Raw genomic sequence first — 72,089 nt, 5'->3', positions numbered from 1 at the left:
AACAAAGTTAAATATGTATTCCATTGCAGACTCTACAAAGAGGCATTCATAGCATTATGATTTTTTGGTTGGTTTTCATTTTCACTTGCAGATGCATGAACCAAATTACATTTGTTTAGGCAGTTCAGCCTGGTAGCTGGCATACATCACACTAAGAGGGATACATTTGTACTAAGTGGCTACTTATAAATTTAATCCTGCAAGTACTTGATAGCATTTCCTACTAATTTAGACATCAGTTGCTTTAACTTGTCAGTTTCTCCCTTTTCAGTATTAATTCTAAGTGCTGTACACTCTGCAGTTCAGGGATGAACGCTGAATGATATAGATAAAGATATTTTTTCCTGTTACTGCTTCTAAAATGAATTACATGACTAGGTTCTTTACTGTGTTACATACTTTGCCTTGGTATCTGTCAGTCAAAAACTATGTTGACTCTTCCTTTTTCACAGAGTCATGGTTTAAAATAGATGCATTATACTTTCTTAGATTCCTTCTTGCTTCTAAGCCTGTCCCCACACAGCTTATTTTATGAATGGCATTAAAAATCACAGCTACTCTAATAAATTCTGGCTGACCCAAAATATTTACATTGTTAACTAAAAAAAACACTTCAGAGGAAAGTGTGAAAAAAGCACACAGTGTCACTCTCATTTCTACTAAACAGCATTAGGAGTTCTGCAGTGCAGAAATGCCCAAAGCCCACTGCCCAGTGTAGGCCTGCAACTCAACCTGGATTTCTACTGTCTCACAAAAGTTATATTTTAAACTTGTTGAAGTCACACAAATCCAAGACTTTTAAAGTTCTCCACATGCTACAGATAACTTTGGGGTTATCTACCTAAATAGTTTTATGAATCTGTAGTCATTTGTCACCCCTAAAATGTAGACAGTATCCTTGCCTGATATGAATGTTAAGCTAATAAATGCTTTAAGGATCTGCAGCTCCTCTGTAAAAAAGTAGCAATGATTGATAGAAGAAAAAGTTACTTAGGTTTTTAAAGCACCTCATTTGAAAAATTGTTATTCTAACTTAAGGGCAAACTCATTTCTTGAATAAAACAGTACATCATTAACTGCACTGAACTGCAAGTCTTGGCAAATAAAAAGCACCTTTCCTACTACTGCTTTGATTCAAATTATTCATGTTTAAAGAAAGTCAAATTATTAGGAAATGTGAATTCTGTGCTATAAAGCAACTTCAGAGATAATGAGCACCTACATTCTCACTACAGAAAATTTTACAAGAGGACTCCTTTATTGCCTAGCTCACTATTCAGAGTTACTATGTACAGGTTCAGGAAACTGTGGAGAGGAATAAATTAAACATTAATTGTGTTCTGTAAACTGTAAACTACCTCTCCTTTAATACACCAGTTTCTAGTGATATCATATCTCTGGATGGTTAAACTATTCTTGGGTTATTATGCTTTTATTTCAGTTGTGAAATGCCTAGAGTCACATGTTACATTCCCTAGATATCTATTATTTATTTTTCCTAGGAGTTTTGCTGGAGTTTAAGACTCCTCTTAAGCCCATTATCTTCGTAAGAACATAAGGTATAGCTTTTCTTCTTTAAAGATGTTCACCTCACTGTGCCACTCCTTGCAAACTGCAAAGAAATGGAGTTGCTTTAAATGTAGCACTACTCAACTCACTGCGTTTCAAAACCAAAATGCATTAGAGCTTTGGGGTTTCTTTTCCCTCCTCTTTTCCACTGTTATTCTGTGATTCTCTTCCATTTTTGCAGTAAGCCTGTTCCTCTGTAGTTTGGCTGTCTGTATTGCATACAAACAAAAATTAGAGTATACAAACACAAATGTTTTTAACCTTTTTGCATAAGCAAGAAATATTTCCTCCAAAGTGATGCTGGTCCTCTCATGCATAATCACAGCTCTATTTTTAACTAGTTCTTTATTCAATGTCATACACTACCTTGAGTATTAAGGCTCATAACTTTTATTTTACATAAAAAGCTGTCCTTATTTCTACTAGGGTTTACAGAACCAGATTCCAAAGCACTAGCAGTGCTGCAGCCAGCTTGGAAACCAGCCCCTTACACAGCTCAAAGAGCCCTAGCCTGGCTTCACAGTCAGGATAAATACAGGGAAACTGAACATAGGAAAGAATGAAATGCCAAATTTCAGTAGTACACTTAAGGGGTGCTATTTAAATCCTTCACTGTCTTCTCTCTTTCCATAACACGGGTAGCATGAATAAAATAAAATTAAATAAACCCTTTGAATCAATATCCCCCTTCTGATTTTTTTTTTTTTTTTTGGAGGGGGGGTTCTCTTTTAATTCAATAGATAATCATTGCCTGAAGCTTTGCTACATCGATACAGGCACATTCTGAGGCTTACAGCTGCAGCTACAAAAATAAGAGCAAAAATCCCATTCACATAAAGAAGCCCTTCCTTCATACCAAGATAGTTTCATATTCCAGAGAGTTTTCACCATACGCTGATCACATCATTAATCACATAACCAACAAGATATCTTCCTCTCTTGGAAGAACAAAACAATACCAGAAGTTCAATAGAAGTAACATTATGAATAATAATAGCAAGCAATTACACCTGTTGGGGTATCAAGAAGGTACTCAAAAAACAACATCAGAATTTTCTTGATCAACAACTGGAGCAGAAGGATGAATGAGCTTATCAGCAAAATGCACACAGAGTGACAACAGGAGTAAATGCCTGGACTACAGGTGCTGGAAGTTCATTATAATAATGTGGGGTCACACTTGAGGCCTCAATTAAAGGATCCCCAGCAGAACGAATGGTTAGTGACAAAGATATTTCTTTGCAGAGCTTTGTTAGAATATCGATACTTTGAAGGTTGGGATTTAATGATGCATCATAAGTTGAGGCTGAGGACTGGTTAATTTTAGATACACTCATTTGCTCAGTTCTCACCAAAATCTTTTGTTAAAGCCCACTCCGCAGGAGTTTACTTCAGGATGTTATTGTAAGATACTTTTAATCTGCTGTGATGGTCTATGAGGGATTATAGCGTGAAGAAAAACACAATATGTCATTTTTTATTATTGTGGCATGTTGTTAGTGTACTTTATTGCAGTAAAGCTCACACTTGCATTGTTTGCTTGGAGATGCGCTTAAGCATCTTATGTAGAAATTGAGAAATCTTATCCAACCTCTTTTGTAAGCTTTCCTTTTATTCTTACATCTGAAGTAACTCAGCTGCTTTTTGCACATAACCACATAAGTCATTGTGGTCTTAAACAACGACATCATGTAGTGACACTGAGCATTTTTAGGAAAGTATCACAATGAACTACACATGGCAGAACAAAAAACTCATTTACATTCCATTTTAAGAAATGTCTAGAAGAAAAGGTATCTAGGAAATAGATACACAGATGGTGTCCACTTCTGAGACTGTCTCTGAACTCCTCTACTTTCATAAATGTATACTAGCCTGCACTTGTAATCTTATTGCAAGAATGTCCTGGCTAATATCTTACAGTTAAGCAATTTCTGCTTTGTTTCTGTTGGATATACCCATTCATACATTTAAAGCCTGCATCACACATTTCCTATTTAATACACACAAATTGTCAGTAATAACTGAATGTGGACTCACATACTTCCCAAATCTTTTAGGAAAAAGAAATAACAGCAACTTGTCGAATCAAGTTAGAGAGTCTTTGCAACTTCTATTGGGGCATGCAAATAACTATAATCACGCTGCAAAAATGTTAGAAGTATTGTTGAAAATCACAGATCAAGAAACAATTTTTTATGAAGCATAAAAACACAGTAATATCTCAATTATACTCAAAATTACCTGTAATGCAACTGAAGATAAAGCTCTATTAAAACCCACTTGAAGCGATGGAGCCGGCCCAACACACCTTTTTGTTGATTTAAATGGTACCTTTCAGCAAATTACAATGAATCTGCAACTTGCCTAATGTTAATAAAAAGATAAGCAATAGACCAAAGATCCAATGCATTAATCATGGTATACAATTGCAGTAAAATAAGCAGCCACAGCCTGAATAACATTCGTAATATGTTTGAAATGCTTTTCCAACCGTCAAATACACTTTTTTCTCCCTAAATAAAATCTTTACCATAGCTGTAGGTGAATGAACATCACTTGAAACTTCACGCGGGTGACATTCATGAAATATTTTTCTCATCATTCAGCAATAACTGAATCATTTATTTCTTCATTGTATTCAACCAAATTGCTACCAGAGTAATTGCCAGGACGCTTATGTTGCAACATTTACCTTCATGCCTGGTTCTCAAAATCATCATTTTTCCAAAGAATGGAACATTCAAAACCTGATAGATTATTTCTTGAGGGCAAAAAAATAAAGTTGCTTACTGCTATATTTCTAGGTTTGTACATGCATAGGACTTTGAAATTAGCTCATTAGAAGGGTAAATAAAGCAAATGTTTCTCATCCATCATACAGCAAGAGCAATAACTCATTCTAATCCTACATTAATACAATTTTTCTTAGATTTTTTAGTAGCAGTCTGATTCTGTTCCATTCTGGTGCAAATTATACATCCTAGGTACATTCTGAGCATGTCTTGATAACCTCAGATTCCCCTATGTGTTTAATAATTGACTATTCAATAGAGCATTGATGTGTTTTTGTCTGGAACTAATTCACCTTTGTCTGTGTATCAGCAGGAATGTACACTGAATTACAGATATGGTCTTGAAATGTTGTAGAGGCCATATGCTTTATTCAACTCAGGTTTTTTAAACTGCATATTCATGACAGGCACTGCTTGGAAACTAATATCCTAATTTGTGTAAGCTAGCATGTATACAAAATGATTTATTAAAGCAGTGACTCATTGAAAAGCACCTTGAACCTTTATCTGGAAAACAGCTTCTGTAACAGGCCTGACCTCGAAAACAGAATTACATTTTGCCGTATTTGCCGATATGTATGCTATGGTGTATCAGCAAATAAAAACAGTGGTTATAGTACTTAAAACATCAAACTTGAAAAAAGCAAAGAGAAAATTCCTATTATATTCCTATTATTCATACATATGTAAACCTCTGTGAAAGAGAAAGCACTAAGAAAGTCCCCACTGTTCCATGCAGACCTGTAATCCCACCCCTGCAAACAAAAAAAATGATTTGTAATGAAGTGCTTACTCACAAATACAGGATGTTCTGTCTCACCAGAAAGTAAGCACCCCCTCCATCCCCTCTACTCTGTCTGACCAATCAAGGTCCACCAGCCTTGGTAGTTATCAGCACAAATTTACTGATGAGGGTCACACAACCACCCCTGAATTTGGTCACAGCATTAGCTAAGAAAGAAAGAAAATATGATTGAAGAAAACAACCTCTAAAATTTTCATCATTGGACATTTAATCTCAGGGAGAAAAAGCAGTAATTTTTCTCTATTATTCAAGTATCTTCTAGCTATATAGTAACCAAGCTTCCCTTTCATCATTAGAAGCTTTATTTCTACAGGTAAGTTGGTCTGTAATGTCAGTCAAGCCAGCACCTTAAGAGCAATAAATTCACATTAAAAATACTAATGTCACTTTACCATAAGAACAAAGGTCCTTTGGATTTCCTTGCACTATAGCCAATATCTAAAGCTTCCAAAGTAAAACTCCAAATAGAGTTATTGGGGGATGGTTTTCATACTGTTCCTTGAGAAATCTGAAAGTACTTCCTGAAGTAAGGAAATCCTGGTCTGCAAAATCAGTAGCAATACATATATTAGCCAGTTATCCAGTTCTTAGAAGAACTCTCTCCCTTCCTCCTCCCCAAATACAGTGATGATTACAGAATGTGTTGTTATGTTAACATTGTTGTTAGAAACTATTTACTGACAGCTGCAAACATCTCTTGACAACCTTACTGTTAATTCTTGTTGCCTTTCCAGCCATTCATCCCGATCCTTAGATTCTAGCCTCACAAGGTGTTTGTTTAAAACTACAGCAGACTTTCTTCCCTTACTTCGCAGTTATTTAACTTCCCTCAGAGGGTTTAATGGAGTACTACAGACTACAAAGATGAAAGATTTTCTGAAAGATGAAAGGAGTGTTGTGAACATTTTTATCCATCAATCTGTATGTGTGTCTCAAGAGGCATTGTATTAAAGTGGATCAAAGTTTTGCCAAGGTCATTGCAGGAATCACTATCAGACCTACTCTCCAAAGCCCTCACGCAAGCACCAGATCACTATTACAAAAGCCTGATCCAAAGAACACTACCATGATAATAACTCATACTCAAATTCCAAGTGTATACACTCTTCCACTTAATTGAGGCTACCTACAGATGTCCCATATATTCAGTGGGATAAATAACTTCACACATCTGCCATTAAGCCACCAGAGCTGCTGTGTTCTGATAATTAAGTGGTACTTCACCCATGCGTGGCTACTGGTGGGCAAAGAAATTCCCTTGCATAAATGGAAAGGATATTAAGTCTTGTCAGCTGCCAAAATGTTGGGTCAAATAGAGTAGTAGGACTACTCTATCATCTTTTAAGTCTGAATATCATGTAGAAAAAAAGACTTGAGATTTCTAAGCTAACTACTTCTATCATTAACATGTCCAAATTTCATTTTCCAAAGAGCTGCTAGTTTGATTGCATAGCTCTCCAAGCGTTAAACTGCTTCATTCTTTATTGGATGCTTGTGACTGGGGGTCTGTGATTGTCCCTTATGTTATTTATGAAGCTCTCAACAGGAAAAAGGGATTTGGTAACAATAAGTCACAAGGCACAATTGATATCCCTGTGAAAGTGTCTGTAAACTCTTTGATCATTTTTCTAGATTTTTATGTGGCCTTGTTGTACTTAAGAATATTTGTACTCTTTCTCACATTTGAGAATGCATTTAAGAAGTACTATTGATTCCAAGTGGTTTACTTCAGTTTACATAACAATAAATTTCACATTCTTTATCTACTTACATGATGTTACAGCTCTAAACTGTTGCGCTCCTTCACACATATACTTGCGCTGTTGTTTGGACTATGATTGTATACACACAGGCGACAGAGACACTGAACATTAAGACCTTAATTATGCAGTCTGATTTTCCTTCTCTATATTTATTTTCCTTCAGGAAAGCTGCAAGGCATTTAAAATACAGAAAGCTGTTTTTCTTCTGTTCGTAAATACCTCTGCTGCTACTGCATTTAACAAAATGTGTCTAGGGAAACTGCTTTCATTTGAAGACTTTGGGAGATAATGCAGGCTCTGCATTAGTTAGAAAATTACTGACACTTCATTTTATGAGGGATGCTGGCTTTTAAGCAGATACTTCACCTTTTAAAGGGCTCATTACATTGTCGGCTATACACTCCACCATTACGCAGATTTTGTCTGTCATCAACAACAATGGAAAGCAATAATGCTGTTCTAAAGCTCTAGAGGCAAAGAGGCATTTCAGTGCTGACGGCTTCTAAGTAGTGAAAATAAAAGAGCAGTATCTCATTCCTGGGTTTTTTTGGTGTTTTTTTTTTTTTTTAACTTTTCTTAGTTATCTCTCTCAGTTCTTTGAGAAATGTCCCACCTAGGACTAAAATGAAAATGCATTTGTAAGATATGTGAGAAAGGAAGATTGGCTAGTTTTCTTTAAATACATCAGTTTTATTAGACAAGATGTACTGGTCATAGTTTTGTCTCTTCCTAACATGCATATATTGTCCTTTTGAAGTTAGCAGATCATAGATAGTTACTCCATTTCACAATTATAACTAACAGTGACAGTTACACAAAATTTGATATATCTCCTGAAGAAAAAAAATCTTTACATGGCAGTAATGTGAAGAAAAAACCTCTAGGTCTGCTTTTCGCACAGCTTCAGATAAGATACTATTTGCTGTAAGGGTTTATTTCATCAGTGATCTCTGCAGGAAGAACAGAATTACTGATTAGTTAGTAAGTTCGTAAGTCAGGCACTACAGTCAGATTCTGAATTGCTCGTGTATGGACAAGCCAATTATGACTAGCAATAAGTCATCAGGTGCAACTGAAAGGAATATGCAATCTGGCTCTCCCTTTCTCAAGAGGCACTTATCTTCATCTATTGCAGCTATAACTTGAAACTCCTCTGCAGTTGCCATCTGGTATGTAAGTGTGGATCTGGGCTTAAATGAGAAACAATAAAGATAGATGAGAGCCTTGATGCTTTGAGCAGCACAGTACTGCTTTTTAGAAGATTCTTTATATTAAATTATATTAAAATCAAGATTTCGAGCATTATATTTATATTTTATCATATCATTTTCAAGTTTCTATAAAACAGATTAAATAATCTTCCAGCCCAACCACTGAAATCTAGACTAGAGAGGGTTGAGAGATACTCCTTAGCAACAAAATGATAACAGAAATCAATAAAGAGAACTATGTTAAAAATAAGTAAAACATGATATTTACGTTTAATGTAAATTAATACATTTATTGTTTTCTTTGAGGTACAATGCTGTGTTTTAAAAATTTGTACAAGTATGAATACAAATTTAATTACATTTTTTAATTAAAGCTGTGTTATGCATCAGAGACTACTGGGACTATGAGAAGGATGGCAACATTAGCTACACAGGAAAGGCATCCAACTGACATTAAAGCGCTGCAGCTGAGCAACACCTGTGTAACACTTTCTTCTGCTGCTGAAACTCAATGGCTTCCAACAAGCATGAGTACCATCACCATGCGCACAGAAAGTAGGCTTTCGCAAGAAAATACTGTACCATTTACTCAAAACACAAAAAGCACATACTGACCAATTGTGCAAAAAGGAAGGTCCCCAATGCCTTTTTAAAATCCACTGGAAAGAAACACTAAGTTTCTTACATTGAAAAACTGATGCTAATTCTCTGCATAGATGTTGTTATTTCCACATGAGATTCTGCACTTTTTTCGGAGGGACTACACTACCAAACATAATCCCATTGCTGAGATTCTATCAGCCAACAATACCACTATTCTGGGAAGATAACTTGTAATGATATCTGAAGTATTATGCAAACACAATGAGCTCTTTTAATTTTGCTGAAGTTTAAGCTACAAGGAAGCAAAATGACCAAAAACAAACAAAAAAAAACAAATGGAAGATCTAAAGCCCTACCAAGAAACAACTGATGTATACTAACAGAATTTTACAAACAGTGGAGGATTAGGGAGAGAAGGGGAAAAAAAATTAAAAGCAATTATAAATACACAGCAGATTCTCTAATAAAGGAAAGAAATGAACCAAACACAAATTTGCCATCTAGATCCCCTGTGACAAAAAAAAAAAAAAGCTTTTATCATTGCGAAGCCTAAAACTTGAGAGAAATTTTTATTTCTCTGCCTTTCAGTGTTTTTATCTTTCAGATAAGTCTTTTGTGCAGCCAAGCCAAGTTTTATGATTGTTGTTTGAGCCCTCTTAAGTTGCTTTTTTTTCTTGGCTTTCAAATAAAGCACTGTGTGCTGCCCTGTTCTTTACCTCTGCTCATTTATCTTCTGGAGCTCCAGAGAACTATACTACACTGGAGTCTGCTTTGCTTTGTTTCTGTACTGCATTTTAGCCTTCTGCTTTCTACTGTCTGCCTCAGAAATAATGGATTTGCTAATGTTTGCCTTTAATTCTAATAGCAATCAAGTATCAGAATGATTTCCATTTACAGCAAGTAAACATTTTCTTGTACACCCTATTTGTAATATTTGATGTAATGTTCAAACCAGCTGTAACTGCAGAATTTAAGTAATATAAAAATAAAAGTTGGAGTATTTACTTCATAGATTAAGCTGAGTGAATGACTGCCTTGTTGTCCAAGCCAAGACTTGAAGCTAATGCTTTCCAATACCATTATGGAGGGTAAAGGTTAATGAACATTTCTCTCATGTTTCTCCTCTCCATCTCTTCCCAACTGATTTTTTTCTGCCCTGAAATACACACCAGTAAGGGCCAGATGCCAAGAACCAGCAGATTATGCTGACTTGCTGTGCTGCTCTTTTGGCAGATTTTGCAATTACAAGGCCTAATTTTACAGCCTTGATGCATGCACAACTTATGTAAGGCCCTGAGAGCTTTCTGTCTCAAGAGCTGCAGCTAATGCCAAATTCTGGTAGAGAAGCTGATTCATAGCATCTGGAGCAACTTTGGCTTGGAATTTCATAATCACAGTTTTACACCTAGACGTGAGCGTTCCAGCTTGTGTTTCACTTCATAGTAATGGGAAAGAAACAGAATGGTGGGGTTTGTCCAAATTCCCACTGGAAGCAGACCAGAATTGAAACCCATGGAAACACTCAAGTGTAATAAAGAGTGGAATCTATTATCTTTGTGTAATTGTCAGAACATTACATGATTTTGCAGTGGTAACTTCGTCTTAATTTAATTGCCGGAAGACAGGTTTTAATTAGTTCATCTTTCATAACTGACTTGGAACTTCCAGTGGTTGTTTGTTCTTCCCTTACAGCATGGCATCTGAATGCTTCTGCTCTTGCACATTCTCCTGCTTGATACTCTTCTATTTCCCATATAATCTCTTTCACATCCGGGCAGTTCAGGCACAATTTGCAATTCCTTTGATGTCAGGAGGGCACAATGGAGAACACGATTAGGATCAGGCCTACTGGTCTGTGTGCTTACCATCAGCAAATTATTCCAGATAGAACTTAGTTCAGAAAGCATTCTATTTATTAAACAGTCTCTAAAATTAGAAATGGGAAGCTTATGTTCAAAAGCAACAATGAAGAAATGTTTATTTTAACAACTATGACAGCCTGCATCAAAAATGGTGAAGGCCAGCTCCTCAGCAAGTACAGTTACCACTGCCATCAGTGCTGCTGCTGCACTGATCGTGTTAACTTGGGTGCTTCCCTCAGTTTTCAAGCTTGACGTACAAGATTTAATCTTCCGATTGATTTTCTTTTTTTTTTTTTGTAAATGAAGCACGTTTCCTTTTATATGAAATCTTATTTATTCCCCAAATATATAACAGTAATTTAAAATATACAAAGAGGAGGTTTTAATTCTAGCTATTCTTGTTTTGAATAAGCTTTATATGCTCAGTAAGCCTGCTCAGCAGAAATAAATGATCAATTTTGTTCTGAGATGTCAGCTTTATTACGTTTTTTAACTGGCTCTTTCTCCCTCAAAAGAAGTTGGGATAATTAATGTTTCTATAATGTTGTAGATTTGGCATCAGGAAGAAAGACCTGGAAACATTAGTATTTATATATGCTTTAAAGCAGCAGACAAAACATTTTCTAAACTTAACTACATCTTTTAAGCTTGTGTCTTGTGTGAGGAACCTGATTTGTGACTTCAGACTTCCAGAAGTGGTGCCTAGAGTACATAATCTGCTTCTGTCACAAGTCAAAGTTCCAAATGCTGAAACCAAATGCTGAGGCAGCATTAGGCAAGGCCAGACAAAGACCTGAAGAACAGTTTCTATCCTCAGTGCAGCAGTGAAGTGTTACCTTTTGCATGTGCGTTTCAGACAGTAAAGTTTAAAATTCATTCCATAATCCCATACATTTTTTTTCTATATGTCAAGTAAGAGGAGTATTTGTGCTCCCTATTAACATTGCGGTAATTAGAAGTTTCAGAGTAGATTACACAACTGGTGACATTCTGGCATCTCGAGACACTCAATTTCTCATTGCTAAGAAGCAGAGAGAATAATATGACTTAAAACTCCCTGGACTTCCCTCTTTGCAAGGATCTCAAAATATTTGATAGCTGGTGGAGATGGAGAAGGAGATGACACTACAAAGCAATACACAATAACAAGAAAGCCAAAGTGCGCACCACCCACTCACCAAAAAATAAGACAGGATAAGCTGTACTCATCTTCCCCCATCAAAACAGGGATGCCATCCCTTCTTGGCAAGCACTGCCCCTTCACTTCTAGGTGAACAATATCGAGGATAGCATTTATTTTGCTAGCACTAATACCATATACCAGTGCTGTTGCAGCTAGTGCATTTATCAACAGCAATCCCAAATCTGTTATATCTCACTTCAATAAATCATTTATTTTTCAATGTTTGTGAAACTGCCCCAGTGAAAGTCCTTGGGTTGACATTGGCAGGCTGTATGGGAACTGCTGAGTCACAACCTGAACCACTGATTGAGCGCCTGGAGGAAAGACCAGTCAGCCCTGGAAGCACAGGTGAAGGCAATTCACCTGTTGTGACCGGAAGCCAGGCTCCACCCCTCTTAGGCCTCATTTAAGGGCTGACTGCCACCAAGGTAGTATCTCTTTCTAGAGATCTCTCCTTGGTGGAGGTTTTCCCTCTAAACCCAGAATCTTCTGATACAGGTAAGTGGCTTTTTTCCCTTCCTTCACAGCACCTTTCTACCATGCTGGTCCTTCTACATCTTTTGTAATGCCTTTTCCATTGTGTTGATCTTTCCAATTGCTACACAGGCAAACAGCAAAACTATTAACGTGACAACTGCCAGAATGCAAATCTCCACCTATTTATGTGCCCTGTGATGCCATTGGAGAGTCACTGTCATCCCATGACTTCACAACAGGGCAGGCATCTATCAATACCCCAAATATGCAGCCCATATGAAGCCTTCTGGTGACTTTTGCGTCTATGTCTTCCTGCTGGAACATGAGATGTCAAGACCTTCCCAGCTGTACGTGAAACACCAGAGTCCCGCTCCCAAAGCCTGGCCTTGTGAATTGCTGCATATTAATAGTCTAAGATTTTAATATTTTCCCTCCCCAGTACACTTAAAGACCCTAGTACTACTGCAGTTGTCTGCATTCTTAGAATCACAGAATGGTTTGGGTTGGAAGGGACCTTAAAGGCCTCCTTATTTCAGCCACTTGCTGTGGGCAGGGTTTCCATCCACTAGATCAGACTCAAGGCCCCATCCAACTTGACCTTGAGCAACTCTGTGGATGTGGCATCTACAGCCTCTCTGGGCTGCCAGTACCTCACCATCCCCTGAGTGAAGTCATCTCCTCCTAGCATCTAACCTATATCTCCCCTACTTTAGTTTAAAACCATTCTGCCTTGTTCTATCGCTATCAGACGGTGTAAAAAGTCATTCTTCCTCCTGTTTATAACCTCCCTTTAAGCCCTGGAGCCTCAGCGAAGTCACTGGAACGCACCGACTTTTCGGTTGTAACCTGACCTCGTCACGCGGTTGGTGCCAGCCGCGGCCCGCAGCGCTCCCCTTATAAGTAGGAACAGCAGCGGGCTGCCAACCGCAGGACACGGCGCCACGGGGGCTGGGGCGGTAAGGGCCGAGCCGCGAGTACGGTGCGGACGGGCGGGAGCATTCCGGGAGCAGCGGAGCCGCTCAGCCCGTGGCTGGGGGACCGCGGCTTCCCCCGATTTTTGCGGGGCCAGGTAGGGGCCGGGAGCCCGGGGTACGCCGGGCAGCGAGGGGATTGGGCAGCGGCCGCTTCTCCGTGCTGGAACCGGAGCGGCCCCGCCGGCACAGCAGGCGGCGTTTGTTGCATGCCTGAGCGTGTAGCTCACCGGCTCGGGCACTGAAAGTACAGCACTGTCCCTGAAGAATACAGGAGCAATACACCTCCGTATATTTTTATATATGGATATTTAGAAGGTTGATTAAAGCTAATAAATGAGCTTTGGCTTTTTTTCCCCTCAAACACTTCCTACAGTGTCAGTGAGTTAAAGCAGACAAGGATGCCTGTGGTTACACGGATGTATTTTAATCCCTAGGTTTCACCGTGTAACCGTTCTCCTGTCTCTTCTCCTTTAGTCTCCGAGGCTGTTTCCCCTCTCAGGCGGCAGCTGGTGTTTGGATTTATAAATGATCCCTAGTGTTGCATTATTCAAAGACTTCAGCAGGCATCGGGCCATGGCATGGCTGTGTTTGTTTTCCTAAAGCTCTGTGGCAATACAGTGTGCCATCAGTTCATTCCTGATCATTAGTAGTTGCAGTTTAGGACTAGTCACATCATAGTTCTAGCAGTAAACTAACTTCATGCCTTTAACCTCAGAAACGCAAATTGTAGAATTTATCTTAGGTTTGATAAGCTAATTAGCCTAATTAGCACTCATATGATCTAGAAGCATTTGTGAAAGACTTTGGGGAAGCTCAGAGGTGTCCAAGGGGTACTGAGGGCATAAGGTGACAGTCCTGTCCAAGGGGAACTGAAACTATTTGAGGTTCTGCCTTTTAAAGTACTTTAATGAGATGAATCACATTTCACTACAGTGATGATTTCTAAGGCCTTATTTTATAAAAATGCTCGAGCAACAACTGCAGCATTTGGCAGGGCAGATTGGAGCAGCTGGGGGAAGCTGCCTGCCCCATGGCTGCAGGGTACTGCTGCCCTGAGGCTGCCAGATCTCCAGAGCAGACTTCACAGCCTGATTTTTTTTTTTTCCCTGCATTGGTTTAGTGTAATGCATCGCTCTGGAAAATGCTGTAGAAGCCTCTCTATCCACCAAACATTTTTCATTTTTCTTAATACTAAGAAAGACACCAAGTAACTAGCCATTAGGCTTATTATGGAGATCTCAAAACCCGTAAGAAATGCCATAATGTGTCAGGCTAGTGGTCTGCCCAGCCCAGAGGGGTGTCTTGGGCAATGGAGAGAGGAGATAAAATTTAAGGAAGCTAACCTGGGCACATGCTTCTATTTTCTGCTGCCAGCCACAGCTGTGGCTGGATGTCATACATACAGGTATCCTCTGCACTTCTGTCTGGTTTAAATATTTTGTTGGTTTTACTGTTTCCTAGATCTAATACGGCAGTTTTGCATTCAGCTTGCCTTCATTGCTTTGTAAAAGCTCAACCATATCATCCCTCAAACCCCTCTCCAAAACAAACAATCCAGCCATTACTCTGCCTCTCTGGAGCAGTGGTAGCCTCATTCACATGATCATTTGAATTGCCCTTCTTGAGCTGAGACCAGGACTGTGCCTAGTATTCGGGGTGTGGGCTAATATGATGCCCCGTGTGATCATCTCAGTGGCCTTCTTGGTGATGCCCAGCATTTTGTTAATTTTTGCCTGCCACTAAAAAATTGGTGATACAGAGTAACTATGGCTATTAATACTTACATCAAATGTCACAAGAACTTACAAATACTTTGGGTGATAATTGTAACTATGCGTTGGGATTTTGAAAATCAGTGGTAATTAGGTATCTAATGTCTTTAGTGCTGTTCCAGAATATCACTTTTTGTTAGAAATCTCTGTACAGATGAAATATTCTCAGGAGCACACAAAGCATTTTGAATGATAACACATCACATGCATTTGTTTTGTTTGAATTCTTTGACTGTAAAAGGTGAAGCAAGTAGAAATTCTAAATTGATTGATTGTTGTCTTGCTATTAGACAATGTGAACTCCTGCACCTAGGAACCATTTACTTAAACAGCTTTATTGCCACGCAAAGTCCTCAGTATAAGAAATGTATGTAATGCTTTTCATTTTGATAGCTTAAAAATTTGATAGCTTTTTGGTCACTGCGATTTGCTGGGGAAGTAACTGCTCATACAAAGCAGAAGGAAAAATGGTGAGTATCCCAAAATAAAGCCTACCCTTTGTCTTAAGCACAAGAACACTATGCACTACTAGAGATGATATTTGGTGTGCTTTGGGTCCTTCAGATATGTGAAGGGGAAAAAAAAAAAGATGATTTTTGTCAAGGTGCTTATGCTGTTGCTCTGGTGAATCCTGCAAAAAACTTGGAGTTGGTTAGCTTTGGAGGTTTCTTTGAAGCTGATTTAGAAATGGTGGTGAAGCTTGCATTTTTTAACTAAAACTTTAATGTGGAGATTGAAAGGGATAACTTCATCTTTCTGATAATGCTGAATATGATCAAAAATCATGTATCCTATCATGTACTTTGTTAATGGTTCTTCAATGGAAGTCAAAGAAATGAAATACACCTGAGTCACTGGAATTTAACAATAATGTGATCCATCATGTGGCCCAGAAAAGCCATTTTAGAGGATTAGAGTGTAATATTAAGCTGTGAATAATATTTATAGCCACCTTGTAAAATTCTTCTTGGCTGGGGTGAGTAACTTTTTGATAAGCAAATAAAATATCACCCTATATGTTTTTCATTTTTTCTCTTACCCAGATATTTATGTTATCTTCATTATTAAAGTGGAAAGGGTGGATACACAGGTACCTGTGTCACTGCTATGGAGGACTGCTTTCAATGAAAGCGTATCCTGGGAACATAGAGACTGGACTAACTTTTGCTATAGCAAAAATCATATTTCTATATATATATATCAAAAGATCATATTTCTAAGGGTTATTTGTGTAATATGGTCTGCTGTGATTTTAGTTACCTGGTAAAATGTACTTTTTTCTCAGACTTTGAGACTGTCTTACAACCATAACATCCTTACCATCACCTTGTGTAACTCAGCTGGGCTCAGTGCAGCTACATAAATTTATATGAGATAACGATGTGACCCCATGAAAGAAAGGATATGAGCAGCTTTGAACTTGTTCAAATCTAAATTTTATATAAATTAGTCTAGATTTGCCCTCACAGGAGGACAGAACATTTTCATCCTGTGCTGAAATTCAGTTTCTTTCTGCTCTTTACAGAAATCTTACCTCAAGGGTGAGCCCGCCTCACAGTGTGCACATATCAGTTTCTTTTCCTCCAGTTTACTAATTTAACAGCTCATGAATCAGACTGCACTGCTCAGCACTCTGTTGTGCTTCTGATAATTAATCAGATATGGCTCTAATTAATGACTTTCAGCAGAATTTAACTGTGGTCATCTGTAACATCATCTATTATTGATGTATTGCAGGAATATAAGCAAAAGAACTTGCAGGAATTTTCTAATGAAAATTATAACAGCTTTTTCCATCATATAATCTTTGTTGCACTGCTTAAGAGAGGCTTCCTCATTTGAAGCTATCTGCCCTTTTATGCATAGCTGCATGGTGTGCCGTATTGTTGAAAGTTTTCTAAATTGCAGGCAGTACCATAGCAACTACCATGTAGTAAGAAGGCATCTGTTTGGCCAAGGCTCCTGGTACATGATCTCAGGGCAGAGTGTGGGCAGCCCGGAGTCAGAAGAGCTCACCAGGAGCCAGACACAGATGTTGCAGGAAATGTGAACCTGTTAAGTGTCTTCTTTCGGCCTTATTCTTTGAGTCATCCCTTTGTCACTAAAAGCAAAACCTTCAGGCTGTCTGGTCAGAGCTGTGGTTTTTCTTGTTTCCATAATTTTTGAATTTTGAAGACAGCAAAGATGACAAAAGATGTGTTATCTTTCACTGATCAGAGATACAAAAAAAGGTAGTGTCTGTCATGTCAGGAGGGAAGCCAACCTGGCAGCAGATGTATTTATAAAATGTACTCAATTTATGCAAAAATTGAATGTAGTTGTTTCTTAAAAACAGAATTGACTTCAAAAAAAAATTATTAAACTCAAAAAACTAAAATTAGTATACTAGTTCTGATTGATAAATGTGATGTTAAATGACCTGTTCCCAAGAATTCTCTTAAATGTTTCAAAATTCTCTGAAAATAGAAGATGAGGTTTTGCTGTAAAACTAGCACAGACAATTATGAAAATGTTCTACCAGTAAAAATAAAAATAAAAAACAATGCTTCTACAGCTCAATCTTATCTGTTGCTTTAACAAACTTTTTCACTAATGCATTATAAATACTTGCAGAATTCTGAAATACAGGTTTGTGGGTGGGTTGTTTTCATGTTGTTTTTTTTTCTTATGGGATTTCAGGTGCTTTGACTTTGGTTTGATGTTTTGAGGTGCATGCAGACATGGTACTAATGCAGCAAGCACTTTAGGAGCAAAGCAGACTGCTAAAACTTTGCTGGTTTTAAGCAAAGTGGCAGCAAGTCACTCTGATCACATGAAGACAGTTCAAAAACACAACATTATTATGGTGGAAGATTACAAATGTAAGCTATCTCTGCGATTGTCTGCCCCTCTTCTCAAAGTGAAGACTTGAAATTGGTTTGCCTGGTAGGAAGTACCCAATCAATATAAAAAGTTACCATTCAATTTGCTATTTCTGCTTTTGGAATATGGGACTTTGGCAGTTGCAGCAAATGAAGAATTGTGGGAGGCTTAACTCCTTAAGTCCAAACATTTAAAAATAAATAAGTAGAATTGATTAGTTCTAGCAAGAGAGAGGTATTATTTTTTTAATAATAAATTTGATTTAGTAGCAGTGCTGCCTTGTAAACTCAATAATAGAATGTTGGAAAGAAAATGATGTGAAACAAAGCACTTGCTCTTGGAAGATTTGGTAGCATTCCTCCTCCGGAGCCTGTGCTTAATCAATGTCTAAATGTTCTAGCAAAGTACACAGCTCTCTTGGATCAGACTGAAAAGTCAAGGCCTAAAATTGCATATGCATAACAATGCCTTGCTCCCTGTAATGCATAACATACATTTATTTAAAGTAGGGGCAATACCAGCACTAGAATTTGTTCAAAATAAATACTACCTCATCTTTTCTGACTTTGTTGTGTAGTTGAGGTTTGTGGTGCTTGGTAGCGATTGTTTTTTTTTTCTCTGAATTCATCTCAGTTTCTGGGTAGGTAGAGCATTTTGATGCAAGAATGATTTTAAGTACAAAAGTGATTCCTTTAGACAATTAGTCATCCTCAGAAGATTCCCGAGATGATTTTTTAATGATTATGGAGCATTTAACTTGTACATAGAAGCAATAATTTATCACACCCTAATAATATTAGGGAGAAGACACAAAGTAGACATCTACAAATCAGGTCACTTCAGTTTTGGTATGCGTGAAGCCAGGGACACCTCTGAAACACTTGAATTCTATTTCCTTTTTCACAGTTAGAGAAGTGGAAGAGCAGAGTTGAGGACCTGACTTCTGCAAGTGCTGAACAATTGTTTTTTCTGCTGACTAATAGCATCACTACATTGAAGCACTCCTAAAGTTTAGTTACCAAGGTTACTAAGAGAAGACTTGCTTTCTTGGTTGCAGCCCTCTTTGAGATGGTATGCTCTGTCCTTTCCTCCCTTCCCACATCTACAGATATAACGTGCTTTCCACGTTTCTTCTTATCAGTCAGAGGACAAGATACATATTTGACCTAATTGATATTTATTTTATCAGACTTGCAACAAAAGTGGAACAGTTGACTTATCCATGTACTTTCTCAAAAGTATTTCATATTTCAGCTAGGCTTGGGAGTTGCCGTAAGAGCAAGCACTTCCATGTTTTGTGAGGCACCACTAATGGAAGATGGTGTTATGTAGGGACAATTGCTAAGGAACAAATTCATCAGTGATTATTTATTTAACTAAGTAAAATAGTGATGTGACAGCTGGGCTGCTTTTTGCAAACACATACAGCAACTAATAGGTGCAAATCGGTTTTAGCATATTGAAATTGACACAGGCTGTTACTGCTGCTACTAAATACTGCTTTTTGGTCTGAGAGCTGTTTGGCAAGGGAAGACAACTTATCAAAGTATTCAGGACTGGCTTATTGGTTTACTTTTATGAAAACAGATAAATTCCCCTGGCACAATATGTGCACTGAAGAAATGTCTGGTCACATTTAGTAGGTGAAACAGTCACCTACTTGTTTGTGGTTTGTGTTCAGCTGATGAAATTCGTTAATGGCTGTAGGGGAACTGTTATGTCATGGCCTGAACTGATGATTGAGCACCTGGTGAAGGGGGTGGCTGGCCTAGGAAGCACAGGTGCAAACAATTTACCTGTGCTTCCCACGTGACTGGAGGTCCCATGGACCCCAGGTCAACCCCTTCCTGGGCTCGTTTTAAGGGCTAGTCTCTGGAGGGAGAGCTTTTCCTGTATGGAGATCTCTTCTTGAGAAGGAGTGGTCTATAGCCAGAGACCCTCATCACCAGTTGGGTGAGTAAACTTTTTTCCATTGTATGATTGTTAGTATTCCCAATGATACTTTGTTTGGTATTGCAGTGAACTTGGCAGAAGCAGTTTTGTTGTTTCCTAGGACTAACAATGGCAATCTGTAAAGTACATATGACTTCGACTTTAACATTTGGAGATGTTTGTAATACTAGGAATATTGAGATGTTTCTACACTTTAATGTAACTGCTACAGCATTACAGGAGATGAACCAGTTAGGAGAATGTTGTAATGTTTTGTTTTTCTTTGTTTTTTTTTCCAAGGAGCTTAGCTGAAAAATCTGTGGGTTGCCTTGTTTGTTTCTGTATTTTTGTCTGTGTATGTTCTCATTCACTTTTTGGGAGGAGGAGGGAGGTGCTTTAATTATTTTAAATCCTTAGTGAATTAATACGCTGCTTGCACTTTATTTATCCTCATGAAAGGTAATGGCAATTTTCAACAGATAAATGTTGTATTATTGCTGGGTTCTCACTGTGGAAGGCTCTAGGAAGTGTTACTGATGTGGGTTAGCTCTCTTACTGTAAATTCTAAGCATTTGCCATTTTTATGTTGGTAGGGGTCAGCTTGTCTCACCACTGAATCTGAGCTATTTCCTGAGCAATCGGTTGATTTTAGATTGTTTTCATCTGTTTTTGTATAAGATGCTTTAGGTTCACTAGTCTGTAGCAAATTGATACCTGTCTGTAGGGAGAAATCTCATCTACCTTTGGCATGAAGCATATGTTACTAGCTGTAAAGAATCCAGAAAGTATACTGGGGATTCTATTAACAAGAATATGTAGAGGAAAAGGGAAATTATATAACTTCTATTCTCCTTCTTAATAAACTGTACTTATATTTGTTTAGGGAGCTGATATCTTAAAATACAGTTGGATATGATCTTCAGAATACAGGAGTGTTCACTCCAGCTGGAATTCCTTTCCAGTCGTCCTTCTTTTCTCAATCTAGAAGATGAGAGGTACCCAGAACACTTTCTTGGGAATGCAGCTTTTCATCCTTTCCAGCTTGAGATGATCCATACCTGATGGTGTTCTAAGCCCAGCTTTACCTATTTTGAATTGGTAATTCAGGAAAGAGCAGCTGAATCTGAAAGGTTTCTTTGAAACCTTAAAAGCTGTACTGTACCTGCTGAGTAGGTTAGGATACACTACATAGGGATACTGGGAATAACAGTGTTGCTGCTTTGATTATTATTCATATTTCTATTTCCATATAAATATATTTTGGAATGCATCTTAGCTTATTTTCTGCTTGATCTTTTCCTTTTTATAAATAGGAGCTGCAATCCAACAATCAAAGGCATCTTTTTCAGGTGAGAAATAAAAAAGTGTATAGAATAAAAAGCTGCTTTAAAAGCAAACAACAAAAAAAAGATCTTTCAGTTTATAACTTTTAACATACCAAAGGAAAGCACTGCAAAGGAAGCATAAACTACACATCAGCAGAACAGGAAAGGACACTTAAATGCTCTAGTAACAACTTGTTTTTCAGTTAATCAGACATCTTTCTTCCTTGAAACAGATAAGAAAAATCATTCCTAATAAAATGATGATAGACTTACTGAATTGCTGGTACTGAATGAAGAGCACTTTGAGTTTAGTTTTAGGTTTTTTTCTGAATAAGGAACCTGTAAAGATTGTATACAGCCTTTGTGTATGAGTTTGTTAGCGTCTCAACAGGGTTAGTAAACCAAGGAAGAGGGACACAGAGCTGCGCAGTGTGCTCCCTACAGCTAATGCAATTGTGGATGATAACATGGTTGTTAACTTCTAATGGCTCTCCAGCCACTAAGTCTTCTTGCCTGTGGTATACCATCCTTAAGATGATAGGAGATACGAGAAATAAGTAAAAAAGGGGATGGGGAGTCTTAATATGTGTATTCAGTACTAGGTAATGAAATATTAGCACATATGCTTCAAATGATTTTCTCTATAAAAAATTTCTAACTGCTAACACTTCAGAAGTGGAAGTATTAAAAATTGTTGCTCTGTGCATTGAATGCTGCAAGTAGTACCGTCCTAGTCTTCGGAGTTAAATCCTGAAATGAATCCTATAAATCAACTGATAGGATTTGTAACTATGAAGCTTCAATGTGGCTTTGTTTTAACCATGAATTCTAAGTTCTAAGTTTAAAAAAAGGGAAAAAAAAAATTTAAGGGAATACAAGGACTTGGAATAGTGCTGTCAGGTATGTATGATAATTTCAAATGCAAAGAAATAAGAGAGCCCATCTAAAAATCACAAGCAGAGACATGTATGTAAGACATAACTGCCTGATATATTCTAGACCAGATGTTTAAAAAAAAAAGCAAACAAGTAGTGTGAAGCAGAGTGACTAAAACTGATTTCTACTGCTTTTGTATTGAGATAACTGAAGTTAGCTAAAATATATAAAGGTTATTTTTCAGTTCAAGCATTTCTCCCCACCCATTCTCTCTGTATTCATAGATTTTAGTGTCCCTTGTGTAACAGCTATAGCTTCTGTTCCTTATCATTGAGCCACCACTCGTCTGCCATCCAATGAAGGAACTATACAGGCAATTGCTAATAATGTACAAAGTATGTGCAGACTGGCTGCCTGCCTACCCCTGAGGAAGCCAGACCTGTAGGTTTGGGTGTTGCATGTGGGTTTTTGCCATATGCTGCACAGGTCCCAACTTACTTAAATAAAAAGTTTTCTTTTGACAGCCCTGCAGGCTTTAAAGTTATTCATAGGAGGTTGACAGAAGGACAGCATGAGGTGTTGTTTCCTGACAAAAACAGGTTAAAATAAAAAAAAATTCAAAACCTGACAGTTCTTAATAATAACTACATGAATTTCTAGAAATAGTTTCTAGCTATTTCTGTATATAGAGGAAAAAGAACTTTTTAATTATTGTTAAAGAACCTGCATTTCTGAGCTAATTTCTTTGTCTGTTGTGATGATACAGCAAACTGATCTTTTGATACTGTATGGTAACTGCTGAGTCATGGCCTGAACCACTGATTGAGCACCTGGAGGAAAGAGCCAGTCAGCCCTGGCAGCACAGGTGAAGGCAATTCACCGGTGTGACCAGAAGCCAGGCTCCACCCCTCTTAGGACTCTTTTAAGGGCTGACTGCCCCTGAAGATCTCTTCCTGGAGATCCCTCCTTGGTGGGAGCTGTTCCCTGTGAGCCCAAAATCTTCTGATCTGGGTGAGCACTCTTATTTCCCTTCCCTTGTTTCACCTTGCTATTGTGCTGGTCCTTCCATCTCTTTATAACATCTTCTCCATTCCGTAGGTCCTTCTGATTGCTACAGATATTTACCAATGTATCACGAATACATGGTTCTGAAAAGAGTGCTCCTTTTGTTTTGAGGAATGATGGGAAGATTACACTTAGTCAAGTTTGTGTTTTATGCTCTGTTTTTTTCTTTAGGGTGGAGTTTGAGTGTTTTCATGTCAATGAAGAGCAGGATACCTCTCATTCTTGTAGCCTGTGGCTCCTTTAACCCCATCACAAATATGCATATGCGTTTATTTGAGCTGGCTAGAGATCACCTGCACCGAACAGGTCAGTGAGGGGCTATTGTGAGCACATGCACATGATGTTTCACTGTGGAAAGGAAGACACTTCTAATACTTAGTATAGCTAAGCTGTACCTTTACAGTTGGCTTGATTTTAATATTCTTTATTGATGAATCAATGTAAAACTTTTGTGGCATATTCAGTACAGGAATTCTAGCACTAAATTTAAAGAAGTATGAGTGTTCGTACAAGTGAACTGTAAATTTTATCAGTAGTTTTAGTATATATGCATGGCATAGACTGAATTTCATGAAAGACAATGTTTAATAGCTTTGAAACTGGAAATAAATGTTTTTGGATTTCATTCTTATATGATATGTTGTATTTTAATATGAAGAAGTGCTACAGATGGCAGTTTTGACAACTGGGTGAAACTGGGGAAATAATGGTTAATCATTCATTATCCATCCTCTCTAAGAGAAACAACTGATCTCCTCTGCCAAAATAATTTCTTTCTGAATGAGATCAGAAAAGCTAGATGTCAGGTGACTAGAAGGTTTCAGCAACAAAGGAGAAAGGTGGGTAACACCAGGAACCAGGAATAAGAAAATCTTTGGAGGAGCACTATGCTCCAAGGTTGGTAACTTCTTTATTGATGACACTTATCTTCCTTCTGCCTGCTAAAGCATTTGCATCTGGAAGAGATTTGAAGGGAATCATAGCTTACTTGAAGCTGACAGAGATGTTCCTAGGAAGGTGGTGCAGTAAGAACCTGAGATGGGTGGTAGAAATGATGACTTGGGGACCTACTGACCTGTTTACCTTATAAGGCAAATTACATATTATAATTATATATATTGCCTTTCCCTGATATAACTATATCAGGGAGAATCCACGAGCAGGGTCTGCTGTGATAGGATGAGGAGAAACGGATTCAAACTAAAAGAGGGGAGATTTAGACTGGGTGTAAGGAGAAAACTTTCTACAGTAAGGCTGATGAGGGCACTGTAACAGGTTGCCCAGAGAGGGTGGTGGAAGCCCCATTCCTGCAGACATTCAAGGCCAGGCTGGCCCATGTTCTGATCAACCTGATCTAGCTGTAGGTGTCCCTGATCATTCCAGGGGAGTCAGACTAGATGAACTTCAAGCGTCCCTTCCATCTCTATGATAAAAATGAGTTTGGCCCTCAAATGTGAAGAGGGGTGGGATGCAGCAGAGCATCTGGTAACCCTTTCATACAGTTCTGCAGTAAAAGCAGCAGCTGTGTATTTGTCATATAGTGTGAGACTACTTTTCACAAGGAAGAATTGCATATCTCGCCCTGAGAACTGCCTCTGATTCTCTATTCTTCTGGAACGGTAAAATGATTTTGTTCATGAAGGACTAGAAACAAAGGCTTATGGGACTTGAATTTCCTTTTCGTAACTCCTTCGGGTGCCCAGGTGTGCAAAGAGGAGAAAGGCAAGACAAGACCAACTGGTAATTCTCTTTAAGCCATATGTTATAATCAAATCACTCACTTATTTCTTTACCTTGAAAGAAGGATTGACCTGAGAAATGAATTATGGTTCTGTCTGAATTGCAATTAATTCCCCAGTCTGTTCCAGGGTCTCTGTAACTAGGCTCCACCCTTTACTCACAGCAGTTTATTTAAACAAGTCTAGTGAAAGCCGTATTAAAAATAAAGTTTTGAAATGCTGAAATGAAATTTGTAACTCACATTGCAACTCAGTAACATCACTCCTCAGTTCTGTGCAGAGTATGACTTGCATTTTGACTTCTTAGTTCAGTGTGCAGGGACTTATACCAATAAGTATTCCTTACAGTAAAGAAGAGGAAAATTATATTCTGGGTTGCCTACAGTGTAATCACTTCACTTTATGAATGTTTAGCCCATTGCGTATGCAAAGCGAGAATCCTTGATCATCTTACGGAGCTTTACCTATCTCAAGCTGAGGCAGCTTTATTTGAAGTAACTAAAAATGTTTATATGTGCATATATATATATACACACATATAAACATTTTTACTGAGTTACTGAGTTGCAATGTGAGTTACAAATTTCATTTCAGCATTTCAAAACTTTATTTTTAATACGGCTTTCACTAGACTTGTTTAAATAAACTGCTGTGAGTAAAGGGTGGAGCCTACTTAGAGACCCTGGGATGAAGAGGAGAAACTGGAGCTTGTTTGCTGAGCAGGAGCACTAGTTGCAGGCTGGGGGCTGACTGGGCCTGGAAGACAGTAGTTATGTATCTCTAGAGCCGAGCTGACTGGTTGAAGTGAGGTAGTGATCTGCCATGTTTGTACTGATACCCTTCAGTCACAGCAATGCCCATTTGAAGCCAACATACTTGAGGAATGCCTGAAAAAGTAGCTAGCTGAGTGTGAGATCAACTACTGTGAGGGGGTGATGCCCCAGCCTTGATAACATTACCTGCTGCTGGTGCTTCTTCAGTACTTCTGCTCAGCTGCTAGTCAAGCAGGATTGATGAGCTATGCAATATCTTGGCTGGAGTTCACAGTCAAGTTTTCCTGTTATGAATGACATGACTACCCTAATGTGCATCCTGACTGACATCTCCAGTAATTCCGCCTGCCAGCTTTTGCCAATCATTTCAGTTTCAGATGCTGTCTAATCTTATTTTTCATACATTCTTACTATAAGTAGGATACTTCGTTGGGTTTTTGATACTTTAAGCAGCATCAGCAATTTCATTGCTGGATGTCAAGTAATTCATTTTTTGTTAATACCAGTAAACAAATCTTCTAATGCCACTTTCTAAATACAACAGACACATCTAAATGTAACTGAATATCTTTAATGTTTTTCTTTATCTGAATTTTGTCCCTAGTCATATCAATTTGACTCTTCACACATCCTCACGCATGGCTAGACTTTTCTGAGATTCAATCCTTTGTTTTATAATTTTCTTGAAACTTACACTGACTGTGCTAAATACCTTTTCAGACTGTTAACACCTAATGTAAGATGCCTTTTTCTTTGACTGTATCTCTCATATTTGACCAAATGTCCAAAGTACTGAAATCAACCTGTGTAAGATGTTTTTAGAACCTTGTTTGCCAAGTACTGCCAGTGGAGGGCACTTACATGACCAAGTTTCCAGATGAGACCAAAAAGGATGCAGGCCAAAGGAGAGAAAGGAAAGAGAAGATGGATGTTTCTGGCTCTGACAACAGAGGTGCAAGGGAGAGGTGAAGGAAAATGATTTACTATCTCATGAAAATGTGAGGCTGATGTGAGATGTTGGTTGTCAGGTGCAGTTCTGGGCAGAACAACTGAGAAATCTGAGCAGTGATTAGTTACTAATCAGAAATTCAGAAGCTTCTGCTGTTCAAGGGCTGCATCTTATAAAAAGGGACTGATAAGAAGGGGATGAGGTCAGATTGTAACAGCAGCAAGTCAAAGTCTGCATTCCTGCTGTTTTCCTGCAACAATTCTGATAACCGGAATTTTAAAACAACACAAAAAAGGCTTTGATCCTACTGTTTGGGTGGTGTGTGTAACAACACAGATATGATTGGAACAGGATCAGATTTGCAGTAATTACTTATTGCACACGCAGTAGATATTAACAGACATTAGCTAGAATTCATTGCACTTGAATTAAAAGGAAACAAATCTTTGATTTTTGTTTTCATTACAAGGCTTACAGCAATTGGTTGCTTAAATAGAGTGGCAGGTACTTGTTTAACTGTGCTAGGCTCTGTCCTGGAAGGCTGTATGGAGAGATGTATTTATGGCCTAGGGCATAGAAGGAATTAAAGCTATTTTTGCACTTTGCAGGGGTGCAAATCAAAGCAACCAAAGGATAAATTTAAGACATTTCAAGATATACCACATCTCTAAAGATGACATTTTTATTATATAAAACTCAGTTTTCCTAGTCCTTGTTGATACATATAGTTTAGCTCATAATCTTTTCCTGAATTTAAGAAGTGCTTTTATAAGTGTTCTTCTGTTCCACAAGTTTTGGTGTCTTACTCTAAAACACAGTGGAATAAAAGGTGGGCATCCCCTGTTTGCAGTGATATTCAGGTTATGCTCTACATCTGGGGTTGGTGTCCTAGTATTCTCTGGGGAAAAAAAAAAAAAAATTGCTTCCCAGTGATATTACATGGCAAAAGGCAGAATGGATGGAAGATTTCAGGCTAGGGTGCCCTCTGGGCAGAGGATCATTAATCACTCATTAGCATTCATGGTATTAGCTTTTGTCTTCCTTCCTGGAGGAAACAGTCATTTGCAAAGCTGTCTATAGACTGCCATTCCTTTTTCGTTTTTGTCCAAATCCAGTGAACTCTGAAAGAAGTGGTATTTTGAGGTCTTGATATGAAATGTTTCATCTAGACATGATGCGTGGAGATCATACAGCATTTGTTTAGGACTGATCATTGTACATCCCCAGGAACTCTTCTCCAGTGGAGGAGTAACTGAAGTCTCAGTGTATTTGAGAGTGGCTGTCCAAGTGTGGGATGAATCTGTATCTTTAGGCCCTGCTGTTCATGCAGCCAGGTGGATATGATATATGTTTGTCTAGGTACTCATGTGGCCTCATGTGACTCATCTGTCACTACAACCTTTGCACACCTCATCTATTCCAGTGAATGCATCTTTAAGCACTTTGAAGTGGTGAAGGTAAAGCCATCCATCCTATGAAGAGCTGGATGTCACAAAAAGATTATTGTTCTGATGTATTTGTTGTTTACTTTTGATTTTCAATGCAATGACAGCTAAATTGCTTACCTCCTTTGATTTTCCTTCTGTTGAATTCTCACAGAGGGTTACTGAACATAAAGTCTTGACTATTTTCTTCTTTTTTTAATGCTTGGCAATATCTACATATATATGAAGGGAAGGTAAGCAGGATTATATCATTTTAACGTTTTATCTGTAAACAGCTTTGACAAAGTCATATTTGGGGTTTCTTGTATCTAGTTATTTTGTGCTTTCTTTTCATTTTCCCATGCTATATGGCATAAGAACAAAGATGTTAGACATCCCCCACACCCCAGTTAATTATAATCTATAAATAAGGCTAATATTTTGATTTTAATGGAACAATTAGAAAGCTTTTTATTGTGTTTTCCTAACATTAATAGTCTGAGAGTTCTGGGAGCATAATTGCTATCTCTAGTGATTTCAAGGGAAACCATTACTATTACCTTGATACAGAATTGTATTTTGTGATTTTAATGTATGTGTACTCAAAAAAAAAAAAAAGAAATTAAATAATCCTATTAATCATATTTTGAAATGCAAATGTCTGGTTTTTTTGCTAAAGTAATGTAAGCTTTACGCTATTGTTGCATCTTAGATGCCTTCAATGTGAGACTAATTATTTTCAACACTTCTGATAAGTTTTTACATCACTGCTGCATTTTGAAATAGCTGCCATTTTTGTCATCAAGCAGGCCTTACTTAATCAGTGATTTGCTTTATGTATTAATTTGTGTAAATACTGTGATAAAATTGAGACTGCTTATCAGGCTCATTTATTCTTAGATATGTGGGTAATGTAGGCTTAATGAAGCAGAGAAAATGCTAATTTCCTAGGCAAACCTTCAAAACCCTGGACCAAAAATGTGCAGTTGTGTCATGCAATTGTTTGTATTACTTCTGAACATCAGTCTCCATTGATCTCTTAACGAACTTGCTGGACCCACTTCCTAGTGAAAACTGGGAGTGGTTAACCTCAGTCCAAGGGAATTTACAGTACAAATAATCATGCTGTTAACATCATAAAAGCCGTTCTAAACTATCTTTCTCAACATGACCTGGTAAAAAATGGAATTGGGTAGGATGACTCAGGATATTCTGCCAGGTGAGGCATTTTTAAGTTGGTTGAACCTGAATGTGTGGTTTTTCTGAGCTTGTCTGCTTCATGCAGCTGCTCAATTTTCCAGGCATACCTACATTGATCTGTGACCAAGAGTGTTGGTTCTTCCACCCACTCAGGTTGAATCCTGCCTTTCACACTGGTGGACCACACCAATCAGATGTCAGTCTTGTGTTCAGTGCTGTTAAGGAAACTGGGGCAGTCTCCAGGGGGAAAAAAGAAAAGCCAAGGGATTTTGGTTTGGCTCATGCTTAGATAAGTAATGAGTCAAAATCTGTCAGCTTAAGAATTTTTTTTAGGCTGAGATCCATATGGTCTTTAAGATCTATGTATGCAGGAACTGAAAATGTGCGTATTTCTAGGCTTTGAGTTGTTTAAACAATGTCATAGAAGCTAACAGCAAGTCTGTACTTTTCCTATTATAAAGTGTAAACTGAATGATAAGGAGTTTCATTGTAGCGTAGAGATGAGATTGGCAATAGTCCATAATAATTTTATGTAAACCTACATCAGCGAAATTTGTGAAGTTTTGCAGTTTTAACAGGGGTATTAAAATAAATGAATCATCTGCTGCTTTCAGTCATATGAAAGCATAAAATCTTACATACAGTAAAGTTAGCATTAATTACTTGTAACTATTATATGTTGGTACTGCCTGTTTACAGAGATGTGCTGTAACTCTAAAGTCTTATCTAGAAGGCTTTACTTGGGAGAGTTAACTTCGTGTAACTAATGAGGATTGGACTAATTCTTAGCTGTAGAAATGCAAGAGGCAAGTTTTGCAGGCAGTGTGCAGCAGAGTGAAGTTTACAGAAGCTGTTTATGCTAAAACAGTGCTGCCTAAAGGCAGTGTTTTGGAAGAGGAATAAGATAAAACAATGCTCGAATACATTCCTGTTGCAAACTGCTCTGGAGGTGACAAAAGAGAGAACGAGTGATGGGGTAGGTTAACACCATAAGACCGCAGAGCTTCCTAGCCTATCATGGATTTTTGTATGATGCTGAGAGGAAGATAGGTAATGACAAAGTTTCATAGTCCATTTTCAAAAAATGTTTACCCATATCCATTTAGTAGGGAAACTCTAGCCATGTAAAACCCCTTTAAAAGAAAAAAGAAAAATTCTAATAGAGTAAAACCGTGTATGGGAAACAGTTCACTTAAATCCAATAATAAAAAACCAAGAGTCCGTTAAAGCTTAGAAGAAAAACAAACATGTACAGAATAATTATCCGAAGTCTTCAAGTGTTTCTGCTTTAAACTGTCAGCAAAACATGCGTATATGAAGACATCTAGACCCCAAATGACTAAGGTTCTTGAACCCTAGAAGAAACAAATTGTTCTCATCTAGTCTATCTGTAGTTAACTGTATTTTGATTAATGTGTAGCTTTAAAAATAGGTTTTAATATTTAAACATCCAAACAGGCAATAAAACAGATTTCCCAGTGACAATTGATAGCATTCAAAAGAAGTATAATGTGAAGGTAATTCTGACTCAAGGAAAGTTTGAAACTGCCTGTAATAATTAATGGGGCAAGCAAGTAATAGCAGTAGAAGGTGGCAGTACTTCATGATTTTCTTTGTGTGCCCGCCAAGATTCAAGCACATTTGAGCATTTAAAGTCTAGAATTACAGAAGAGGACACAAGTTACTTGGAGTCAGTAATTTTGAGCTACGCTCTTGCATTTTTAGATTGTAGATTCTCATCTCTGTTGTGCTTGTATAGTGCTGGGTTTTCAATCACCTTGAACTGTTACTGTCTTTGATTTTCAGTATCTGAACTGTTAGAAATCTTCCTTTTTTCCTCATTCAGTTGGTTTCATTTCTAACATAGAACAAGCTGATATGGCATCAGAGGCTCTCATTCCATCCAATTTATCCAGTTGTAGGCCAAACTTCAGACTGAAATGTTCACAACCCTTAAGGATGTGGCAGAGTTGCACTCATTAGCTAGCATGACCACAGAATCTTAATTTTTACATTTAATACATGTTTGAAATATAATGGAACAGTTTATATCTGTAGAAACTGACCAGTGAGGAACAGAAATGTAGAAGATAAAGTTCTATAAGAAAAATACCCTAATGGTGGTACTGTGTTTTCCTTTCTAAACTGGAATTTATTATAGCCTTGTATCTTATCAGTGTATCAGAATAATTGTTATTTGTATGTCAAGAGGAAATGTTTCCAGGTTCAGGTCAAGAGATCGATTTAATCATATACACATCTTTGCATGTTCCTGGGAAATCTTACCTTACTCTATTGACCATTTTACCTATGCTGAAAATGATTTTAAAACAGAGGATGAGTTACGCTGTCATTTTCCTAGTAGACAGCACTGTAAATCCTATTGAAATTTAACGTTCTTTAATTTCAACTCCCCTCTTTTGAAAATTGTATCCCTATTTTAGAAAAATAAAATTGTAATTTTTAATATAGAAATAATAAATTATGATGCCCTAATATCAAAAACTATGAGTCCAGGGCAATCATTTTCATTATGGAGCACTAGAGGAAACTTGCTGCATTGTGTGAGTTTGTCATGGTTTTGTGATTTTCGGTTATTGGTATTCCACATCATAACATCATGTAGTGGATATACCTAGTTCTCAGAAGAGAAGGACTACTACAGTCCCCACGGTACTTTGCTCCTTTGTTACCATTTTCCAGCCGGAGGGAAAAGATAGAAGCTCGCAGTATAAAAACTTGCAGATCACGAGACCTCGTCCCTTTTTTCTGCCGTCTTTCGTCTTGGCAGCACCTCGCTCTCCAGCCATCTTATCGTCGGTAGTAGAGTAAGGCCTACCTTGATTTTGGGACATTCTCTCTCTCTGTATTGGATTTATCAGCTTAAATTGTAATTATATTGTATTATAGTGTGTTGTTTTGCATTCCGATATCGTATTTAGTAAATTAGTTTGTTTCTCCTCAGATTGTTGCCGCTGTTCTTTGCTCTCAGGGCCATCTCCCTACCCTTTTCCCCTTTCCCCTTTTCCCGGGGCATGGGCCCTTGGGTCCCCCGTCCCCTTTGTCACGGAATCAGGCCTAACGCCCGTAAACCGTTGACAGAGTTTTTGTTGAAACAACAGAATTAAAAAAAAGATACTTTAGTATCATATCTATGGTAGTTATTTAAAATGCATGTGTTATGCTAGAAATTTTCCGTTTTGTTTCTGTTTATTTGAAACACTTCTTCCCTTTTCCCAGTTTGAGGGATGCAACTCATATCAGTACTTTATTTCTCTGATTTATTAAAATAAGAGTTATATTTTTCTAGTTTTGCTTCCTGACAGAAACCCAGAAATGCAAATTGTAACAAAAAGAGCTTGTATGAACATCTACATTAGAATAATGGGAAAATATGCCTACATTTTCAAATTTAATTAACACTGTGAGACAAAAGGGGTGTTTAAAGTCAGCTCAGCTGATGTTTGGACTATAAATTTCTATGTAATTTTAGCTCCCATTAGCCCACCTTTGTTTTTGAATCATCTTATTTGTCTGACTTGCATTAATTACAGTCACAGTATGCTGTAATTCTTGCTTTACCACAATGAAAAGGCACAATGATTTTGATAAATAACAAGCAGCAGGCCCTTAACAAAGCATTGGTCACTTAAGTCATCCATTATTCTGGCTGTCTAAAAGCTGTACTGATAAAATTATTGGAATATGAAATTTAATTCTACTGAGCAATTTGGGTAGTTTGCAACATAAATTATAAATGTCTCTGTTTGCTTGAAAATTGCATGTTTACCTCTCCTTTTTGTGTCTAATAGGATAAATATATTGATAGTACTTCTGAGCAGTTCAGAGGAACAGGAAGGTTATTTTTCAATTCTTTTAAATTGCTGTTTTTTTATTAAAAATATTACTTAGATCAGGTTTTTCATGGCTTCCCGTAACTTTGAAGTTAACTGTGCTTTTAGGAAGAGGTTAAACTAGATGAGCTCTTGATATTCTATCTGCCCAAAATGTTCAAAATTCTATGAATATGATTATCTTTTTTCTTCTGAAAGGAAGATACCAAGTGATTGAAGGCATAATGTCTCCTGTCAGTGATGACTACAGAAAGAAAGGCTTGGTTTCAGCAAGACATCGGATAGCAATGGCCAAACTAGCACTGGAGACATCTGACTGGATTCGAGTTGATCCATGGGAGACTGAGCAGGAGTCATGGACAGAGACAGTAAAAGTGTTAAGGTAGTTAAACTGGTTTTTGTTTCTTTATGAAGTTCCTGACTGTCAGAAATCTGTCAGGCTGTCAGATCAATGCACAGAACTTGCTCATATAAAACATCCAAGCAAAGCAGAACATATCTGTTTATGGTATCACCTCTTAAGAGGCAAAGTATTAGATCCTTGGCAGTGAAAAATTCATGTTGCTTTCCTTCAGAAAGGATGTCTTAATCACTATTTCCCCATTTTGAGTCTTTAATTTCCCAGTGCAAAGCAGATATGCTTTCCCCAGAGGGTTCAGCATGCAGAGCACTTGGCTCTCATGTTACTTCTGTAGTTGTTAAGTCTCTAACCAGGTAATAGAGAGATCTTAATCCAAAATTAAGGAAGTTTACAAACAGATCTATTCTTCAGATAGCTAATTCTAGATTAGCTGTCTTGGCAATATTATGCCTACAGGTTTATCTGTTCACACTTGATTAAAAAATTCTCTTATCAGCTCTAATGGCATGTTAAACCCAAACCCATAATTGCTCTTCAAAATAACTGAGTTTGCTGTTACTGTGCTAGAAGGAGGAAAAAAAAGAAAAAAAAATTCATCTGAAACCTGCCTTGAAATGTACTTTTTTTTTTCCCGTAAGCTTTTCCTTGATAAGAAATGCATTACAGGGCAAGGTATAAAAACAAACTTCTTTTGCTGACCACCTTCTGGAAACACATGCACTACAAAAGTCTACAGGTGCTGTGAAAGTGAAAGACTTTGAGAAAGTGTTCTTCAAGAAAGCAAGTGTGCTGTAAGAAGTATTAATTAGTTCACATTCCTGCCCACATCTTCTAGCTTACTTTCTAACTGGAAACAGTGAAAACAGTTAGAACTTAATGCTGAACTCTGTCCCTGGAATAGGGAAGCAGTAGCTTGATGAAATGGCACAGGTAAGTGCATTGTAACTGTCACACTTGAATATTTTCTCAAAATGTCTCCTCTTTTCAGTATTTTGAATTGTACACTTCAGTAGAAGTTTGTGTCCTGAAAGGCAGTCATGAATGGCCTTTTCCTACAGTACTACTTCTGAGTGTGATGAAATTGTCACATACCATCAAGATCTTTGGACTTTGCAGAGGCTAACAAATAGTTTTGACATGGAAGAGTTTTAAGCACCAGAGCTAATATCCCACTTGTGGCAGTGTCATTAGTTGCCTGTTACTTAAGTGAATATGAAAATTTTGGAGATTATCCAAAGGCTGTTTTTTTCTTAAAAGAAGAAAAGGCAGCATGATAGAGCTATTTCCTCACTAGTTGCTGTGCCTGAATATTCTTCCTAGGCAAGAAAACAGTATCTTCCACACCCAAACAACTACATTAATTCCTCTTGTAATGTAAACTTAATTGCAGTACAGATAGACATTTTTTTATTCCAAATTAATTCAGATGTCAGAAAGTGCTTGATAAACTGACAGATTGGCTTGTCCTTTTTGATGTCTCTTTCAAATAACATAATCCTCCCCACCTCAGCATTTGAAATGCCTGCTGAACAGACCTTTTGGCAGTTACGATTTTTGCACTGCTTGTGCTGTAAGTCCTGCAGTGAGTTCTTTGCCAAAAACTCTTCATTTTGAATCAAGGCCCAAGAATGTCAATCCATGATATGAAGATAGTGTACTTGACTATACATAGCATCAGCCTGTTTACAAGAAGGCAGGATTAAAAATAGAAATGTAGGAAGGCACAGGCCAAGCTACTGCTACCTACTCTCTCCTGCCATATGTCCCACGCTCCTTGTCTATGCAGTTCCCTTAACCAATGGCTGAGCAACAAAAATGACTAGACAATTATGCAGCCAGGCTAGCTGCATATTCTTGGCATTCAGGCAAATGGTTACAATGACTCCAAGTATCTGTGTGATTTGAAGAGTGTACTTTAAGTCACTAAACTATAAATTCATTCCTTAGGCCAGACATTCAAGAGGTTATGTATGGGTCTGTACGCATTCTGAATTCACCCATAGCTTTACCCTGTAGCCCACAATCTTTGCTGTGATACAGCTGTGTAAGACCTCACAGTCACTTTGCATGTGTAAGTACTAGGCAGGCATGTGACGCTGGCGCAAATACTTGGCTGTGCGGATTAATATGGGCATTACATAAGCATGGGTTATGATGGTGCAAGCCAGGGCCTGTTTTACACAGGCAAAGCTATGCTGATTTGAAGGAAGAGAGTGAAGATGTATGGATGTAAAACTGGTGCTTGCCCTGAGAATCTAAGGGGCCACTGCCATGAGGTGATACTACTTGTACACAGAGGGACACCAAGGATTTTGAGCAGCGAAAAAGTAATTGAAACTTGGGAAAACTGATGAAAGGATCCTTGCATGTCCTCATGAGCCTGAATTCAGTGAAATAAGAAGCATGCTAGGTGTGCAAAAACTTATGAGAGAACTGTACAATTTGAGTTTCTTTGAGTTGTGATTAATTAAAAGGAAAAGCATAAGATGGAAACTCAGGAAACGTATTTTTGTGGAGAAGAGGATGAAAGATTACAAGTGTTTCTGAACACTTTTAAAGAGCATGCGTTACAGAATCATCATTGTATCTGAGGAGTTGTATTTAATCAATGAATTAAATGTATTGATTTGAATGTGATTTAGTGTGTCTTTAAGCAAAAACCTACACAATGTTTTAAATTACATGTTGCTATAAAAAATTTCAATAGTGGTAGAATTTCAAAAACAAATTGAAAACCAAAATGTCATTATATGGATTGTGCAAAATTTAACTACATTTCTACTAATCTCATGGTAGAATGAATATAGTGATTTTTTTAACAAATTGTATTCAAATCCAAAGTGCATAAAAGCAGACTGTGTTCTTGAATCTGAAAGTGCCAGGTAATCGCTTTGTGCATCACTGAGAGGATTATCTCACACAGAAGCCTTTATTTTAAATGCAGGCACCATTACAATGAGTCAGTCAGACTGCTCCAGTCCAAGAAGGAATTCATGAAAAACAAACAGCCCACAGAAAGATCTACAGAGAATTCCCTTTCCTCCCAGCACTCAGGTCGGTTTGTAAGCCTAAGCACAATTTTGTTTAGCATTAAAAACAATGTAACTTTATCAAACTAGACTGAATGATGAAATTGAACACAGTAGCTGGGAAGTTTTGATGGTTGGGGTGGTTTGAGTTACCTGCCAAGAACAAGCCATGCCAAATGCCAGCATGACTGCTGGTGTAGTTACTTTGTAGTAAATTCCACACAATGAGATTTCCACAATAAAGAGATTTTTGGGGGGTTTTATTACTTTTCGGTTTTATAAGCATCACTTTAGCTGTGTCAGAGATGTATGCTGTGACCCTGATGTTTTGCAGTATAGAGTATATTAATAGCAAACATAAAGAAAAAGGGATTATTTATAATTGTAATTGTTATACAATGTATTAAGTATATGGCTGCAACACCAGTGATGCTAACACACTGATTTTTTAAATTTGTTCTGATTTCTTTTTTGGTTTCTACATTTCTAGATAAAAAAGCTTCACTAGCATTAGAAGTATGACAGATTCTGGAAAGCCAGCTTTGGCTTTCCTATTTTCTCTGGTTCCCTAACTTCCTAGAGTACTAGAGGATCTCTGATATTTTACGCTTTTTCTTTGGTGTTGTAACACTTGGATGTAAATAACCTATTTACGTTATTTGTGGTTACACTAAAGTTTCCAAAGTATGGGCTACTGTAGCATTAGAGTTGGTAGAGAGAAAAAGTCGCTGGTATTTAGGTGGTGGCTGAATCTTGCCTGATGGACTTAATTATTGTTGACAAGTGGTAAGTCATTTTTCTTATTACCACATTGAGGAAAATCAGTGTAAAAGTAGGTAAGACTATTTTGATTCTCCACTATGTAAAATTTCTCTTCTGGGTATTATTTTCTTTAGCTTTTCAAGTTTTGTAGCATTTTCTGTTAAAAAACAACAACAAAAAAAAAGACGCACAAAAAAAGTTCAAACTAGTCTTTCTTTCCTGATAAATTTCTTGGATCAATCAGTCATCAGCACGGGTATTTTTTTTTTTAAGTAAAAAACAAAAGGTACAGTAAAAGCTGGGTGAAAAGAAGGACTGGCAAGAAATATATCTTCCTGCCTAGCACACAGTGCCTGGATTTTTTTTTCTATTTGTATTCTACCTGACAGCTATTTCCAAAGAACAATCTGTTAGTGTGAACAGAAAGAAGTCCAGCAACCTGCTGCTACTTTCCTTTTCTGTCTTCAGCACTTTGTCAGACTGAGCCACAGTACAGGCTTGGTTATATTAAACACACTTACCACTGAGAAGGAACGGAACAGATTTTCTCCACTTCCTCTGGTTGCGTGTAATGAGGTGGGAGCACAGGGAAAGATCAAGTGCTACTGAAAACTCCAGAACAGAATATAGTTTCTCCTCTTTCTCAAAAAATGTGTTGATTGGCACAGACTTTCTAATGGCAGGCAACTGTCATACAGTTCCCCCCACCACAAAAATTTATCTACAAAACTATGTGAGGAATCAGTGGAATTGGTTGAATCAGGCTTTGCAGGGATGCTCTTCCATAAAAAATGAAGCTTTTGCAAAGACAAGGTTAAATTTAATGGTGAAAAATTCCATAACACACTATTTTTCTACTAAATGTATGCTTATTGAACTGCGAGATTCCTTTTTATGGTACTGACTCATGATTTTTTTCTACATACAAAAAAAATCAGGTTATTTTAGTATATATTGCAAATAAAAAGGTTTAGTAAGGACATGCATAGACAATTTATTGTAGCTTTTCAAATTTAGAACAACTTACTGATGCTATCCATTCCAAACAAAAATGAAAAAAAGAGTGCTGAATCTTTTTTTAAGTTTTTCAGTATCCAAGCTCTAAACATCAGAAACAGACAAAACTAGCTGCTTCTGGTTATTGTTATGTGCTGTGATGCCTACAGTACCCTGGAAAAGTCTATGGAGAGCTCAGACTTCTTCACCTCTGTTCTGAAAATTTTGTTACAGGAGCACAAAATGTGGATAGCCTTACTGAAGAAATTAGGTGTCCATATCTTCATTTGAGTGTTCAACATTTTATTTTTCTTCAAGAGTAGCATACCAACTAGTGTAAAAAAATTGGCTAAGCAATTCAGATGAAACCACTGTATTACAATTTGCTTTGAAAGGACTTCCAGGTATATATCTAATGTTCATTAAAAGCTCCTCTTAGTTCCTTATATGTTGCTCTGGTAGGATTTGCCATCCCTCCATGATTCACAAAGTATAGTTTTGCAAGCAATATTTCTTTTCCTACTTACAAGAGATGGTTAACTGTCTTCCTTTCATTCAATATTGATTTCCCTGCACCTCAAGTCTTAGTTGCCTTACGTGGCCAGCTTTGTTGTCACCTTTCAAATGATTTTCTCTGGTGCAATCCAACAGCAGTTGTCTTTCATTAGACCTTGCTCATTCTTAAATTCAGATACTTTGAATTTTTTCTACTTTAGCTGGCCCTCTCCCTTTTCCTTGTAAAACACTGCCCACCATTCTTGACTGAGCTATGTGATCAAAAAATAGCAAAAATTTCCTTGATTCAGACATGCCATATCCTGAAACTAAGGCTATCGTACTTATCCAAAAATATGATGAGCTGCTATTTGGTTTTTGCACCCAGATAGTGGAAGCTGCAAATCATTACTTAGTGAAGGGCCCTTAAAGGGCCAAAGACACATTCCTTTTATTGGCACAGCTGTGGAAATACGTAGAGATAGATTTGTAAGATTGGTCATCTTTTTGTAAAGCCTACAATCTCTTAATTTAGCTTCTAGTTTATATAAGACTTTTCCTTTTGAATTTATGCATTGGATTGAATCCGCTGTTGTACAAATCCTATCAGTTTCTGATCATTCATCAGCTATTGGAAGTATGAAGGACATTATTTTGGAGTTTCATCCCCTTGTTGCCTGGTCTTTATGCTAAAATCATTCTCATCTTTGTTTGCTCCTTGCCCTTTTTAGATTGCTTGAGTAGAGGAATCATTTCCCCTTTAATACAGCTTTGAGTGAAGATGAAGTAGGTATGGTAATTAATTGTGACCGGACACACAAAACCCAAGCTAAATTATTCTTGCAACCTTTTGAAAGAAAATTGGAGTAAAAGATAAATATTTGATGTGATTAAAACAACTGTAAGTATAATCTTCCTAAAAAATGGAGCAAGTATAGAAGTCTTATTTCTTCTTGTTTTTCTAGTTCTACCAGAACTAAAGCTGCTCTGTGGGGCTGATTTTCTACAGACATTTCAGACTCCTAATCTCTGGAAGAAAGAACACATCCAAGAAATCGTAGAAAAGTTTGGTTTGGTCTGTATAAGCCGTGCTGGCTCTCATCCTGCTCAGTCTATCAATGAATCAGAACTTCTAACTAAATTTCAGCACAATATCTTTCTAGTTAAAGAATGGATTCAGAATGAAATCAGTTCAACGCAGATACGCTATGCTTTGTGCAGAGGATTAAGTGTGAAATATCTCATACCAGATTCTGTCATAGCCTACATTGCTTACCATAATATCTACACAGAAGAAAGTGAACGGAAGAATGAAGGTGACTTGCTTCAGCCTCTGAAGTTGCATAACACAACAGTAAGCCTGCTAAATGACAGATGCCCATAGTATGTGAAATGGACAGATATGGCCTTTGTTCACAAGAAGCTCTTGAAAGATATTTCTTCTTGATAAGGGGAAAATACATCTGCCCAAAATGTCTTGAATTCATGACATGTTATAATTTGTGTGTGCAGTAGCGCTTTATAAAATCAGTACAATCAACTGAATACCATAAAAACAGAAGTAGTAAAGTTTTAGCAATAAGTAATAATCTCCAGTAATACTTAAAGAACTATGTTTGACCTTTCCTGATATGAAATTCCTTAATCCTTTGGGCAGTTTAAGGATGAAGATGTCTTACTGTTCTGAAGCAGCAAATTGAAATGAACAATAACTTCCCTATTATTTCTAAAAAGAAACACTCCTAAATGTTGACTTCTTATGACCCCAAATAAATTTTGCTTCTAAAGGGTAAAGGTAAGCTACAAGTGCATTTTTTGTCAGTTTGGAGAAGAAATGGAAATAAAGCAAGTGCTTAAAAGTTCATGCATGGTTCGTGTCAGTTTTAAGCCTCCCAGTTTATAAATGAAAGGCAGTCCTTGTCCCTCTACTTGAAGTGGATTTCTTTGCTTCTCTGATCTGGAGTCTATAGCATGTGATTAACAAGGCTCTGGACTAGATAACGTGTCCAAGAGGACTGTGCAACATTAACCCTCTTTTTTAAACAGTAAAAAAAAAGCTACTGATGTTCTTGGTCACATCATGAGGTAAATCAAGATGTAGTTGATATTTTCCATAGATGAATGTAATATTTTCTTGCTGCTTTTGATGTTTAGCAATGCAAAATAAAAGAGGAAAAAAACTCTGAAAAACAACAAAAGCAAACAACACCAAAACCTAAAAATGGCCATTTTTCCTGAGTAATATTGAAATGCATCCAATTTTTCATAGATCAGTCAAGCTCAAATATGTATCATATAGAACATGTAACTTGTTTTTTTTCTACAGGTGAATTCACTTTTGTGTGATATGAAAAGGTATTACCACACAAAAGCAACCAAAACATATTCTTCAGTCTGGTTTGAATATGTCTTAAGTTACTCTTTTCAAAAATGTTACTTGGTTTAGGTACATCTGTTTGTAAAGAAAACCATTAATTCAGCATAATCCTCTGTTTTAGTAAACAAGCAAAACAGAAAAAATACAGGTCTTTTGCCAAAATAGAGGAGTACTTTGATAATAGAGGAGTACTTTGATAATAATGGCATGGAGCTTAACCTGTACCATTTGAAAAAAACATAATGGAAAGCATGAAATACCTAAGAGACTTTCTTAGTATTTGAACAAAAATGCTAGCCAGACAAATCCATTCTCTTGCATGTAGGCTGCCTAATTTGATTCTATCTTGCTCACTTTTAATAGAAGATGCCTTCAACTATCCTGTGAGTTAACAGCAAGCTCTGGAGGATTGCTCTATCTTTGATTTATCTTATATTCAGGAAAGAGGAAGGAAAACAGGCAAAAACCTGACTGTAGGCCTTGGATGTAGCTTCTTTTTTTTACTTCTTAAACAGAACTGCATAAAACCATGATGTACTAGAAAAGATTTGGCAGATGTGGAAAACTAGCTAGTTGCTTGTCTGAAAGCAAGTTGCTGCTACTTCTTCACACTGAATGAGTGCTAGCACTTGACATTTTCTGTAGTGCCATCAAAATGCAAATTGTTTCCTAACATAAAAGTACACATTTGACTCAGAATTAATAAAATGTAGGTGAATTTCTAAAGAAAGTATCATAATACCTTTGCACTGCTGAAATTGGCCTATGGACTTCAAGGATTTTTGGTCTAAGGTACTGGAACTACTTGGATATTGTCTCTTTGAAATAAGGAACTCTGCTTGCATAGTATAGCTCTGTACAGGGTAAAGGTGGAAACATGGGGGCATACACAGCTTGGTTTAAAGCATCTTATTTGTGAAAGGGAAATTCTTTCAGTGCATACTTGAGATTATTCGAGTCAGGCTCCTATGCCATCAGGCTTGGATAAGCCCTCCTTTCTTCCATTGGCTCTACAGGAATACTGGCTTTCTGATCTCAGCATCTACAGTGGCTATCTATGGCTGGTAAGTCTATGCATTTTGAAAGTGAATTGTAAAAGATGGCAAAGGTGGAAGTTTGTTATCCTGAAGTAATTGCTCCTCCCATTCCTACTCTGGGATTGTGCAAAATTCAGTTAACGTAACTTAGTAAGAGTAAGATACTCCATCTTATAGTTGACAATTACTTTTCTAACCCGTTAGATCTGAAATAAGGTTGTAATGAAGTGATGTATGGAGGCTAAAGCACCCTAAAACATACAGTATGGTTAGTATTTTGGAATGTGCAGTAGTTATATCTACTAGCATAACCCTTGTTCAGCTCCCTGCAGAAAGGTATCCTACATGAGAAGAATCAAACTGAATAGAAGTTTTCTGTGCTTCCCGCTTAAAATAAAAATATCAGTACCCTTTCCCTGAAGTAGCTCCCCAAGGTGCAAAGCTGAGTTATAAGATACTTTGTTGAATATTGATGTCCAATAAGATGTTAGGTTGTGCTTCTATCTCTAGTTTTCAGCAAGAAAGAGCGTTGCTTACTGCAAGGAGAATAGAGATCTTCAGACTTCCAAACTTAAAATTCAAACTATGTGGGTAAAAAGACATCAGCCTAATTTCTTCTGTACTGAATTAGAATTAAAAATCACCCAGATTTCCATAACTAAACTTTCGTGTTGATACACGAAGGTAAAGCAGTAATGCTTTTTATTTGAGTCTTCTATAAAGCAAAAGCTCCCTTGCTTCCTGCGGGTCATGCTAGTTAGGCACCTTTATATTGCCAAGACAGATTTCTGTAACGTGATAGGTACTTTCTGCTAAAATCTCAAATCTGTGGCATTTTAATATCTTTGCAGACAAGAATTTTCTTTCTAGTCAAGCTGTATTTGTTGTTTACGTATGTCTTATGTTGTTTGACTCTTTAACCTCTGGAAGCACTGGATGCAACATACAAGTAATTTGTTTGAATTTTTCTTGTTTTAAAATTGCTAATTGCTCTCATCCTTAAAACAGGATGCTACTTTTTAGCTTTAAGGGTGTTTTTTTGTTTTCAATTAAAAAGGAAATATTAGTGTTTTTATTTATTTAGGAAACAAAATATTGCTGTAAAAGCACATAAGAAGTAAGTTAATCTCTATGAAGCTACTTCTTTGCTCCAGTGTTGCTTAAATTAACTGAAATTATACATTCTGTTGTGATGCATCATTTATTCATGTATGGAAGTAACCACTGCTTCTTATGCCTAACTGCCCCTTTTTGAGTTCTCAACTGCCTGAGCAGCTCCACAGGTAGAATTAAGGAGGTCATGGAACAAGTTAATGCAGGCACAGGTTGCTGTGTGAGGGTCTGTATGACTTCTTTTCCATAAAGGAGGTGGCATAAAATAGATGAACATATTCAAAGTTGTAGGATATCCCTCAAAAAAACACACAAGGTATACACTTGTATAGCCTTGGCTAATAACCTAAATTTAAACCATTTAAAGGAACTTGTTCCTTAGTGGCATGAAAAAAGAATTGTTATGGTTAAAATGGATTTCCAGATAATCAGTAGCTTTACAAAAGTTACAGGGAAGATGAATGTATCATTCCGTTTAAATCAAGTCATCCTGCTGTCACTGGAAATCTCAGAAGTTCAGCTTTGTGGAAGGATTTAAAGGCAACTCTACAACAATAATCGGATTAGAAGGACTTGCACAGCTACGTGGTCTAAAAACCAGATAAAAGAAACCGGAGTTCAGACTTGCCACAAAGAAAGGCAGTGAGCTGTAAGGTGCAGAACCTGAGGCTGATTTTGACAATTACCTAAAGTAGAGATGCCTGCAGATTTCAATGGTTACTGGAAAATGATCAGCAATGACAATTTTGAGGAGTATCTCAAAGCACTGGGTAAGGTTCCCTTCATGTTTCTTTAACAAATAATCAATAAATGTAAACTACCTTAATCTTCACATGAATCTATTTTTACTTGTTAGGCCATAAAGCATCTTTGCAAGAAAGAATTTTTTCAGGAACTAAGAATTGCTCTGTGCAAAATTGTCTTAAGCAATCTAGTTTTTAACATTACGGAGTTTCCATTTATAGCGATTAAACTACATAGCTGAAAGAGGTAAGTGGCAGATCTCAAATTTAAAACCCAAACATAATTTGAAAAAGAGTGAAAGTTTTGCATGCTACGGAGATGATAATGTAATTGATGCAGTTTTGTGTGTTTGCATGTGATGAAATATGTAAAATGCTACCATTTCTATAGAAATACTGGTACCCTTACTAACTGTCATATACAAGTAGCAAATCAAGACACGAACTTAGTTAACAAAACTAGGCTATGGACTTCTTCTTTATAAGCAAGCTGGCCTAAAAGATCTGGACATTTATTTATCTTTGTTCACTTTAGTCCTCCCAAGAGCTACAAGCCTCTTTCTGTGGTTGATGTTTCTGGATTAAAATAACTCTTTTTTTCTTTTTCAGATGTAAATGTTGCTGTAAGAAAAATAGCAAACTTGCTAAAACCTGACAAAGAAATCCTTCAGAATGGGGATCATATGATCATTAAAACGCTAAGCACTTTTAGAAACTACATCATGGAATTTGATGTAGGAAAGGAGTTTGAGGAGGATTTAGCTGGGGTGGATGATCGCAAATGCATGGTAAGAATTAGAACTGTAACAACTGACAAAGTAAAAACAAGACGATTAAGGCTTCGCATGGACTACATCTATAAGCCATTTTTTTGTGGCTATTCCTAAAATTATATTTATACTTCTCAGTTTGTTGAGATGCACACAGTTTTTATCATGTGTTTACATTAATGGAATGTAATTGTAATCAGATTCATGACAAAGTTCTAGCAGTTAATGAATAGTAACTTCAATGTTACTCAGTTATTCTGGAATATTTGTTAGTCTGAAAGACATCTGCATTCAGATTTTCAGAATCTCTTCACTGACAAATGCTTTACAGTAAAAGAAATCAACTCATTGCAAGGTCAGGTATCCTTCCCCATCTGTAACAATGGCCAAGCACTCAAAATCTGTTGCTTTTCTGTGCTCATTCCTTTCTGGGTGTATGTGGTAGAGCAGATGTGTTAATTAGCCTAACCAGAACAAATCCTCACAATCAATAAGCAAACACTGAGAACTCTGCCTATGAGCTCTATTTGCTTGCCAAAGAGACAATATTTTCTAGCTTATGATTGATAAATACCCATTATCGGGGAAAACATGAGAATACCAAATTCTTTAGATATATACAACTGGACATTTTTTTTCCTGTTTGAAAGCACGATGCCTGTGATATCCTACAGTGAAGCTGATAAGCAAAAGAAAATTATTTCAGCAGGGAATATAAAGGAGTAATCATACAAAACAGAATTAATAGGTTTCCATTCTTAAGAAGATGTTTCTGTATACAACATACTATTCTCTAACACTAGACTATGCAAACTTACTTTTGCTCTGTTAGCAGCAGGAAAGGGAATGACCTGGAATAATAGAGAAAAAAGGGACAGGTGAGCAGCAAGGAAGGTCCTCAACTAATCCATTGTTACAGGGGGTAGGAGCGTGGCAGAGTACAGAATAAAAAATTCACAGAAGGGTGAAGTAAAGTGTATGTGTGTAAAGGAAAGTGGCCCAATATCAGATGATTATCACTTGATTTCTGGAAGGCTCTTCATCAGGATAAATAAGTCCAGATCCACTGAAGAAATATGAACCTGAAGAAAGTCTTAGATTTAGTTGGCTAAAGCACTGTCAAAGATAGCAATGCTCAAATCATCTGCTCAAGGTCTAAAAATGTCTGAAGTACTCAGTGGTTAATACAGTGAACTACTGATTTGTATGTGTATAGTGCTTACCTGGAGATAATTCTACCTATACTTAAAGACCATTAAAATCCCAACTAAAACGTCCTTTACCTGGCAGAATGAAGTAATTCTGCTAGCATCTGCCTGCAGTGAGTTCTCACAAACTGTGTCAGACAACCACTGTGCTGAAAAGGTAGATTCAGAAGACATGAAAACTTGGCCTTTGCCCAGTCCTGCTTTTGAAATCCTGAACAGGTATAACATGTAACTCTTGGTTCTCTGAAAAATACCCGAAACATTTCACTATTTGTAACAGGCCAGTATTCTCTACTTGACTTTTCTAAATTGATTAATAAGAAAGAATGTAAAATGTTGAATCAGCAAGAAGAAATGACTATTCCAGTCATTACAGCAGGTATTAGATTTGGAATGGAATCTAGTTTACTTCCAAGCGTTCCTTAAAAAAATGTATCTATTGGTGGTTTAGTGCAAAATCACTCTGACTTGTAAACAGGATGTATCAGCATCTTCTTGCCTTTTTCAAAAAAAAAAAAAAAAAAGTTGTGGTCACACTAACCCTGACAATTAGTTTCTTTGTTAAGAATGACTTAGGCACATAACTTCACAAAAGCTTTCAGAAGTCTTCAGTATCTTTTTGTGGTCTCCCTCATCAGAAGAAGATACCAACTGCAGTTCTGTAACTAAGGCCAATCTAATCATTGCCTGTAATGTATCATACATAATAGTTCAATACTCTGATTAAAGATTTCTTGAAGAAACCTCAGCTTTTCTAAGGAAAAACAAGTACAAGAAGTTGTTTTTCAGATGCCTCTTCAAATATAACAACCAAAATGTCAGCAAAGATTTGCAGTTTTAAGCAAAGAAACAACTCTGGAGGGCCAGATGCCTTGTGAGAGGAGGGTTGTGGGGTTGATAAGAGATACTGGAACACTCCCTGACTGGTGGTATGAGGAAACCTACCATAAAATTGAAGGTTGATTGCCATTTTTGATGTTTCCTTTCCTTATAGATAGCTTATGAATCTGCATGCCATAAATGGCATAATCATTAATGCTCAGTCTATCTAATGGGAGAGTTTGAGTCATTTAATGTTATCTATATTGTGAGCTGGGCAGATTGCTGGGCTGGTTCTCTCCTCAGTAACAAGTAGCTCCACACAAAAGATGTACAAAATAACACGGATAAAAACAAATTACACATTAAACGTTACTCTATAGAGCAGAGCAAAAAGGAAGAATACAGCTAGTCATCTAACTAGAGTTAACATTAGTAAAAATATAAGCACAGTGAACAGCTTACACACAGGAAGATGTGTGTAACTCACTGAAATTTTGTTCACCTTTCAGTTGTAGAACACGTCTTCGAATCTGTCAGAGTACAGTGCAATTACAATATTTCAAAATCAATAGTCTGTGATGAGTAAAAGCTAAAAAGTTTTGCTGGGTCTAAATTTAGAAAAGAAAGTCAAAGGTATGACAGTATAGGCTGCCCTTGATTTCACTTAGGATATTTTTTTTTTATACTTGGTCACTGCTGGAAGCTTATCTGAGATAATTCAGCTGGATAAACCTTAGCAGTTTCTGTTTCTTTTTTTTTTTCTTTTTTCCACTTTTAATCATCACTTTCTTGTCTCCACTGCATGCATTTTTAGATGATTCCATTTTCTTAAAGAGGATGGTGGTGATATCAGTACTTCTATGATTTTATTTCTCTTGGAAAGTGAAGACTTGTTGCTTTAGAACATAAAATTTCTCTGTTTTGTAAAACCAAGTATTAGGATAGTTGCCCACGCAGGAGAGAGCACTAATGATAGGCAAGGTGCTGCCAAAAAGACAGTTGATATTCCCTGTAATCTGAGCAAGAAATGATTCCTGTCTAGTTTGTATTCAGGAAAAAAAATGCAATGAACATCAGTTGTTTAGGACACAATTTGATTTATACTGCTGCAAGGTCAGAATAAAGTCCTATTAAAATTACATGGCTCATTAAACTTTTTTTAACTGTTATTTCTGTAGGGTTCCTTTATTCCACAAATGGAATTCACAGCTGTTAATCTAGTTTAGAGTAGGTACTGGAACAAATACTTTGCTGTTAGAAAAAGCAGGCACTAGTGACACTTGGAATTTTGGTAGGGAGCCTCCACAGAATAAGACGACTCAAAACGAATTGGGTTTTTTTGTTTGTTTTTTTTAAGTAAGATGCAAGATCAGCAATAAGTGTCTTTTCTTGATCCCTGTGATTCAACTCTCTCATTTCTATACCTCTACAAATGTCATCATTTTCTTTTTAAAAATTACTTCAATTTATTGATTTGGGCTTGTAAGTATTTTCTCATATACTATATTGGAAAAAGCATTGTTCTAGAATGATAATTGATGGGAGATGTCTGTGTGTGTATATACTAGTCTTCTCTCAAATCTACTGCTCCCTCTCTCTGCAGTAAATTCCCCAGCTTCTTATTGGGATAATCTCTGATTTTAAGGGGTGTTAATTCAAAGGAAGTAGTCTTCATGTAGTTCTGCGTTTCTGACCTTTTAGAAACTACTGTCTCCAAGTGAGGAAGAACAGTTCTCCAGTCAACCTCTCCAAGGCTCCAGAGAACAATTCCAGTCTTGGATCTGTCTCAGACTCTCTAAAACTCATTCAGTCTCTGTGCCTAAGTAAAGAGGAGCTATTTCTTTTCTTTTTTTTGTCTTGTTTTTGTTTATTTCATATTGCATGCCTTTTTGGCATTACATTTACATTAGCTGTAAGTGATACGCTCAGCATATTTATGCCACGATGTCCGATCTCTAGAATATTTTGTCATACACATTAAGATGTCATTAACTTCAAATGTTGCAGCGCTAGATTCATGTCTACTACCTGAGACTAACTGCAGGCTTCGAGCTAGTTACTCACAAAAATACTGCTAGCATTCTGAAAGCTTTGTGGGCAGGATGGTTTTGAGTGGGCTTAGCATTTCAGCTTTACATGTATCTCAGGGAAATAGGAATGCAGTGTACAATCAGAAAGAATCAGATGAAAACCTGAGAACCTGACTTACCAAACTCCTTTTTGAATAACAAACCATTAGCGTTATGTACAATTGCATCTTGCTAAATTTACGCAGAGGGCAAATCAGTTATGCACGTTTATTTAAACAGTCAAAGTCATAGAATCGATTCTGATTCTTTCACAACATGAATTAGATTTCTTTTCTACTCTTTTTCTGACATAGGATATATGCAAGTCATCCCATTTTTTTAATAGATCCTTACAGTTTTATCTCTATAAGAAAAAAATTAACCATTCCTAAGAAATAAAGCACTGTGTACAACCAGAATGCTTATTCTACTTCTCCAAACCCTGGAGTGTATCTCCCTTTCCCTTATTGCTCCAGTGAGCAAGGATTCAAAATAAGCAATGTGAACATTTAAGTTCTGACCCTGACAGCAGCTTACTCTTTGATCTAAAACTTGTCATTCTGTTTGCTAGCAATGGAGATGCTGACAATCACCTAAGCAACGCTTCTAAAACTGTCTCATTTTTTTTACTACAGGGAACTTCAGTAAGCTTATCAGTCAGGTACAGAATGCCCACATTTTAACCAGCTTGTCTTTCAATAATGATCTGAGCAAGTTTGTAATGGTGCAAACACATTTCAGAGTCCTATAGTTACAGATGCCCATTATGATATGTCACCTGTGCCAGCTGAGAAACGTTCTGTATTGTGCTTCCATCCTTTTCCTGTTAGTTAACTCTGGGAGTTTCTGTTGCTGTTTGGCTTAAAGCAGGAATGATTAAATGGGAGGTTAGATTTATAGCTGCTTTTACAGGGTTGAACTGAAGTTGGTATAGCAACAAAAGATTGATAAAGGCTTTACCATCCTCCCTAGCTACAGTATAGCTAAATATGTATAGCCTCTCTCCAGAAACAATATATTGCAATAAAGTCCAAGAATCTTATCACTCATTTTTCTTTTGGAGAATGTTTAATAGATGTTTTCCCATAGCAGAGACAAAATAAGCCCACATATTTTCTTTTTGGAGATCTGGCTCTTTGGGAGATGTTACAGTGAAACCTGATTTTGGATGGATCGTTGAAGTATAATACTATGATAACTTCATTACTTAATTTTCAATACTAACAATAATTTCTGCTAGATTTTGGAAAGAGTGACTGGAATTTATGGGATGGTCATGAGCAGAACAAACAAGCAGCTTATTTCACTCAATAGATAAATTGTCCTAGCAATTAAGAAACGTTTCTGCAGTTTTTTCAGATGGTCAGGTTTCTCCTTTGTAGCTGTTTATCTTCATCATCCTAAGCTGTTTTTATGTAGACAAGAAAAATTGAGTATCTTCTTAATTTAATGAAAACTTAAGTTAGGAGGAGTAATGGGATGTAAGCCATTTATATTTCTGAATCAAATTTTAAGATCATCTAGATTTTCAAGGGATTTGTACTTTGGAACCTATTGACCATATATATTGATAGTGTCTTATGAGAATAATAATGTCTTTCCATTTAAGTTCTTAACTATAATAGTGACCTCGTTGGAAGCTGCTTACATTTTCCAGCATATTGCTACTTTGTTCTCAAATACAGTACATCAGAGCAAGAACACAGTCAAGAATCAGGACAGTTTAAAAAAACTGCCATAGTACTGGGTTGCGAGAAGATGAAGAGGCCTTGTCCTGATGAGTGGTTCTTAGTGATACATCTCCCTAATTGCATCTTCCAGGATTTTCACTCACACTCCATAGTGTGGTGGTTCACGCATTCACAGAATTGTAGGGGCTGGAAGGGACCTCTAGAGATTATCTAGTCCAAGTCCACTGCTAAAGCAGGTTCACTAGAGTAGGTTACACAGGAAAGTGTTCAGGTGAGTTTTGAATTTCTCCAGAGAAGGAGACCACAGCCTCTATGGGCAGCTTGTTCCAGTGCTCTGTAACCCTCAGAGAAGTTTTTCCTCATATTCAGATGGAACTTCCTATGTTCCAGTTTGTGCCTGTTGCCCCTTGTCCTGTCCTGGGCACTGCTGAAAAGGGCCTCGCCCCATCCCCTTGATTGCCCTCCTTTACATGTTTATAAGCATTGATAAGAACTTCTCTGTCTTCTCTTCTCCAGTCTGAACAGTCCCAAGTCTCTCAGTCTTACTTTTCAGTTACCCAAATTGGTCTGAGTAGGAGCCTTCAGAATTAAAACTGTAGTCTACAAAGGCTCACTGAAATCTGGACCACCACAATTAAAAACCTCAAGGTTGCATCCCCTCATATGGCACTGCCCAGCCTTTCAATTGGGCTGCAAACAACTATCCATGCAAAAAAGATTGGCCAAGCTTGACAATGCATGGGCCATGGTGGAAGAGTACAACAGCTTTCTTACAACTGCAGTGCCTGGCTGCTGCAGATCATATTGGAGCCAGAGCTATGAGAATCCAGAGCTATTACTCTATCCTCCCATGTGGCCAACCCTCCTGGAACTTGTGCAACTCCACCTCACTGCAGGTGACTGGAATGTCCTAACTCCAAGTGTTTAGTTCAGTAGTTTTTTTTGGTTTTTTTTTTTCCTCAAATCTATCAAGACTCAAAAAAAAAATCTAATTTACAGCAGGTATTACTTAACTGGTATGGACCCTTATAACTTCATGTCAATTTTGGCTGTTACAGTCTAAACCTACTGAAATTTGCTGCAATTTATCATAGCACACATAGAGAGGTAGCAAGGAAATTACTCAACTTCAGTGAGTTTTGCTTCAAAAGTCCACGAAAACAACTGAAGTAAACATGGACTTAAAGTCCACTTTGAAAAAATAATTGTAAGAAAGTAGGAGACTGCTTTAAGTAGAGTTAGAAAGTAACTGAATGTCTTTGTGACAAATTTACTTTTTGACTAGAATCTCTAAACTGTTACAGTAGATATCTCATCTAACTTGAGGCTCATTGAAAAATTACCTTTAGTTTTCATTCCTCGATTTGATTTTCTACATGTTCCCAGTATTCCTGGATCAGACTACTCTTAGAAAACTCATTACCTAATTTCAGTTGTGGAAACGAAAGAGCAACAGAAAAATATCCATACTTTTTTTTACTTCAGTGTGCTCTTTTCTCAGTAGTTTATTTATCTGTCGACAGCCTGCCGGATACAGATTTGGTGAGATGAAAGGAGTTACTGGCTAGAAGGGTGACAAAACTTTAACGTGGTTGTTGCCCTCCTGTCAGCAGTGTGGAGCATGCCTCCTATGCAAAAGGTCATAGGTAGTGACTATGACATTACTGAATGTGCCTTCACCATTACATTAAATCGGCTGTGATATCAACATTAGTTTATTCCATTGGCACTTCGGTTGATGAATATATTACCTGACAAATGCTCATCAGATGTTTTTATATCACATTGATAGTTAGTTCAGCTGAAAAAGCTTTATCTCAAGCATCTAATACATATCTAACTGGATACGTTGCCATGTTTGACTGAAAATTCTAGAATATTTTGTGTTATTTGCAAACATAGGACACAGCTCAAAGTGGATTTTCCTGTATCAGCTATCTGATCTAAACAAATGTTTTCCATGGTTTAATTTTTCCTAAATCGTAATTACAGTTGTAAAATGACTAGTCATTCCCATAAGCACAGAATTACTGAATTGAGACGGAGCATGGATTGTATGATGCAGTCTTAGGGCTCTGCGGTCATTTGCTGCACTGTAATATAGAGACAACACTGTGAAGAGAAGAAGAAGAAAAATGGAAACTGTACTGCTGTGTTTCTCCTAAAGATGGGAAATCAATAACATTTCTGATGAAAGATAGTAGCTGCAATTCATATTTGTAAATGTACTGTGTCAAAAATCTATGTGGCATCAGCAAAAAATGTTCATTGGCTACTTAAGGAAAAACATTGTTTTTGTATTTCATTCACCTGTAAAATACACCAGATATCTTCAGCTGCACAGCATACAACACAAGCTAGTACATAAAATAGCCAACATGGGAATGAGAAATGCTGTGCAGTGCCAACATCAAATGTTTTTGCAATTAGACATAACTGGAAAATGCAGATTTTTCTGATACATCAGTTTGTTTGATGATTATTTCAGTAAATTACAAAATTCAGTATATCTGGCTGTAAGTCAATGTAAATTACTACTAGAAGTTTGAAGTATTATCCACTGTAATTTGACAAGATTTCACTGCTGTTACTGCTACTAGAGAAAATGCTAATACATAGTTCAGAGGTTTGTTTTGTTTCTACTAAGCGTTTCATTTAATAAGTCTGCTTTGTCTCAAATAGTAATGAGAGTACTTTAATTTTCATTTATACTAGATTTTATTTTCAGGAGTAAAATATTGCTATGTACATATATTTAAATCTTCATAAATCACTAGTAGATTAAATCACTAACAGAAATATGTGAGTTGCCAAGTTGTAAAAGGAAAATATCTAAGTGCACAAAAATAGTTTAAGACCACATACATCATATAATAACAATAAGGAAAAATTAAATATTTTTGTGTTCACAGGTTTCAAAGATAATCATTTGATTGGTGAATTCAGTATCATAGAATCATAGAATGGCTCGGGTTGGAAGAGACCTCAATGATCATCAGGTTCCAATCCTACTGCTACATGCAGGGCTGCCAGATGCTAGATCAAGTACTAGATCAGATTGCCCAAGGCCCCATCCAGCTGGCCTTAAAAACCTCCAGGGACAAGGCATCCACAGCCTCTCTGGGCAACCTGTTCCAGCACCTCACCACTCTCTCAGTGAAGAACTTTCCCCTGATATCTAATCTAAATCTCCCTTCCTTTAGTTTAAAACCATTCCCCTTTGTTCTATCACTATCTACCTGTGTAAAAAGTTATAAACTCCCCTTAGGTGTTGGAAGGCTGCAATGAGATCTCCCTGCAGACTTCTCCAGGCTGAACGAGCCCAGTTCCTTCAGCCCATCGTCATAGGAGAGGCACTCCATCCCTTGGATCATCCTCATGGCCCTACTCTGGACCCACTCCAAAAGCTTCACATCCTTCCTGTGTTGGGGGGCCCCAGACTTGGACGCAGTACTTCAGCTGTGGCCTCACAAGGGCAGAACAGAGGGGAACTCTAGCTTGCCCTGCTAGCCATCCCTCTTCTGATGGAACCCAGGATACCATTGGCCTTCTGGACTGGAAGCGCACACTGCTGGCTCATGTTCAGTTTCTCACCAATCAGGACCCTTAAGTCCTTCTCAGCAGGACTACTCTCAAGGAGTTCTTCTGCCAGCTTGTATACAGTATAATTCTTTTTTTGTAAAATAATCCATCTCTTCCTAGCATTGCTCAGGCAGAATTACCATCAGTCTTTGGGACCAGTGGCAAAAGATACAATATTGGCCTCTTCCCCCTCTTACTTAATTACAACGTGTAGTTATCCATCAGGAACAAAGTATTTAATCCAAAAGAGGTACAATATTGTTAGTTAGAATTTTTGAGAAAAGTTAAATTGAAGCAAGACCCTATTAATCACACTGCCCAAGAATCACATTAATCAACATCTTCTGCTGACGTTTCCTATAGAACTACATATATTTCACTCAAGATGTATCAGTCCTAGGTTTCAGTTTGATCTAGCAGTAAACAAGCAATGAGGTAAAGAACATAAGCAAGAAATCCTTGATCAATATTCTCCTTTAATCATTGACTGCATGGTGCTTGTGTTCTTATAGCTCATTGAAATGATATACTGATTAATGACACATAACACATTTCTAACAAGTTCTATCACATTGTCCATCTTTGGGATATGCAAGGGAAGAACTTGAGCTGGAAGAATAAAGCTTTAAAAGAAATTCAGCATAATACAGAATTTGAAGACATAAGAGAATTCAAGCACTGCCTGTTCGTAGATCTTAACTGCCTACAGTATCTCCCCACCATTTTTCTTCTCTTCCAGACATTTATTTTCTTTATGCTGTGTTTTTCTTTATTTTCTTTATTGCTGTCTTTGCTGTTGAGAAAGGGTGGATTATTAGAAGCAACCAGTGCACTTACAACAGCAATAACAATTCCAACCTCAACTAATACTTTGCTGTCTCAACAGAGATATTCGGAATTGAAGAACTTACTGTTGTCTTTGATCTGACTTAAAAGAGAAATTTCTGTCTTTTGTGTTATTTGAGTCTTATATCAGAATTTAGAATATGACCTAAAGAAAGAAAATATAAAAGTGTGACCAATTAATCTTATTGTCATGAAGTTTTTGTTTCTGCTAACAAAGAAGATAACATTATGTTCTTTTGCAATATATTCTGTCCTTTATAACCTTCGTAGCAAAATAACCACATACAAAAATCAGAAACCGTATGGCGTCCTCACATCCCATCAGTAGTTATATTTCCAAAAAGGAAGAAAAAGGATGACATGTGGGAATTGTGATAAAATAGCATGGTTAATGGTCTGTGATATTTTACTCTTTGTGGTTGTCACTGACTCACCAAAAGCATTATCTAGTCTTGATTAGAAAGAAAAAAAACCAAAACAACAACAACAAAGAGAAAAAAGTGTGTTTTCTGAGACGAAAATGTTTTTAAAACTCTCAGAGCCTAAAAAAGTTCTTTGTGTTGCCACAAACATTTCTCTGTTGTCCCCAAGTCTACTAAGCTAGTGAAGCATCAAAACTAATAACTTCCACAGTAACTGACTTTGCATGTGAGTAGTTCTAATAAAGTTGGATCTGATTTTATAGTGGTATATTGCCTTGGAACTCACATGTAAGTGTACGAAATTTAACTTTACAGCTAATCTAACAATTTATCTGTGATTAAGCTAGTGCTTAATGGATAGAAATAAGTACTGCTACTAAGACAATCTGCATACACAAATGACTTATTCCCCAGTATCTCTTGCATCTGTAGGTCACTAGCAGAAATAAAGTTCTTTCTGATATATTCATGGTTTAGAATCATCAGAAAGCCCTAGAGATATTAATTCAGTGTTATTTGTTATCTTCTACTCCCTAGTTGGATATCTGTAGATTCAAAATAGATATGTAAAAGGATATGAACAATGGCAACCACATTAGCTCTCTTAACTACAGCCTTGCCACAATGTGTTTTCCCTTCTTGTATTAGCATTTTAAACATTGAAAGGAGGTAGCATTTTTTAAATGTCATCTGCTACTAGGTTTAAATGCATCATTGTAAAAGACTGAACAGAAAAATTTGCCAATGCATTTTACAAATGAGAGAGATTTTTTGTGAGGACAAATAAGTCTGGCTTTCTTAAGAAACCCTGTATGGTGCAAGCAGACTATATGGGATCACTCATAATGCCTTGCCTATGATTATCTTTGCTGGCACGCTTTCTAGTGATTCATTTTCCACGCTTGTTTAGTCTAAAGCTTCCCATGGGTGGAGACTGCTGGCTGTACTCATTTATAGATGATGGCTATAATGGTTATCATTTAAGAATTAATTGTTTGTGACATACATAAATTAAATAAATAGGTCTGCATAGTTCTTGAATGTTGAACTTATTTTAATTCATAGAATGACAAACGTAGGGTGGCTTCTTTTCTTAGAAACCACACAGGACGGATGCATTAAGTTTGCCTTTAATGATAGATCAGAATTTATCTCCCCTCCATATTTAGCTGCTTATACGGGCAATGGCCTGAAGACTTACACAGGTAGACAGTAATTCCATAGCTAGATGCACTCTCATACATTTAAGTAATTTTATTAAGTCCTTGAACTACTCAAGGTAGTACAGGTATTCACAAAAGTGCTGTGCTACATCCTGCAACACCTTATTGTTATGCTGCCAGTCCTGGCTCAACTACTTCTCCAGCTAAACAAAGCAGGATGCTGGCAATGTTATCAATTTACTGATACTTCCAAACTACTCTGCTCAGTGACAGAAGACAGATTAAGATATGGGGTAAAAAAAAAAGCCCGATATTTACAAGTCTTTCTTGTATAACTGGAGCTGCCAGTAAGTGGGCACTGTGTTCAGGTACATCAGCTGAGCAGTGCTTGTGGTGAAAAAAAGAAACTGAATCTCAAGTTTTCAGCTCTTCCTACAAATACAGTGCTAGGCTGCACATCCCTTCTGCTGTTGCATTTGTCAACAGGGAAAAAGAAGTGCACTCATATAATGACTTTTATGGGTTTTTTTTCTTGCAGTTCTCTCTCTCTTGCAGGTTTTGCAGGCAGTTGGGCAGCAACTTGCTCTTTTAGCAAATTTCTTTTGTAATTATCCTAAGTACTACAATACTCTACAATTATTCTTCTTATGAGATTCATTAGTGTATTATATTAGAGAGTAGTTTTTCTTTAAGGAAACTAATCACAATATCATGAAATACTACAGTAATGCTGAACATGCTCATTTTCTTAGACCACGGTTTCTTGGGATGGAGATAAGCTACTCTGCATACAGAAAGGAGAAAAAGAAGATCGTGGTTGGACTCAGTGGATTGAAGGAGATGAAATGCACCTGGTAAGACCATATAATAGGTACCAAGTGCCATCCTATTATTAATTGAACTAGCTAGATGTAGTGCAGCAAGCTGAGTGCTGTGTTATCTTGGCATTCTTTGACATAATTAAGTGTTAGTGCTGTATTTGACTTGTTTCTGAAGTAATAATTTCATTTAGCACCATTATTCTTTTAAGTCCCTTACAAAGATTGCCTCTTTTCAAAGCAGTACTCTTACTGATAACTGTCTGTTCAGACATACCAGTTTGAAATGTTTACACTGAGGAAACCATTTAAAAGAATGGCCCTTGTACACTCTGTGAAATACACAGTATGGGAGCTTGTAAAATTACACACCCAACAGTAAGTTGTAAGGGGAAAATATACCATTGCTCTTTGAAAATAGTTACAGCCCTAACTGCGTTATAGCCCAGAGAACGAAAACAGCAATTAAGCTTTTGAAATGTCATGTTCTCTCTGATGACCATTTCCATCTTTCCAAGTTAACAGGATCTGAAAGAAGATGCCTATTCTTTTTTATATAGCTCTTCACAGCATACTCACTCCCTCATCATTTTTGATAAAATGCACTCTTCCTGCTGAGATAATAAAATCCAACTTTAATTTCATTCCTCTGTTCAGTACTTTTAGCATTCAACACTCTAAATGAATGTTCTCTAAATATTCAAATCAGAAACTGTTATAAATGAAAAGTACTTCGCAAAAGTACCCTAAGCCTCTTATTACTAAATAAGAAATACTGGAAGTCCCAGAAACCAGTTTGGAGAAGGAATGTATGTTACAGACCTTGCCATCTGGACTACATACTCGATGTAATGCAGGTAGGGAAGAAAGTAAATTTATAGTTGCAGTCATGGCCTCAACAGAAGTAGAGGTGAAGCAATGAAATTGAGACTGCAGAATTTTCTGTGTATATAAATGTCACAGTTTCAAGTGCAACTGGGGAAAGGAGCCCCTTCCTCCCCCTTTCGGGGAGAAGGAAAGAAAAACGACCCAACTAAGATAAGGATAAAAAATTTACTACAAATGTTAAAAGAATGTAAGATAATAAGAAAGAGAGTTACAATTAATAACTCAAATGGGAGAGAGAGGATGGCTACCATCACTGCCGGAACCCGGCAGTGCCTCACCCCTGTCACCTGGAATCAGAGATCACGTAGGGAACTGTGGAGGTTCTTGGGAATAGTATTTTTCTTGGAGAGCCGGAACTCACATGAAACTGCTAAAGAACACAGGATCAGGAAGTACAGCTCCACAGTGCACTGTGCCTCTGCACCCAATAGCCTGCCGCATGATGTCATGATATGGAATACTGATGAAACCAGGACAAAACATTCCCTCAATCTGCATGTAAACACAATACAACAGTTTCACGCTACCTCCCAGATTCACAGCACTCGGTGCTATGACCCCAAGCAGCCTTTTCAGAATCTCTGCTAGCAAACAGGTTGCAATTAGCCACACTGTGTCTGGCCTTGAAGCTCAACTTATTCCTTGCTGCACTTAACCCACATGAAACAATGGCACTAGTTGCTCTTGGATTTCTTTGGCCTCCATTTTGGCAAGTCCAGGTTCTTGTCCCTCTGCAATCATTCTCTCTTCCGATTTACTGCTCCCAATACCTTTTTTTTTAGTCTAGATTTCTGCTGTTCTTACTCTGACTCATGCACTGGCCATACAACCTGGCCATGAACCTCCAGGCTGGATCATTTTCTATGCTTAAACCTGTCAAGAGTCATATCTGAGAACTCATAAATTCAGATTCTGGTGCTAGTGCCACTGTTGTCTAGTGTCACTTCAGGTACTCTAATGTAACCTGACTGATCTGATGCTTTTCCTTCAAAAAGCTGTGAAGAGAACTGTGTCATACCTGCCAGCACATACAGGTATCCATGCATTGACAGTTCTACAATTTACTGTGATCTGTCCATCATGCACCCAATAGTCAGTACAAAGTTACTTCATGCAAAAGAAGTACCCAAATATTTTAGAAACCAGTCCCCAATATTTTATCACATTTTATATTTCATGAACTTCAAATGATGTCCTCTTTATTCCTCTGAAACCTCATTAATATAACTCTCTCCATTACACATGCAGTGAAATAGTTCCATTTAGTATCTTATTTTTGATCAGCCAAGATTACTAGGGCCTGTACTCCTGAGAGTACTTTGATACAATGGGCAGTTACCTCTAAAAAAATGATACTTCGATAGTTTTATGATCCTGTTGAACTTTACACAATGAGCCAAGTGTTAATTTAATTCCTTCCATGGTTCTGTATAAAGTAGTACCATATCCTTTAGTATTTATTACCTCCTATTTTTACCATTTCATTCTATGGTCTGTACTTTGTAGTTCTTTTTCCTCCTTGGATTCTGTTTTATGTGAGTGACTTATTTGACCATTCTCCATTTCCTTTTGAGCTTTATTGCCATTTTCTATTGTATTGATTGCTTCTGCTCTGCAGGTTTTTATCTCTGTCAGCAGATCTCTTTGTACTTAATGCACACTCTTTCTTTTGGGTTCCGTATATATACAGTGAACAAAACAAGTCCCAACTAAAATCACAGTGTCGGTCTGCTTGTTTCATCAATTCATCATGAAGCACCTTCTCTTACAACAGACTGGTAACACATGCCAATAAGGTTATTGACCCAGTGTAAGTTCTTCTTAATAAGTCACTGTAACACTTATAAAGATATATAAGGAAATGTGCACAACTTCCCAGTTAACTACACCTCCTGTTCCCTCAAAATATTCTGACGACTTCATTTAAAGTCTTATAGTGAAATAGAAAGTACAATCCTTCTGCTATGTCATATATAATCTTTGTCTTTACATTCCTTAAGAAGTTCCACCAATGTTCTTCCAGGAAAACCAGTCAACACCTCCACAAATTTCCACAAAGACTGCAACTCTCAGGTGTAACCTCAACAGTTTCAGTAATAGAGAAGATTAAACTGCATCTTCAGTGATGTTAGGCAAACAACAGTAGGTCTCATAAATCAATGTAGCTTCTTATGAGCAGTTAAATATGAACCAATTTTTAGCAAGCAGAGATTTTTTAAAACCTACTGTGGAACACAGAAGACCAGTGGACAGCATTAGGCATTTAATATGGTCAAGTTCAGACAAAACTCACTGCTGTGCTGTGGTTTATGGACCTAGCTCAACTCTTCTGTATGCAATTACCTGTCCCATCCTACCCATGACCGCTACGTTGCTGGAATCGGCTGTCAGCTGATTTCCCGGTTTGTAAGTTTGAACTACTGATCATCAACATACAGATTCAGAATTTGTTATTTAAATCCATCCCAAATAACTTGTTTATATGTCCAAGATATAGAATGCTCATTTCAAAGGCCTAAGCGGTTGCACACACAAATAAACAATAATGCCCCAGGAACACATTTGGTCTTCTGAGATCTGAGATCCCAAAATAACTTCTCTTACTCCACCTTTCTCCAGAAAATAAGCCAAAACCAAGTGGTACCTTTAGGATTAAAAATAGGCTTAAATATGTACAAGCTACACAATCTAATTTGATAAGAAATTCCATACGGAAATTAAGCTGGACATACCCATGAATATATAATGCACATATCCTATGTGAAAGATGTAATTCTAAAACTATTTTCTCTTCCTAGGAAATAAGAGTGTGCGGAGTCAAGTGTAAGCAGGTCTTTAAGAAGGTACAGTGAGCCTACTGCTGATACCGAAGTGAAGAACAGTAGAATTTACAGACTTGCCACCAAATCTCCAAGCACTAGTAATGAACATCATCAGTGATGAGAGTAAACAGAGAGAAGAAGATTAGACTAGAACTGTATAGTCAACATATTTTTAACAAATTATTTTAAAGAAATAATTGCAAATAAAACCCCATTAAAGTTACTAAACACTATAAATGGGCATGCACCATAATTCTTGACTACACAGAAATTGAGACTGGTAAAAGCCGAGATACTGGAGCTAAAGGCCTTGCGAGCACATATTTTACTTAAAATGAAAATTGCCTTTCTGTAGCCTTAACAAGGGGCCTTAAAGTAATCTTGTTTTCAGGCAATGAATTGTCGTAGGGAAGTGAATGAGATCTGCAGTATGTGGCTGATGGGAAATCCTCATCTCACTGAAGCTAGTGAGAATTTTACCATCAGCTCCAATGAAGCGGTACTTAAAGTATTCCACCAAAACTGAAGACTTGATTTCTTAAATGAAGTAAAGTTATGGATCAATAATCTGGAAAAATAGCACTTACAGAATCATGGCCAAGAGGCAATTCCTTTTTAAATGCTTTAGCCAATGACTGACTATTTGTTTTCTTTCTTATTCTGATGAAAATAACAGTAAGGTTATTGCTAGTAACTATGTAATTGTACTCACACCGTACAAAACAGATGGCTAACATCACTTTGTACAATATAATTTTCAGATTTGATTAGGACCCATCATTGTGCTCATCTTCTCATGCAGCACATAAAAAAGCACTGGCCTAGTGGTTTCTAACAGTGACTTAGTCACTATTTATATTAATAGCAATTTAGAATCCAAACTTTGTATTTTCAGTCTGTCAGCAAACTGGATATACAGTTAGCATCACCACCTCAAAAAGGCTCATGGACACAGGGTGCTTGATGGATCAGACATTAAGCAGATGACAGACTTTTACAAGTATGTCCTGTAACAACTGTTACTAGAAATTTTCAGGGACTTAATAAGTGGGGAAGTTGCTATTGGCAGAGTCCAAGGTGTTTTAAAGTGGGAACACATCTTCCCTACTCTGCTACAATCCATGCATATAGCATTGCTTTTGCCTTCTTTCAGATCCCAGTGCTGAGACTGTGAGAAATTTTAGACTTTCTCTGTGTAAATGTGAACAAATGCTAATATTCTCTACTAAACAGAGACAGTTCTAAAACATATACTTTTATTAAACCTGTTCAGAAATGCTACCAACCTGATCTAACAAATGGAAAAATAGAGGTACAGAAACATTCGCTATAACTAAAAAGTTAGTATGGCAAAGATCATAAATTTTCTGAACTCTGATATTTCAACTGTATTATCTATTGAGCATGTAGTACAAGATGCACTGTAATACACATCTAGTTTAATTTTGTAAAGTTCTTGGTTTTATTTTACATCAGAAAATACACAAAATGTTATCTATGAAGATCTATACATTCTCTTGTAATGCATAAAAAAATACTCTCCATGTGTTAGTATTGCAATAGATATTCATACTATTTAGAATTACAGACATACGTAATATAGTTGCTTACTGTAGGCTCCCTCATAGTTTTTTTCTTGGAAACACGTAATACTAGGAATTGTACTTGGCCATAGCCAACCAGATGAAAGCAGAGTCTGTTCATGTGTTAGCTGTCTAGCAATGTTTCTACAGTTAAATGGATACACCTCCTGACGGATATACAGACCAGAAGTTAATGGTGATTAAGTTCTCTTTTAGTTGGAGTAGAAGAGGTAAAAACAGTTTATGCTTAAATATGATAGAAAAGTTCAAGGGGAACGAGAAGGGTCAGAAACCTTATATCTAAGGTTAAAAACACAACTTTGGTTAAGTCAGCGTGCAAATAGCTGACTACTTAAAGAGTTATTTATCACCTTACACAAGACTGGGGATATCCAAACTGCCAAATCTCAATGCATTAGGCATTTGTTCTGCTTTAGAGGACAAAGAAACTTCTTTCCTTCAAGTTTCTAAATTATTGATTTCATAATCACGTATAACCTCCAGACAACTCTGTACTCTTCAGCCCCAAAGAAAGATAGAGATTAATGGAAAATAAGGAATGAACTCCACATTTATAATGATCTGAATTTGTAAAGACTACCTATATTTTCCTTCTCATATGAAAATTGATACTACACGATTAAAAGATGGTTCACTTCACTATCCACAATTAAACTTTGCATAATTCATTTTAATGTTCAGTACTGATTCCGACCTTTTTTTAAGTGTAGTTCTCCTCTGGTAGAACTTGAAAGTTCACAACCCTGAATTCACCAGATGTCTTCTCATTTTTGCTTCCAGATCCCTGCAGTCTTGTGTAATATTTACCAACGCTTTTTCACAGAATCATAGAATGGCTTAGGTAGGAAGGGACCTTAATGACCATCTAGTTCCAACCTCCTTCCATAGACAGGATTGCCAACCACTACATCAAGCTACCCAGAGCCCCATTCAGTCTGGCCTTGAATACCTCCGCAAATACAGCATCCACGACTTCTTTAGGCAACTTGTACCAATGCCTCACTACTCTCTGAGTAAAGAATTTCTTCCTAACATCTAACCTAAATTTCCCATCTTTCAGCTTAAAGCCATTCCCCCCTGTCCTATCACTATCAGATCTGCTTAGAAGCTCCCTTTAAGAACTGGAAGGCTGCAGTGTGGTCTCCCCAGAGCCTTCTCTTCTCCAAGATGAGCAAATCCAGCTCCCTCAATCTTTCTTCATAAGAGAGGTACTCCAGCCCTCTGATCATCTTCCTGGCCCTCCACTGGACCCACTCCAACAGCTTCCTGTACTGAGGGCCCCAAGCTTGGACACAGCACTCCAGATGGGGCCTCACAAGGTCAGAATAGAGGGGAACAACCACCTCCATCTCCCTGCAGGACACTACTCTTTTGATGCAGCCCAAAATACTGTTGGCTTTCCATGCTGCAAGCGCACACTGCTGGCTCATGTCCAGCTTTTCATCTACCAGGACTCCCTAAGTCTTTCTCTGCAGGGCTGTTCTCAAGGAGTTCCTCTTCTAGTCTGTACACATATCTGGGATTGCCCCAACCCAAGTGCAACAACCTTATTAGGTTCACATGGGTTCACTTCTCAGCCAGGTCCCAGTCCCATTGAATGGCATCCCTTCCTTCTAAGTGTCAACCACACCACTCAGCTTGGTATCATCAGCAAACTTGCTGAGGGTATACTTGATCCCACTGTCTCTGTCATTGATAAAGATATTGAAGAGCACTAGACCCAAGACAAACCCCTGGGGAACACGACTCATGACCAGTCTCCACTTTGATACCTGTCAATAAATTAAGGGCCTTCAGCAATAAATTCAGGGCTTTCAGCAATTAAATCAAATGTTCTAGATAAGGACATCTGAAGCCTAACAAGCAGAGACTAAACACTCCACAAGCTTTGAGAAGGAGGTATCCTGCTTGGGTTGATAATAAGCACTATGACAAGTTTGAAGCACCAATTAAAAACTTAGTCAACAGCCATGATCTTTGTAAACAGGTTTCTGACCAAATATGGGACCTGGCTTATGTAACACATGACCTTCTGCCTGGATCAACCACCAACAACCCCTTACCAGAACCCTATATTAACACAGTGCATGTGTAGTACTAGATTTTAATACATATAGCAATCCTAGGAATAGGTGGTCACTTCATAGAAATCATATGAATATTCACATGTTAGAATACATAAAATCTGTGTGCTTTCGATCATGCGGGTGTTTTTTGGGAAGGAGTGAACCCCATGCACCCAGTGTGGCAATAAAGTAATGTCAGCTTTCTAACCTGTCATTCAGGTTGGCGAGTCTTGTTCCCAGATTTTGGTGACAGCCTGGACACAGAGCTGTGGACCACAACCCTCTGGCTGTGAGCATCCAATCAGTTCTTTACCCACTGAACAGTCCAGCCTCTAAATCCATAACTCTCCAATTTAGAGATAAGGATGTGCTGCAGGACTGTGTCAAAGGCCTTGCACAAGTCCAGGTAGACAACATCAGTAACCCTTCCTTTGTCCACCAATGTTATCGCTCCATTATAGAAGGCCACCAGATTGGTCAGGCCTGATCTGCCCTTGGTTAAGCCATGCCAGCTGACTTGGATCACCTCATTATCTTGCATGTGCCTTAACATCTCTTCCAGGAGGATCTGTTCCATGAACTTCCCAGGCACAGATGTGAGGCTCACCAGCCTGTAGTTCCCCAAGTCTTTCTTCCTCTCTTTCTTGAATATGGGAGTGATGTTTCCTTTTTTCCAGTCCCTGGGGACTTCACCTGATAGCCATGATTTTTCAAATATGATGGAAAGTGGCTTGGCAACTGCATCAGCCAGTTCCTTCAGGACCCTCGGATGCGTGTCATACAATCCCAAAGACTTGTATACATTTCAGCTCCATGAAGCAGTATCAGGCTTGCTCTGCTTCTACAGTGGGAAGGATTTCACTCCTTCAACTTCTGTCTAGAGGTTCAGGGACATGTGAGGCACGGGAAGCTTGACTGCCAGTGAAGACTGAGGCAAAGAACTCACTGAGTACCTACCTCAGCCTTATCCATAACTGTTGAAGCCAGTTCTCCATTCTCATTTATCAGAGGGGGTACACTCTTCTTTGCTTGTCTCCTCTGACTAATGTATCTAAAAAAACACTTCTTGTTATTTTTCACATCTCTCACCAAGCTCAGTTCCATCTGCACCTTGGCTTTCCTGATTCCACTTCTGTATGTTCAGGCAACATCCCTATATTCTTCCCAGGCCATTCATCCCTGCTTCCACTGCCTACACCTTTCCTTCTTATCCTTCAGTTTGACCACCAGGTCCTTGATCAGCCATGCCAGTTTCCAGCCTCCTCTGCTTGATTTATTATGCTGAGGGATGGAGAGCTCTTGTGCTTTCAGAAAGGTGTCCTTAAAGAGTTAAGGACATATATATTTATACTGGATCTCTGCTCCATTCCTATGTCCCTAAGGACAGTTTCCCAGAGGATCTCATCCAATAACTCCTTAAGCAGCCAGAAGTTCACTCTCTTGAAGTTCAGGGCTCTGACTCCACACTTTGCCAGACCCATGTTCCTCACGGAACAGGGGGCAAGAGAATCAATTAAAATATAGCTAAGTCAATCCAATTGTTAGTAGCCATTATTATTATTATCAGACAGCTTTTCCCCTTTGGATCATTTGGTACAAGGGAAAATTTAGCACTCGCATCTTATCAACCAGAAGCAATGTAACCTGCTTTCAATTATGGAGAAAAGTTGCGCTTGGGAAGTATGTCCACAGTTCACATATATCAAATACAGAAACTTCAGAAATATTTAATTTGGAATACATTATTTTCAAATCATCTAATTTACTTGTCATTGTAATTCTAACCTCTTATCTCTACTGCAGAAACCAGTTCATTTGGAAAAAGAAATGCTGTTTATTCTTTGCTTCTATGATGATGCCTTCCAAATACTGCATAAAATGACATACTATTTCCTTAAAGCCTTAACAACATATTATTATACAATTAAATTCAAAATTGTAATTAAAAAAATGCCATAGAATAAGCATTTAATGGATGCTTAACTTTCAAAAATCATTTGAAAAATATCAGCTAACTTTCAAAGAATATTTTCAAAACTACTTAGTAGCCAGGACCTTCACAATGAATTCATATCCAGACTTACTTACTACTGAGGAATCAAACTTTGTATTCATTTTCTTGATCTTCCACAGAATTTCAGCTATGGTTTTATTTTAATATTCATTGTGGTAATCCAAGTTTGCAATTACTTAGCAAGTTTTAAACATACTTTATACTAAACATTCTAACAGGTTTAAGAAGTAAGATGTCCACAAATCCCATGGCAGATTAGGCAGATGAACAGAAATTTAGGAGGCTCCTCATGGAAAGGACACTTCTGAGTCTTATACTTTTTCTTCTCTTCACCTGGTTTTCAACTTAATTTAGCAATAATCATTTAGTGTGAGTGTCACCCGTTCTATTCATGGTTTGCGTGATTATTCACCATCTGATCTACCCCTGCCATTACAGAAGAAAAACAGGAAAAGCACTAAGTCAGGTTGTAAGCTTAGAACATCAAACGATTAAGGAGTAAGACTTGCACAGGACCAAAGAAGTTTCAGAAGGATTCTGAAAGCATAAAGCAAATGCAGAGGATCGAGGAGAGAACTGAAACGCTTCGCAGTAACATGATCTATAGAGAAAACAGGATGCTCTCTTAACAGTAGGATAATATTTTTGAAGAAGTTGATTGTGATGTATCTAGTGGTGTAACCTGTATAGATGATATTTTCATTTGGAAATTGTTGGGTTTTTTACTGTTTGATATGAACAAGTCAAAATATACACATTAATTTTAGTGGGTGCAAATATGACTATAAAGTAATTATCTCAGTGTTTGAAGATTAAATAATTGATGTGAGAAAAAAATCTAATCAGACCTATACAAAATACATGCAAGCCTAAGAAAGGGCTGTTAATTTTTTGTTTCTTTATTGTAGAAATCCAATTCTTAATAGATAACAAAATGTTTTACATAGATAAAGGATACAAATAAGATTGCATTATGTAAAGAGGTAGTTTTAATATTAAGTAATGATATGAAATGTATGGTATTAATTGTGAAATACCTTTCATATCATTAAAGAATTTAATCTTCAGATATATTCTGTAGTGACACATATGCAGTACACCAACCTTTCTGATTCCCCATACTTTGACTAAGATTATACCACAATATTCTCCCAGTCTTTTCTAATCTGTGGCTCAAGCCAGATCATGCTATCTCAGTATTTAATAACCTTTGCCATATTTTTCTTTTATAAAAATCTCAAGTCATTTTTGATCATCAATGCAAATATTAAGCAAACAGTTTTTTAAGAAATATCTTTTTCTATTTGCTTGAACCTGTTGCCTTCTGTTTCATGTTATCATGTAATTACTCCTAATTCTTGTACTGCAAGAGATATGAAACAGCCATCCCATTTCTACCATGACACTCAGATTTCTGTACCCCTAGTATCATGGTAAGGTAATCACTCTAGAAGAATCAGAGTCACTAGGTCACTATCTTATTTTATTTTAAAATGAGCTGGCTGAATGGCAAATACCATATAACAAGAAGGTGTGTTAGATTTCTAAAGAGTCTCTTATATGAGACAGAGCAGTAGAGAATAACAATCCACCAGCATGGCATGAAAGGTGCATTCCAGTAGATACATCCACTTTCATTAATGTCTATCATTCGATTGACTCCACTATATTAAATTTTCTAAGTGGACAGTAAAGCAAAAAGTTCTCCAGCACAACACTGATAAAACTTTCCTAGCATATATTGTATTGTATTGTTTCTTGGACAGTATCATTTGTAATCACATAAAAGATTCATGGCCATTCATCTTCTATTAGTAAAACATTTCTTCTTAGAATAGTAGCTATGTGCTACTGCTATTAGTACTTCAAGAAAATTTTCAACCTCAAAGCAAATGTTTATTTAAGTAATTGACTCCTGTCTAGCAAAAATGCACAAAACAGTAGAATTCCTTCAGTATCCTGTGATTTATCAACAAAGCATGCACCCTTCTCTGTATAAACAGCCAATAGTAAGTATCCACACTAAACACTTCAGCAGCATAGCTTTTTATTTCCTTCAACCAGTCTGCCTAAATATTAAGTTTCTACTCTAAAGAAGAATGAAATTCTCTCTTTCAAGAGCCACATTCTTATTAAAGTAGGTGAAGAAAGAAGAAAGGTCTGTGGTTATTGACTCAACAGCAATTTACATAACAAGAGACCACTTATCTAACTGTGCCAATTGGTACAACGCTGTTCTAATGCTGAGCCAATTAAAAGGTCAATATTGAGATAAGAATGTTTCAAATTTAAAATACTTTATTTAAATGTTTGGTTAATTGAGAGTTCAAGATTGTAGCAGAAGCATGAGCAGTTAGCTATGGGTGCACAATCATTATAGAGGAGTTAACATTTAGAACTTGTTTGTGTATCTGTAGAAATACATATAGCATGATATTAGCAGTAATCTGCAAAGATGTGTAGTCCTTGAAAAATGCTTTTATCAACATTGTGGGATCATATTAACAGCTTTTATGCAACAGTTTCACTTTCTTTCTTTCACCTCCCTTTAGGCTGCACAAAGCAACATTACAGAAGTGCAGAGATAAAATATAAGAAAAGCAGAGGAGGTAATGCGAAATTGTACTGGAATTTAAAATGAAAGGTCCCAGCCATTTTTTCTCAATGGCTAGTCAGTATCCTTGCTACATAAGAAGAGATACTTGTAATGCTATGGAGTCACCATTTTCATTTTTTAGGGTTTAGAAGCATTGCATACGGGACAAGCTGAAATTTCACATTCAATCAAGTGCAACAAGACTCACAGCAGTTCATCACTTCCCTTCTCCAATTCTAAATCAGCATGATTCAATTTCTCTTTTCTTACCAAGACATTGATGCTTACTATCCATAACCATTACAGCTTTTAACACTTCTCTCCAGCTGGGCATGTTAAAGAAGTTAACACATTTCAGTAGTACTTCTGTGAAATAGCTGTGGTCTTTCACTCATCCTGTCAGGAAATATGCTGCCATTCTTGATGCTGACATTTACAAGTTTATTTTTGGAAAGGAAAGGGGGAGAACAGCACCTTTCATATATTTTACAGTAACACAGCAAAGCACTTATTCAAACACAGCAGCTCCTCCAGACACCCATTTTCAGGTACAACAATGTAGCTCACTGGAATGCAGTTAGTCCGCTCCAATGTATCACTGATACCAGTGTTCATTAGAAACAGCTAATTATTCGGGACAATCCTTAAAGGCCAGTGTGGTGTTAAAATCCCACTAGCTAGAAAGCTAGTCATCACTAGTCTTTTTCCAACACGTATGTTCAAGTAGTTCAGACATAAACACAGAGACATTCTCAGTTTCCAAGAGCTGCTCACAGATTGCTCTCAGAAAGAATTCTGAAAGATTTACTCATGAGTTTTAGACTTTTTATACCTAAGAAACAGCACAAAACACATAACAGATTTTCGCAACACTGCAGCAGTGACACATCATGCTGATTTTGTTTGGTTCGTTGAAACCAATCTCAGACATGGGGGCTGACTTAGGAGCTAGACAAATAAGATCTGTAAGCTAGATTTCACACTGCCCTAAATGATGCAGAAACAGATGACTCATTCCCTAAAAAGCAAAACAGAAAATAAGTAGAACATAAGAGTTTTTCAGCAAAAAAACCTTCCAAGCTCAAGCTCTTTAATCATCACCACACCAAAAAAAAAAAAAAACACCCTAGTCATTTTTTGGGCAGTGAAAAGCAAGTTGTCTCCCTCCCAAAAACCAACAAGCAGTATTATTTCATGGAATGTTTTTCTGCAACATACGTACAATCCTTTATAACATATTTTTCTCATACAATGTCTGCCTCATAAACATTTGAAGCATCATGTGACACCAAGTTCCATTTCTGTTTCCAGTTCCCAACACGATGGCAGATATTTTTGACAGTATTTCCAAAAGTATTTTGGTGACTTAAGAGACAGGTAGGCATTTAATCTACTAAAGGTTGCTCAAAAACTCTGCCAAGTGCTTAACTATAAGTTGAAGTTAATGGGTAATAAGTACCTAATTTGTTTGAACGTCACATGGATATTTTAGTGTAGCCTTTTTCGCTCTTCAGCCATACGAATGCTTTGAAAAATGCTTTCCCTCTTTAGCCTGCTGCCATGCAGCACCTCCCACTTGTGTAACTTCAGGAACAAGTAAATGCCTTCTCAGTTATATATTCCCCCTATGTAAGTTAATGTGATTTAGCACAAAAACAAATAATTCAGTTGGGGTTAACCACATTCTCTCATCAGACATTAAAGATCTGAAGGAATGACCAAATTTTGGAGAAGTGGAAGCAAATGAAAAGTACATCCTCAATTAAAACAATAACATTGTTCTTAAGTTCTCACCTTCATGATGAAAATTTAAAAAATCCTCACCACAACAAAATAATCATCTACATTTTATCATGCTTTAGAACAGTTTTCAGTAACAGAGCTGACAAAAGGTTCTCTACAGTTCTTCTCTTCAGAGAAGCATAAAGGCTAAAGACACCAGGCTATGGGTATAACAAGGAGAGACAACAACTAAAAAAAGCTGCTACTAACAAGTAGCCTTTCACAAGATTCCTTCAAACAGGTTGTCTTATAAGATGTTGCTCCTCACCTGCTGCACAGCAACCCTCAGCCTTTTCCCTGCACTGGGGAAAACACATGTAAGGCAACTAATGACCCACAGATGGAGCACACCCACTGCATTTGGAGACTAACAGACAAGAGGTTTTGCAGAAGTATAATTTGAGATTGCTGTAGCAAGTGGGAGGGAGCTGGCTGAAGAAATCACTAGCATGATGCTGAGACTAGACAATTTGGAATCAAGTAAGATGCTTTAAATTGACTTTTTTTTTCCCTGAGAAATCAATCCCAAGAAGAATTCCTGGTATAGTTCAGAAGACAAGCCTACTTGATGTATGTATTCCACTAATGGAACATCAAAGGCTTATTTATTTTGACCAGTACTGAGAGGAATGGCAAGGACCTGTGTGATCTTGTGATCACAGGAAAACACGAGAACGTTCTTTGTAATGGACAAAAAGATGCAGGTCAAAGCTTCAGTCTGAAAATCACTGCCTTCTGCAGTTTCTTGTCAAATACAAGATGGCAGATTTCTTATCTCACCTCATAATTCTTCCCTTTAAAAATGTCTGTATAATTCAATATTAAACATAAAGGTAATATATATCCACAGAAAAGGGCTCTTATTGTAGGAGGGTGTTTCTCTGTGTAGTAAAGCTCTTCATGGACTCACGTCAATGTTTTGGGGGTCTGAGTTGTTGTGAAACACCTGTATTACATAGGACAAAAAAAAAAAAAAAAAAAAACCCACAACCCTGTTTGT

At 37.3% G+C, this 72,089-nt stretch overlaps 2 protein-coding genes across 7 annotated transcripts; both read left to right on the top strand.

The window, feature by feature from the left end:
- NMNAT3 (nicotinamide nucleotide adenylyltransferase 3) lies at positions 12,816–40,520 on the top strand. 6 transcript variants are annotated; one of them, XM_021396527.1, is made up of 5 exons: positions 12,816–13,224; positions 23,246–23,380; positions 33,212–33,395; positions 36,319–36,428; positions 39,622–40,520. In XM_021396527.1, exons 2-5 carry the CDS (start codon positions 23,266–23,268, stop codon positions 40,038–40,040), a joined length of 828 nt encoding a protein of 275 aa, XP_021252202.1. In that variant the 5' UTR covers positions 12,816–13,224; positions 23,246–23,265; the 3' UTR covers positions 40,041–40,520. The 6 variants fall into 6 exon arrangements, with proteins under 6 accessions (XP_021252202.1, XP_021252205.1, XP_021252204.1 ...); XM_021396528.1 differs by lacking the exon at positions 12,816–13,224 and adding an exon at positions 22,981–23,020; XM_021396530.1 differs by lacking the exon at positions 23,246–23,380 and having other exon boundaries at positions 12,818–13,224; positions 33,216–33,395.
- RBP1 (retinol binding protein 1) lies at positions 43,191–61,241 on the top strand. Its single transcript, XM_021396534.1, has 4 exons — positions 43,191–43,953; positions 44,536–44,714; positions 57,252–57,353; positions 61,004–61,241. The coding sequence occupies exons 1-4, from the start codon at positions 43,881–43,883 to the stop codon at positions 61,055–61,057; spliced, it is 408 nt and encodes a 135-aa protein (XP_021252209.1). The 5' UTR covers positions 43,191–43,880; the 3' UTR covers positions 61,058–61,241.

The sequence above is a fragment of the Numida meleagris genome, chromosome 4 (genome assembly GCF_002078875.1).
Source record: "Numida meleagris isolate 19003 breed g44 Domestic line chromosome 4, NumMel1.0, whole genome shotgun sequence".
Lineage (NCBI taxonomy): Eukaryota > Metazoa > Chordata > Aves > Galliformes > Numididae > Numida > Numida meleagris.
This window is presented reverse-complemented; position numbering and strand designations above follow the sequence as displayed.

Coding starts and splice junctions, on each gene's coding strand:
- NMNAT3 (XM_021396527.1), top strand. CDS start 23,266: ATGTCAATGAAGAGCAGGATACCTCTCATTCTTGTAGCCTGTGGCTCC. Junction 23,381..33,211: donor AGATCACCTGCACCGAACAG/GTCAGTGAGGGG, acceptor TTCTTCTGAAAG/GAAGATACCAAGTGATTGAA. Junction 36,429..39,621: donor CCTTTCCTCCCAGCACTCAG/GTCGGTTTGTAA, acceptor TTGTTTTTCTAG/TTCTACCAGAACTAAAGCTG.
- RBP1 (XM_021396534.1), top strand. CDS start 43,881: ATGCCTGCAGATTTCAATGGTTACTGGAAAATGATCAGCAATGACAAT. Junction 44,715..57,251: donor TGGATGATCGCAAATGCATG/GTAAGAATTAGA, acceptor TCATTTTCTTAG/ACCACGGTTTCTTGGGATGG. Junction 57,354..61,003: donor AAGGAGATGAAATGCACCTG/GTAAGACCATAT, acceptor TTCTCTTCCTAG/GAAATAAGAGTGTGCGGAGT.